Source organism: Nylanderia fulva, unplaced genomic scaffold (assembly GCF_048542155.1).
Source record: "Nylanderia fulva isolate GAGA-0341 unplaced genomic scaffold, ASM4854215v1 Scaffold507, whole genome shotgun sequence".
Classification (NCBI taxonomy): Eukaryota; Metazoa; Arthropoda; class Insecta; order Hymenoptera; family Formicidae; genus Nylanderia; species Nylanderia fulva.
In genome coordinates this window covers 3,403-75,491 of record NW_028190596.1, presented here as the reverse complement: position 1 = coordinate 75,491, position 72,089 = coordinate 3,403, and the positions used below count along the sequence as shown (strand labels likewise).

The 72,089-nt window shown below is 39.3% G+C and overlaps 1 long non-coding RNA gene and 1 other non-coding gene across 3 annotated transcripts; both read right to left on the bottom strand.

Moving 5' to 3' along the window:
• Nucleotides 1-30,066: 30,066 nt before the first annotated feature.
• Nucleotides 30,067-30,139, bottom strand: TRNAA-GGC (transfer RNA alanine (anticodon GGC)). The gene has a single exon. It is a non-coding gene; the product is annotated as a tRNA-Ala (tRNA).
• Nucleotides 30,140-56,685: 26,546 nt separating this feature from the next.
• Nucleotides 56,686-58,109, bottom strand: LOC146721278 (uncharacterized). 2 transcript variants are annotated; one of them, XR_014925738.1, is made up of 5 exons: nucleotides 57,949-58,109; nucleotides 57,708-57,871; nucleotides 57,271-57,581; nucleotides 56,934-57,167; nucleotides 56,686-56,811 (listed from the first exon to the last, which is right to left on the bottom strand). It is a non-coding gene; the product is annotated as an uncharacterized LOC146721278 (long non-coding RNA). The 2 variants fall into 2 exon arrangements; XR_014925737.1 differs by having other exon boundaries at nucleotides 57,369-57,581.
• Nucleotides 58,110-72,089: the final 13,980 nt, after the last annotated feature.

The window sequence follows — 72,089 nt, the reverse complement described above, 5'->3', positions numbered from 1 at the left end:
CTTTTCTGTCTGTTTTGTAATTTGGCAATTTTTTAGTCTAATTTTAAAGGTGCAAGGTTTTTTAATTTTATCACTATTTCCATGTTTTTTGGGAAAAGTGTATTGTCCGATTTGCCAAAATTATTTCCCTGGACGTGCTTGAACTCGTTATCTTAAAATTTTGACCCTTTCCATTTTCCTTTTCCGATACTGCGGCGTTGCAGGCTAGATGGAGTGCCCTGAAATGATATACTCAATTCTCTTACTTTTTGCCTTGTCGTAAATAGCTTTCGTTGAAATTTTTTATCACAAGGGGGGCTTTTGGGTCTATATTCTTCTGTCCCCCTTTTGTCTATAAAATTTTTCCTTCATTACTATCGTTGCGTCTCTCACACAAAAAATTTGGTTCCGATATGGGGTTCATTGGGTTCGCGATATTTGATTTGTGCCCGGTGGGAACCGATATTTTCTCGGGTTCGGTTCCCTTTTAATTTGGGGGCCCAGTTGGGGGAAGCCCGCATTGCCGCCCAAAACCGTTTGAACGGGCTTTGGGGGCTGTCGCAAATTGGGGGCCCGCCTTTTCCGTTTCTTTACACGTGAGTGTAAAGTGCGGTCTGGGTGCGCGTTTGCGCGAAGTGCTTTGGTGCCCCCCGGGAGGGATTTATGATTCCGGCCATGCAACTTTGAGGGCTTGCAAAGGGGGGGCCCCTTCCTTAGGGACGTGATGTTGAGGACAAAGCAACGATAGGTAAGCCCTAATTTTCAAAAAATAATTTTTTTAATGTTTGTGTGTATGCGTATGTTTTCTTCCTTTCTTTCGTGAATTTGACGCTTAAAATTTTTTTCTTTATTTTACGGCCCTGCCCATAATGCGTCAAATTTTTGGATCGCCCCGCGTGGGAGGTCTGTGATACGATACTTTGTCGCCTTTTTTTAAATTGGGTTTCTTTCGGGATTTATCAAATATTTTTCGATTTTTTTTTTCCTTTTTAAAAATATTTCTTTCGAAAGTTAATTTGAGGCACGTATCTTTCCTTATTTCCCGTAATAGTCATGTAATTATAGTCTTTTTAGGCGGTTTTTTTAGTGCCGTCGGTAGTTGACTTGCGTCTGTTTTATTTTAAAAGGGGGGTATACCCCTTTTTGCAAAAGAGGAGTGGTATTATATTAAACATGCGTAGGCCCCCATCATCCCAGTCGGTTGGTCACATTTTATTTGTCGCAAATTCGCTAATGTGGGGGGCGTCTTTTAAGCTCCTTACTCTGGGGGTGAACGCGGTTGTTGGATCTTTTTATTTTTAATTTTGCATTTTTTTTAAATACTTCCGCTCATAAAATTTGTGCCTTGGTCTGTTAAAATTTTTTCGGGAATCCGTTTTTCAAAAAATTTTTTTGAACAAACTCTTTCGCGACGGTTTTTTGCTTCCTGTTTGGATGGGTATCGCTTTATGATTTCGTCAGGCTATCCGAATTTTTGAAAGATTTTTTTTCCGGTATGGTAACGTTAGCGGTCCGAATACAAACGCACATTTTTCAATGGTTTATGGAGTATCTGTATCACAGGGGTTTGGTTTTTCGGCGCGAAATTTATTTTTTTTGGCGATTTCCTTTGGCATATTTTTTTCGCATCTTTTGTAAACCCTGGCCGGTTAATTTTTTAATCAAATTCTTTTGTTTTTTTCGTTCGATTCCTTGAGCCCCCCCCGTGGGGCTCGGATTTTCATAGGTATTTTTTTTTTTTCCCTTCAAAAATTTTTCCCTTGATTACCGCGATTTTTCCTCTTTTTTTCTTCTTCTTTTCTTCTAACGGGAATTTTATTTTGTCCCTTGTTGATATCTGGGGTTACTTGTCGGTTTAGCGGTGGGCTTCCTTTTGCTCGTCCGGCCTTGTGTATGATTCAAAATCATATTCCCGATTTTCAGTCCCCAAGGATTAATCTGCCCCGGGGTCAGTTACTTGAAAAACCCTAAAAAGGTTTAGATCGGAAATTTATTTTAAACTTGGCCTAAAGTTGGCAAAAATTTAACACCCATACAATTGCCAATATTTCCCTTCCCGGATATAATTTTGTTTCCGCCGAGATAATCCCTCGGCGGATGCAAAGGTCATTTTTGCCTCCGTTCCTGTATATACGGCTCGATTGCGTCCGGGGGCATCGGTAGTCACTTGAATTCTCTTTGAATCCGGATCTTTAGCCTGCGCTGTCGTTTAATTTTCAAACGCGATTGTTGTTCGTTTTTCCATTTGAACGTTTTTGTTTTCTTTGTTTAATTTTTGTTAACGGGGTTTTTCGATTCGTGAAAAAATTTTTTAAAATTTCCGGTAATACCCCCCTTCCAAAAAAACGTTGTACTCTTTTTCCTTTCTGTGGGTCGGAAATTTTTACCGCCTCAATTTCGACGGATCTGGCATTACCCTTTCGAAATAAAAAGTCCCGGGATTTACCTCTTTCGTAAAAATTCGCATTTTTCAGGCTGTAGTTTGAGACTATGTTCCGTAGGGGTTTTTAAACTTCCGCGAGTCTTTGTTGTGATCCTTAAAAGGATCCATATATAAAAATGTCCCTCGAATAAAAGATCGAAGCCCCTTTACCCCATTTGCATGAGTTCATAAATCTTGAAAGTCGCAGGGCTTTTTTTTAATCCAAAGGCATTCTTTAAACGTATGTCCGTAGGGAGTCGAGAAGGTGTTTTTTTTTTGTCGCGCTTGGCCACGGTATCTGGTGATATCCAATGAAGTCGAGGTCGTAAAAAACTTTTGCGTTTCCAGCTGATCAAAATTCGTAATATTTGGCAGGGGGAAAGAAACCCTATAGCATTCATTTAACTTTCCCGGAATCGACTACTCTCTTTAAAGCGGTTTTCTTTTGCGTCAGCCCTTTTTAGACTACTAAAAAACGGTGCTTCCCTGGCAATGTGTACTAAAAATTTTCCCTCTTTTGCATTTCCTGTACTTGTTTGTTTTTCGATTTGTGTTTTCGGGAAAGGGGATACGTCCACATTGAGGGTGAGATATCGGGGCGCGTGTTTTCTGGGTTTGCGTTGCTGTGATGACAGGGTTCTCCGCTTTAAAAAAACACTCGCATATTCTTTGCATATTTTTTGATCGCTTTCCTTTTTTTCCCCGTTGCTTTTTGTGTAAAATTGTCAATTCGTTTGCCCGTTAATTGTTCGGATCTCGTTTATAGTATGGTACAACCGGCGCGTTATTTCGCAAAAGTCTTCTACGGTCGGGGGGGTGTGTGTTCTCGACCGGGTTTTCAGTTGTATTAATTACACTGATGGGACTTGGTAATTTTTCGGTTCAAAAACATCGTCCGTTAGATCCTGGGGCGGTTTTTTGGCTCAATATCCCTGTCTTATTTTTCATTTTTTTTTGCGTTAATTTTTTTCACTACGCGGGTTTTAAAATAATTTTTTTATCGGTTTTCATTTTAGGACGGGCATTTTGATTTTTTAATTCGCGTTTTTTTTTAATCGCAGTGACTTCGCTTTTGGGGAAAACGATTCCTAGATCTCGTTTTTCCCCTTTGGGAATCATCTTTCACAAGAATCGCGTGTTTTTTTTTTTCCGTTTAGCCAATTGTCCGTACATTTTTCCGATCGTCTTTGCTTTAACCGGTTTTCCCAAAGAGGTTATTTTTTTATTTAAATTTCTTTTCGCCCTTCAAATGTTTTTCCCTTTTTCAATGAAATCGTAGCTCCCGAATCGTAAACTATTTACCTTTCCGCGTTTTGCCTTCGCATGGGGGAGTAAATTTTTTTAAACTCGTCTCTCTCTCGGCTTTTGGGGGCACGTGTTCAACCGATATTCGACCGCGGTCTCTTAATCTTATCTCGGCCCCTCCGTCTTCATCGCGGCTACGTTGACTCGGAAAATTTTCTTCCCGGGGCCTTGATTATCTATTTTATTATCTTGGGGTTTTTTTTTGATCCTCTGGCTTGTTCCCTGGGGGCGTATTTTTTTTCGGTCGCCCTTTTAAATTTTCAACATCTTTCCGGTTATGTCCACGCTTTTTTTCTGAGGGAAATTTTTCTGGCGGTCGCGCGAGGATTTTTTGGTTTCGGCAGAACGTTTTCCTTCTCCCGGGCCTCCCTAATGTTGGGTTTTTTCCACATCTTAAAAATTGTCCCCTCGTTCCGTCCCGCCGCGTTGATCAGCTTTTTTGCGAGGAATTATTCCGTGACGTGCTAGGGCGAAAAATCTCCTTCCCTTCCGCCGGCATCGCCCTTTAAGCGTCGTATTTTGTTGTAGGTATGATACGCTACGACCTTTAGTGCTTGGAGCCCTAATTAAAAATTTTTAATGCTTGGTTTGGTCGTTTGTAAGATTTTGCGTTTTCCTGAGCTCGTCTGGTTTCCTCCTCTTCATTGAAACGTTTTAAAATTTATAGCAGCTTGGGCGACGCGTTTCCCGAAATTTTGTGCTGTCCATTTTTTCTGCTTTAGGAATTAAATTCTAAAGCAAGGGGGCATACTTTGTTGCATGGTATGCGGTCTCTAGTTTTGTTTTTAAATTTTCAAACTTTGTATTCTCACGTTTTGAAAACTTTCATGGCTTTACCCTTAATTTTTTAAAAAATATGGCTTGTACAGAGACTCTTCGTCCCGGATGTATGTTTTTTCATTTTATATGTGCATCGTTTTTTTTAATTCCTGAAAGGGGGTGTCGCGATGTACCGTCGAATTTGGGTTCATCATTCGCGTTTTTTTAGAGACTATTTGTCGTGCGCTCCCCTCATTTCGACCGCGCTCAGTCCGTCCGTAAATCATACAGGCTCGTATCGCTCCCCCCTGTTCGCTGTGGTGTGTAGCCCTTTCGGCTTCTATCCTTTCATACGTTGTTTGTGTAAGGGTTTGCCTCAGTATGCTTGTATTAATTAAGATCTGTGAAGTTTTTTCCGGGCGCTACGACGGGGTTGTTGGACGTACGTCTAAAATTTTGTCCCTTTTTTGCAGGGTTTTTTTCGGGGTTGCTTTTTGCATTATCGCGGTTGGGGAATTTGCGTTCACGTTTGTATTTTCTGCCTATTTTTTCGCTATAAATTTTTTCGGGATCGAATATTTTGCTTGTATACGTTAATGAAAAATTTCCCCCGCGAAGATCTCTACCGAGTTCGGTGATATAGGGCGCAACGACGCGGTTCGTTTTGAGTACTTGACGGATCGCTTTGGTTTTTGCGAAATTCTCGCGTCAAAACTAGTAGACGGAAAATTTCGTTTTGTTTTATTACGTTTGGGGTAACTCGGTATTTTTGTTGTCAAGTCCTGTCTAAATTTTTACGAAAAGCTTTCGGATTTTTCGCAGTTAAAACCCAATACTCGCGTCGTTAACCGTCAGGTGTACTAGCAAACCCTTGGTTTTTTTAAACGCTTTCGGGGGTGTTTGGCCCTTCCGCATTCACGCAATCAAATAAATTTGGACTACAGTATTACGGCTCCATCGTTACGCTCATAGGGCGGCTGCTGCGCTGCAATCGATCGCCGTGGGGTGATAACGGGGGCTCCGTTGGTGAAGTACGGCGGGTCCGCTCGGATGATGCCTGCCCGGGTTTGTCGTAGGTGCGTTGCCTTTGGCGTCGGCGTCCTTTTCGGTTTTTTCCCGCTGCTTATCACTCGTTTCCTGTTTTATTGTCCCTTCTGTTCTCTCCTAGTGTGGCTTCGTTTTTTTCCGTCAAGGGTTTTCTGACTGCCCGCTAACATTTTTTGTATGTGTTTTTACAGGTCTTCGCCCTGTGGGATTTGGGGACGAGTCGGCCCCGCGGCTGAGTCCCCCCCCTGCCACCAATTGTTTCCTCCGGGAAGGGACGGAAATTTTGGGGGCTCAGTCGACTGAAGGATGAGATCCAGGGTCGGCGGGGGTCTCACTTTGACTAACTTCGCTGTTATGAATAAATCTTTTATTTCCCTTATTTCTTGAGTGCGTTTAATTTCTGTATAATCCCACCGGGGGATTGGTTAGTTAAGTATTGTTGTGTGACTCGTGGAGCGACACTATAAGGGGTCGCCCGCCCCAAATTTGAGGGGAATCAGGGGCGGTCAGGACGGTGTCGGAGTGGGGGTAGAGAAATGCACTACATTTTTGTAGGAAAAGGCGGAGGCAACGGCAACCACGGGGGCGGGAGGGGAGGCGCGGTGAAACTATCAATACACTGAAGCTTACGAAGTGTGCGGCACGAGTTTAAATTACTCCGCGTATCGCGCCCAACTGCGAAAAAGGGGTTTTCGATGCTAAGTGCGCGCGCGGTTAGGAGATGGGGTTAGAGCGTTTATTTTTTTGCCCGGGGACGAAGCTGTCGCGTCTCTACTCTTTTTTTTTAACGTTTTTTTTTTGGGGGTTTTCCCGTCGGAAGGGGTCCCTGGAAAAAGGTTTCCCCCCGGTCGAAATCTGGTGCAAGCAAAAGCAGATTCAAAGCCCTTCTGCTTTGCTTCACGTCCCATTTTGTTCCGCGTAACTCGCATTGTATGCTTTTTACCGGGGGTTCAATTGTCTTTAATTTCTGTTTCGCGTATCCCCCGCATCGTATGCGCTTTTTAACGCGGTCATTATCTTTTAAATTCTATTCCGCTTACCTGCTCGTATGCTTTTTTTAAACGGGGGTCAGTGTCGTGTAATTGCGGATGCAATACGAGTCCCTTTTCTTAATATTATTTAAATTTTAAAAATAGTTATATCTATTGTAATCTTTGGGGGTTTTTAAAACATCCCCCCCCGTTAAAAAAAAAAAACAAAGGGCATAAGTTTTTGCTTACAACTAAAGCTTACAAATGTTATCCCTTTCACAATAAAATTTAATCGTTTCCTTTTTCCTAAAAAACGCGTACTAATCCTTTTTATTAATATAGATCTAGGTACATCCCAGTCATCGCGGTATCGTCACTTGGTCTTTTTTTAATGTTTTTCTTTTTTTTTTACCTCCAAATTATAATGACAATGAAAAATTTATATTATGATTTTTACTAACCGCTCGGGGTCAGGGAAAAAATAAATTGTTTTCTTGTTAAAACTTTTGTTCATTACCCTGTAAATCTTTGTCTATGTTTTTTATTTTCGTTCGAAATTCTTTTAATTTCGCTTTTTAAAATTTGATAGTTTCCTGTAGGTTAGTCGGCCGATTTTTTTATTAAATTTTTTCGGTATCCGTCACTTTTTTTTTTTATTTTTTTTTCCCTTAGTTTTGAGTACAACCATGTGTGTGTTTGATTTGTAAGGGGATCCATACTGTCTTTTTCGTTTTAATTTATTAGTGCAAGCTTTTTTCGCATTGGACGATTTGTTGTTCCTTTACTGTCGCGCCGCGCCCCTGTTGGGGCCTGAAATAACGGGGGAGAGTATCCCGGGCGCGAATGGTGCCCCGGTGGGCGAATGTGTCCCAGGGGGGGGGTGACCGCATTCCTTGCACGTCACCCTCGTACGCGTACCGGTACGCGGTGGTGCGTGAAGGGGTGGTTTTGGTGGGGGGGACCACCTGATCGTTTCGCGATCCCCAAGAATAGAATCCCAGTTTTTAATAAAAACTTTAATTTTTCGTGTGCATGCGTATCGCTTTTTCTTCCCCTTTTTTTTTCTCTCTTCCTTATTGTACCTTAGGGCGTCGGGGTTTTTTTTTTCGTTATTTTTTGGGTTGTAGCGTTTCGTAAAAATAAGATTTTTTCACGACTTCAATTTTTTGTTTTAAAAAATTTTTGTTGGTCTGGGTATCGCCCGATAAAAAATTTCCGGGGGTTTGTTGGCTTTATGTTTCCCTGCGATATTTTTTTTTAGGCGGGTGGATAGTGAAAAAGGTACTGGTTACGCGTAGGGGGGGTCCTCTTTCCGAGCCCCCCTCTTTTCCTGTCGGTTCGGTCTCAGATTTTTTTTTTCGTGCCTATTAAAATTTTGGGGTTTAAATCGTTTGCTGCGGGGCCCGTAGTCGGATCTTCTCATAGGGCGCAGTTTTATTACCGCGTTTCCTAGTTGAGTCTCTTTTCCCTTTGGGGTTCCCCAAAAAAGCTTTTTGTTTCTTCAGGAAAATCTATTCCTATAATTCCTAAAATTTCCATGGGAACCTCTTTCACAACGTAAATTGCGTGTTTTATTTTGCCCCCTTTTGTTAAGGGTTCGGTACTTTTTTCCGAGTCTTTGCCTTGTGACCGGGTTTATTCCCAGAGTTTTTTATCTTTTGAAAATTTTCGGTCTCCCCTTTTTAAAGAGTTTCACTTTTATCAATGAAATGTAGCTCCCGAATGAAACCCTTTTCTTTCCCGTTTTTTTCCTCTCGCATGGGCGTTTTAATTATATTTAAATCTTTTTCTCTCTGGGCGTTGGGGCCCCGTGTGACATCTGATTCCCGCCCCGCGTGTCGCTTATTTTTTTTCTTGTTTTCGTCCTGTCGCTACTTTGCTCGTTTTGTTACTGTTCGCTGGGAATCCGTATCATTTTCTCGTTTTCGTTTTTAGACTTTTGATTACTTTAAACGTTACGCTTTTTTCCCGTTTTTTATCGGAGAGGGGCATTTTAACCGTCCTTAAGCCCATTCTTCACGGTTGTGTCACTTTTTTTTTGCAGAAATTTGCAAAATTTTTCTATTGTAGTTCGCGATCGACTTCTCCGGTTTAGGAGCGCATATTTACTATACGGCTTTCTCGCTGGGAGTTCCCGATTTTCCCGCATTATACATTGCACGGCGTTTTATGATCGCGAGGGGCCTTATATAACGTTTTTCGATTGTATCGTAAATTGATCGCGATGCGGGTTTTGCCCCTTTTCCTTTTTTTGGGGTTGCGGCAGTTATTGCCCCGCAGTGTTTGGTAATTTTGGAACGAAAAAAGTAGTTGTACCTCGTCGCGTTTGTCCCATTTTGGAAATTTTTCCCAAGGGTTTTTTTTGTATGTACTTTGTAATCCGCTTTTCAATGGGGGAGTGATCTTCTCCCTCCGTATGGATTTATATAACTCCATAACAAAGGGTTTAACGCGCGTTCCCAAGCTTTCGCCCTTTTATTTTGCCTTTTTTTTAAAGGGAATTTAACTCTATCTGCAAATAGTATTTGCCCCACTTTTATTGTAAATTCCCTGTCGCTTGGTTCGTCGTTGTCTTTATGTCTCGCGTTTGAAAATCCAAAAATTTTCTTTTCCCTTTTATTTTTACAAAAATAGCTCCCCCCCCCAACCCCTTCATTAGCGGGTTATATTTTTTAAGCATAGTGCATGCGCTTAAAAAATTCCCGTAATTTATGTTGGGGCCCCCCGTCAAATTTCCCGGGTCATTTTCCGTGTTCTTTTAACGTATAAAAGGTCCTCGGGGCCCTTTTGGGGGTTGGGTTCTCTCTTTCGTTTTGTACACAAAGTCAATTTTTTTTGTCATTTTTTGGGTCTCGCGTTTCCCCCTCGCGGGGTGTGTTTTCCCGGCGGTTTGCCCTCGTTCGTCCGGTATGTGCTTTTAAAATCACAAAATTTTTTCGCGTAAATGTTTTTCCGGAGCATTTTCCCCCGTAGTTTTCGCACCCCTCATTTTACTAGATGGGGTTTTTCTATGCCGGCCCCCCTTAATTAGAGTTTTCCGCATCTCAATTTTGTCAACGCGTCATTTATGTATTTTCTGGGATCGGGGTTGTTGTTTCCATTTTGCATTAGGAGGTGGGCATGTACGTCGGGTTCCCAAGTCGAGTTTGTCGCAGCTATTGTACCGGTGTAAACGGGAAACCGCGGGCGATGGCACCCTCGGCCCCAAACCATGCCCCGTTGGCGGTGTTCCCAGAAAATCCTGATACTCGCTCGGACGAAAATACTACTATCGTATGATGAAACAAAGATTCCCCCGGGTTTGACCCCTTTCTGGAGTTCGTCTACGGTTTTGTTACTTTTTTTTTTTAAATTTTACCGGTGTTGGTTTCCCCCTTTTTCGAATAAAATTTTGCAAAAAAGTTAAAAGGAAATTTGGTTCGGCTTTCCCGTGAGATGTTTGGATCGCCCTTTTCCTGAAATAAATTTTTAATTTTATCCCCCCCCTTTTCCGGGTTTTTTAAGGGTTTCGGGGGCTTTGATTTATCGTGCGGCTGAGTCGCTAGTACCACGAATATTCGCTATCGCTTGTCGGGGTTTGGGGTTTCAGCTCTTCCTCCGAATTATGCAGTATTTTATAAAGTTTGGGGGGGGGTTGGTTAATTAATGTTACTATCGCTCGCTTGCTGACGTCAGGCATCGCTCGGCAGTGTTGATACGGCTGGGGGTCGGTTTTTCGTAAGGTGATCTGCGGGTCACTGTAGGGGATGCGTTTCCCGGGGTTTTTGGGAGGGGCGCGTCCTTTGGGATGGCCTTTCTCCCGACGGCTGATGCGTTGCCGTGTGTGGGTCTTTTTGTACGTCGGCCCTGCGCTTTTAAAGTCGGTTCTGTTTTTTTTGTTTCCCGTCGTTATTATGTCGACGTGCCTGATTTTTAATACTGCTGTATTTTTCAGGGCTTCCCCCGAGTAGTTTTTGAGGGCCTTTGGCGCAATCCCCCCGTGCCACCAAAAATTTTTGTGTGCCCCGGGAGAGAACTTAAGGGGCGCGCCAAAGGGTGGGGAAACCGGGGCGTAGGACTTGTCGGTTTTTTGAGAGAATGCCCTACATTTTTGTATTAAAATTTTTTTCAACTTCAACACTTGGGCTTTATTTTTTTTTCACTATCAAACATGAAGCCTACGAGTGTGCGGCATGATTTATATTACTCCGGTATCGCGCACAACTGGAGTCGATGCTAATGCGGCCGCGGTTAGCGAGTCGTGGTTAGAGCGATTATTTTTTTCGCGACTGAGCAGTGTCGCTCTCTACCTCTTTTTTTTTATGTTTTTTTTGGGGTTTTCCCCATCGGAAAGGGGGGCCGGCAACAGGTTTCCCCGGTCGAGAATCTAGGGGCAGCAAGCAGATTCAAAGTCCCTTCTGCTTTGCGGGCACTTTTTGCCCATTTTGGGTCCGCGTATATCCGCATTTTTGGGTTTTTTAACGCGGTTTTTAAATTTGTCGTAATTCTGATTTCGCGTATACTCGCTCGTTTTCCCGTTTTTTAACGCGGTCATTACCCGGTCGTATTTGATTCCCCCGTATCCCTTTCCGCATCGTAGCTTTTTTTTTAAAGCGGTCATTTGTCTGTCGTAATTGGGTTTGCAAACGGGGCCCCCCTTTTTAAATTGTTAACTTTTAATAGTTTATCTATTGTATATCTTTGGGGGTTTTAAAACAGTAGGCCTCCCTTCGATAGTAAAAACGGGTGATGTTTATATTCTGCGGCTTTCTTGTTAGGTTAGGTTCTAATTAGCGACATGGAATTTTTTGGATTTTGGGTTAGCGACGACTTCACGCCTCGCCCCCGTTCGCGGGGGTTTTTCCTGCCCTTTTCAACATTTTTGGGGGGAAAAAGAGTAGGGAAGCCTTTTTAATGGGCAAATTTTTTCACACGTTTTTATTTAGGTGCAAGCAAAAGCAGGTTGTTTTTTCCCTCCCCGATCCGCGGTTTTGGGTTTTGTTTTTAGGAGACGCGGGGAAGTTTTCCCCGGCCTTTTAAAAACCCCTAAAAGCCCTTTAAAAAGGACACTCCCAAGTTCCCTTATCCACACCATCAAAGTCCATTTTTTGGGGTTTTGGGAAAACTAAAATAAAAAAAATTTTTTGAATTGCACGTAATAAAACCTGAAAGGGGGAATCGCCACGAGGAATTGGACCCAAGAAGGAATAAAAAATGGGTCAAGCGTTCTGGAGATACAAGCGGTCAAAAAGTGATTTTTTTCATGAAAAATAAAGTAACGGTCGTCTCTTTCTTCTTATCTTTTGTCCGCGTCCGCTGACGTCATAGGATTATATTTTTATATAAAAAAGAAAATCTCCCCCCTTCACACACCCCCCAAAACGGCCCCCCACACCCCCCCCATAAAGGCCCGCCCCCCCCCCCCCACCCCCACTCCAAAACCCTTTGGCCCAAAACCCACCCCTTCGCCCCCCCCCGGGGGGGAACCCCCGGGGTTTTTTTTAACCCCGGGCACCCCCGCCTTTTTCACACCTTTGGGGCCGGGGGGCCCCAAATTCGCCCGGGCCCCCCACCCCCGGGGGCCGGGGGCACCCCCGGGGGCCGGGGGAACCAGGGGGCCGCCCCCCTTTTGGGGCCCGCCACCCGGGGGCAGGCGGGCACCCGCGGGCACCCGGGGTGGGAAAGGGGAAACGGGGGGGCCCGAGGGAAACCAGGGGGGGCCCGGGGGGCCCCCGGGGCGGGCGGCAAAAAGCCCAAACGCGGGGGGGCCGGGGCCCCGGGCCCCCCCGGGGGCCCTTTTAAAAACCCCCCCCCCACCCCCGGGGGCCCCACCCGGGGCCCCAACCGCCCATTTTAAAAAAACCCCACCCCCTTTTCCCCCCCCCAAAAACCCCACCCCCCCCCGGGCGGCCCTTTTTTCACCCTCTTTACCCTTAATTTCACCCTCTTCGCCCTCTTTCGGCCCTCTCTCCCCCTCTTTAATTTTTTCTCACCCTTTTAAAACCCTTTCGTCCTTTTCACCTTTTTTCACTTTTTTTGTCCTCTCTCCCCCCTTTTTCATTCTTTCTAACCCTTTCGCCCCCCTTTCCTCTTTCGCCCCTTTTTTAACACTCTTTCGTCCTCTCTCACCTCTTTCGCCCCTTTCTTTACCCCTCTTTCGTTCTCTCTCACCCTCTTTCGGGACCTTTTTTGCCCTCTTTTCACCCTCTTTCTTTCCTCCCCAACCCCCCTTCTCCCCTCTTTTCCCCTGTACGCCCTTTTCTCCCCCTTTTTGTTCTTTTTTCCACCCTCTTTCCCCCTCCGTTTTTCCCCTTCCCCTTATTGTCCTCTCTCACCCAAACCCCAAAAAAATCTTTAAAAAATGAAAAGGTCAAGAAATGTTAAAAAAGAAGGTCCTAAAATTTTTAAACCCCTAGCCCTGTACAATAAAAAAATAATTATTTCGTAATTCCAGAGTTCCCCTTTTGTTTAATTTTTCAAACTAATGTATTTTTTTAAAGTATGGCGTAGAGTCAAATGAATCCCCTACGAAATTATGCATTTTTTTTCCCTTTTAATTTGGGACTAGAACGAAAAAAATTTTAAAGGTTTAAAAATATAGCACATTTTAAATAAAAAAAAACCCTTATAAAAATCAAACTCTTTTTGGGGAAAAAGGTTTTAGAAACATACTTTTGGGCCTTGCCTTTAAAAAAAAACTTGGGAAAAGGTAGTCCCCCGGGAAAAAGTTTCCTAAAAATTTTTAAATCACGAGTTGCACATTTCGTTCGAGGTTACCAAAAAAAAATTAAATTTTGGTTTTGGGGAAAATTTGGGGTGGGATATTAAAAAAATGTATAAGGGTTTTAAAGGGTTTGAAAGAAAAAACCCTCTTACTAAAAAATTCGTCTTCCGCGTATTGATGATCTTTTAAAAGGTTTAAGTTCCCAGGAAACAAAATTTAAGGATTGTCGTTTGGGGGGAAAAAACCCGAAAATTTTGGACGAAATAAATGAGGTGGTTGGGGAAATTTTCCCCCGCATTGAATTTGTACAATGTACAGCAAAAAAAAAATAATAATGATAAAAACCGTTTTAAAACGTACGGTTTTTTTCTCAAAAAAAATACTGAACATTCGGTTTTAACGATCAGTTTACAATATACCATACACGCAAAAAGGGAATCGTTTAACGAATCTGCTTTGAAGCTTTATAAAATTGGTAAAAATTGAAGTTTTTTCCAATGGATAATCGTTTAAAAAATATCTGGATTTTCATGTGTTTCCCTGATTATATCTGAGGGTGTCAATAAACCAACAAGAGAAGATAGAAACTTTGCATTCCCGGGAAATTTATTTTTTATTAGAACACGTTTGGGTCAAAAACTAGTAGATTCGGGTTTAATCGGGCCGATCTTTTTTCCCTTTTCCCCAATGATGTAACTCCCGAAATTTGGAAAAAGTGGTATTTTTATCCCAATGATGGTTACAACCCACGGGGTTAAAACCTGCTGGTAGAACTTAAAAAAAATTTTAAAAGGTTTTTCCCCAATTAAAAAAAAATTTTTAAATGATTTTTTTTAAAAAAATTTTGAGAAATGGGAAAAAAATTTTTGGGCCCCCCCTTTTCCAAATTTAAAAAAAAAATTCCTTTTTTTGCTTAAAAGGGGGGTTTCCCCCCCCCAGGGTTTTTTTGATTTTGAGTAAAAAGTGGGGGGAAAATGGCCCGGGATTTGGGGAAATTTACGTTTTTACCCCCCCCCCAAATAAAGAGAAGTTGGGGTTTTTAAAAAAACAAACCCCATCAAACCGGGTAAGTATTAGATTAATGTGCAAAAAAAAAAACCCAAAAAAATTGTTTTTTTTTTGTTCTTTCCGAAAACCCCCCAAAGGGGGAAAAAGGGGTTATTCATTACTTCGGGGCGGGGGGAAATTTTCCCAACCAAAAAGGGGTATGGGGGCCACATGTTTGAAAAGTTTTGGGGGAAAAAAAGAGCTCCAGAAATTAGGAAAATCGGGGGTTGAAAAATTTGCTACTTTTAAATTCAAAAAACGTCCCTTTTAAAATTCCGAAAAAAAATGTTTCCCCAAAACTTTTTTACGATACGGAAAAAAAGTGATCAAAATCAAAACAAATGTTTTCATGCGTACAAAAAAAACGGAAAAAAAAATATACGAAAGTGCGGTTTTTTTTTCCCCTTTTCCCCCATTTGGGGGAAAATTTTTTTTAAAAAAAACGTTACATTTCATAGCCCGGTAAAAAAAATTTTACGAAAGAAAAGGGGCAGGGGGTACATTTTCCCTCCCCAAGGAGTGGGAAAAAGGGTTTTATAAATGATTATAACCCCGTCTATCAAATTAGCCGGGGAGGGAAATATGGCCCTACAATTTATTAAAAAAAAATTTCAGTTTTTTTTTAAACCATTTTTAAAAAATACACGCAAATTTAAAAAAAGGGAAATCCAGACTTTAAATAAAGGTTTTGAATAACCCTTGGAAAATCAAAACTGGGAAATTTTTTAAAAATGGTTCATAAAAACAGAAAAGGGGGGGTTTGCTTTAAAGCTGCGGATACACTTTTAGGGCCCCCCTTTGGGGAAAACGGAGGGTTTTTTACCAGGGGTAAATGGATCGATTTTAAAATGGGGGGGAGAAAAAAAATTTTTAAAAAATTTAATGAAATTTAACTTCAGAAAATTTTCCGAATTTTTACTTTTTCTCACTCATCGATGTTTACTACCCAAAAAAAGGAACCTCGGGAAATTTTAGTTTTTTTGGGGAATTTGTACGTTTTTTCCCCAGTTTTTGGGGAAAAATTTAAAAAAAAAGGGGGAGGTAAAAAAAGCCAAAAAAAAGTTTTAAAAACGGCGGGGGGTTTTTTTTTTTTTAAAAAAAAAAAAAAAAAAGGGGTTTTTTAATTAACCTTTCGATTTAAAAAAAAAAAAAAAAACCCAAAAAACCCCCTTTTACTCGCCCCCTTTTCTTTTAAAACCATGGAGAGATTTGATTTAACCCCCAAAGGCCCCTTTTCGAGATTTACAAAAATTCCCTTTTTAAAAATTCCCCAAAAGTCTTTTTTTAAAAAAGGCGGGGGAAATATCGCGAAAGGCTCAAAAAAACAAAAAAAATTTTAAAAAAAACCGTTGCTTTTTTAAGGGAAAAACCCAAAAAAATTAAAAAAAACAGAACGGGCCCCCAAAACCCGGGTTTGACGAAAATGGATTTTAATCCATAAAATTGACGACGCTTTTAAAGCTGGAAGTTTTTGGGGAAGATTGCCCCCCCCCTTTGTTTTTCGCAAATGATTGAAATTTGAAAAAAACCAAAAAAGAGTTTTTGATGGGAAATCCCAAAAATTTTTACAAGATAAGAAATCAGATTTGCTTTTTTAAAACAAAAGTGGGGGGGGTTTTGGTACGGGGAAAATTTTTTAAATTAAAACGTTTTAAAAAATTGGATAAAAAATTTTAAAAAAAACTGCCATTTTTCCCCCAAAAGGTTTTAACGAGTTTCAAAAATTTTTTGGTTTGACAACCCCAAAGGGAATTTTTAAAAAACCCCCCGGGTTTTAGTAAAAAAAATTCCCCCAAAAATTCCCCCAAATTTGGGGGGACGGTTTTCTTAAAAACTTTAAAAAAAAAAATTAAAAAAAATTTTCGAATTTTTTAAAATCGGGAAAGGAATTCAAAAAAACCCAATGAGGGTTTTAGGAACGACTTATTCATTTTGGTAAAGCCTATGTGGTTTTTGTCCGAGAAAAAAAAATTTGGAAAAAGGCCCTACTTTTGAAAAATTTTTAAAACCACATATTTAAAAAAACTCGGGAGCCTTTTTTAAAATAAATCGACTGAGATCTATATTAAAATAAAAACCCTCCCAAAAAAAAAAAACCCGCCCGAAAAAAAGGTTTTAAAAATTTACGACGTCGAGGGGAAAACCCCTTTTAAATCTTTGATGATAGGCAAAAATTATGATTGTGAAAAAACCCAAAAATTTATAGTTACGGGGGGAAAAAATTGGCCTTTGCAAAACTTTTGCTGTTTCGTTTTTTTCCCAAAGTAATTTTTAAATGGGGTTTTTTGGGCTTTCCTTTTTTGGGGGAAAAAATACTAAAAAAAAAACATAAAAATGAAAAGTTTTATGCAAACTGCGCGTAGGGGGGAACGAAAAAATTTCAAATTAAAACGGTTTAAGACGGCCGGAAAAAAAGTTTGGGGAAAAAACAAAACAAAACCCCGATTTTCCCCCGGGGAATTTTTTTTCGGCTCTAATGTCGATTTTTCCCCACATAAAATGTGTTTTTAAAAATCGAATTAAGCACGTAACATTTTTCCCGGAATGTAAAATTTTTAATTAAAAATGTAACAAAACGGGGGAAAAAAGTTTTAGTTTTTTAATTTTAAACCTATACTTTTGACTTTTTTAAAAGGGAAAAAAGGGGGTTTTCACTCAAAAGGGTTTGTTTAAAGTAGTTTTTTTAAAAAATGGGAAAAGGGGAAAACGGCAATTGTAACAAATTAAAGGGGGAAAACCGGGTTTTTGAAAAAAAAACCGAAAAAGGGAAAAAATTTTTCCGTCGTAGAAATACCCCCCAATTTATATATTTTTGTAAACGGGCTTCAAAAAAAAATTTCCCAAAAATCGGTTTTTCCCCCCCCTGCCGCGAGTCTCTGGGCTTTATAAACGCTGCTGTAAGCGCTGCTCTAAACGAGTGCAATAAAGTTTCTAATTTGACCTAGGCTTCATGACATTTCAAAAAAGTATCATCAAGAAAAAAATGATCAGACAGAAATATGTATGTTCCGCGTGTTAACAATCGGAGAGACCGAAGGCAAAATATATGGTTGCTGTTCTCACGAGAAATGAGGCGATGGAGGGGCCCCATTCTTTATATTTTCAATAGTCATACAAGAATATAAATTCATTCCTGTTGCAATTTGAATAAATGGGCAATGTCTCGTTAAAGTTATTACAATTATACAAACATTACATATATCGATTTTTTTTTTTTTTAAATAAAATATATATGTATACTATAATAAATTATATATTTTATATATGGTTACATATATACCATATATTTCAATTATTTTAACTGTATTGCATAAATTGTTTACTTATACAAGTTATGTGAAAGAATCGAAAATACATATATTTGTGATACTTGAATTACTAGAAAGCGCTCTATATATCTGTACTTTAAAAAGTAAGTGATATCTTAAAAAATCATAAAAATTAAAAAGGTCAGGCCATGTTCAAAAGAAGGTACTCAAAATTTAAACGATCTAATAATAAATTATCACGAAAAGTAACTGATATGTTATTCAAGGTGCCAGTTCAAAGTGAACATACGTAAAGTGTATATTATCTAAATTCAGTAATAATATATTACCATGAAAAGTAACTGTGATATTTTATTCAAGGTGCAAGTTCACATTGAATATACATACATATAAGTAAAACTGATTACAATTTGATTCTAGAAAATAAGTGCGATATGTTATTCTTAGTGCACAAAATATAATAGTCGTTTATAGAGATTTGATTGAAATTCCATACTACATTGGCGGCCTGCTCTCAAAAACTTTCGATGGGTAGAATAAATAATTGAAATAAAAGTGTGAAAATTGTATAAATTAAAAACCTCCAATTTTCTTAGTAAAATTTCAATTTTCGTATCAACTTCCGATTTGTGTTATACCGTATTTTCAGGGAGTAAGTTATTGATCAGAAAACTTTGCTTGTTGCTCGAAACGGGTGTATATTAAGAAAAATTTATAAATGTACATATATTATGGCACTCTGCCCTTAATATACACTCACACCACTAGGCGGCGTCATTACGGAATACTTTTCCGTAGATGAAAAACCTCCCATAATATATATAAGGACCACAACCCAAGAAAGCTCAATATCGGAGCTCTCAGCCCTGAAGATGCAAACTGCAACGTTGCGACACGTCGGCATTACGCTGTTAAACCACGCGACATCCATCCGGAAACCTTTTGCATTGATAATTCCAATGGCCGCGAAAGTCTCAAAACTAAAATACTTTTTTGTTTATACTAAATATTGTTCAATGAAATAAATCATATATTTAATTAAAAATTGTAAAGAATATATTTGATTTAAGTAATGGAGTTATTTGTTTTAAATAATGTATTATTTGAAATAAACATTAGTCTCCTTGACGGAAAAGCTTATTGCGCCATCTTGGCGCTCGTCTAATTTTTCGGCAATCCAGCAACCGCCATCGTGCCGTGTACGTCGTGCCTCGTGCGTCGTTACTCGCAGTGCACGCGCTGTCTTGTTCGGTCTTGTCCAGTCTCCGCACATAGTGGTCGCAAAAAAATCGGCAATCAGTCTCGTGGCGTGCTTCGTACTCATGTGTTCAGGTATGTCTTTATACTCATATAGTGCAATCCTGTTCGGTCTTGTCCAGTCTCGTCTAGTCTCCATTCGCGTAAAACAATACACGGTGTGCCTCGCTCTTTTATTCGGCTATGCCGCGAACTGGGCACAAGACACTACCGTGTTTCTTGATATACGATAATAGCTTTAAAAGACTAATATAAAGTACAATATATATATACGAATAAACATACATTTCTATATTCTTTTTATTATTTCATATAGTCTGTTTCTGATGTTTAAAAATTATTGCACTCAAAAATATCTTTATTTTGTTTAAATAATTTTATTATTCTGTATATCCATTGTATCACATAATTTCGTTGCTTTTTTTTGCGTAAATTTATTTTTTTAATAAAATAATTTTACGCAAGAAAAGCAACAAAATTATGTACAATGAATAGAATAAAAAGATATTTAAACAAAATAAATATTTTTGAGTGCAGAGAAAAAGATTTCTTTAGATTTAATAAAATTTATTAATATAAGAGTTTTAACAAGGCTCTGTAATATAAATATAAATTTAACGTATAAGACGGGCAACAAGAGCCAAATCGCGGATGACAATGCGTTATCCTAACGAAGCTAAATAATTTTCCGTTAGAATTAAATACCGGTGCACAAGGCACCAAATTTTTACTTGGACACGGCCAAGATTTTAAATATGAAATAATCTCATATTTGAGATTTAATTTCAATACCCCTTTTAACCCCCCTACGGAAATAAATAAATGCCTGAAAATTTGGTGCCTTGTGCACCGGTATTTAATTCTAACGGAAAATTATTTAGCTTCGTTAGGATAACGCATTGTCATCCGCGATTTGGCTCTTGTTGCCCGTCTTATATGTTAAAATTTATTAAAGTCAAAGAAATTATTCCATTGGGATAATCGAATTAAATCGTTTATTTGAATCAACAAATACGATTATTTGCTTTTTTAAACAACTTATTTTATTGTCACAAATAAATTTATTTGTGGCAATAAATAAGTTGTTTTAAAAAAGCAATAATCGTATTTGTTGATTCAAATAAACGATTTAATTCGATTATCCCATGGAATAATTTCTTTGACTTTAATAAATTTTATTAAATCTAAAGAAATCTTTCCTCTCTGTGCACGCGGCATCGTGTCCGTATGTCTTCGATCACGCATTGATCCATCGATCGAAATAAAAGTGGCGGCATTCATATTACCTCGTACCGGACGAGTTCCTTTGCAGGCTGTCACAACTACAACTTGGAAGCAATCTCGCTCACCTTCCATTGGCCGATCCAGGATTCGCGGTGCCGGAGACATCGATCTAATATTAGGCACCGACGTTTATGGCTCGTTGCTGCGCGGCGCTATTCAATCAGGACCTACAAACACTCGGGTCGCCCAAAAGACGCTGTTCGGATAGATCGTTTTTGGTCCCGCAACTTCCTCAACATCAACATCGTGTCCGACCTCATTCACACTCCGATACAACTAGGAGGCAAATCTGCACGAGGAGCTACAGAGATTCTGGATTCAAAAAAAATCTCCTCTTCAATGTCAAATCAACTTCTTTCCGATGAGATTGACTGCGAGACACACTTCCGCGAAACTCACTCGCGCGATCAAACTGGAAGATACATTGTGCGTCTGCTATTTTTGATTGAACCATCCGCCCTTAGGCAAGTCAAGGTCGATAGCTCTTCGCGCGCTCGAACGCATCCGTCACAGAATAAACAAAGAATCGTCGTTCGGCGATCTTTACAATCAGTTTATGACGGAGTATCAGGAATTGAACCACATGCAAACTTGTTGTGGATTTTTGGATCATCGTACCCGCAATCTATCTTCCTTATCACGGCGTTCTACGGGAATCCAGCACCACAACCAAGCTGCAAGTGGTTTTTAATGACTCATTTCGTACAACCACCGGCGTGTCGCTCAACGACTGCCTTCATTCAGGACCGAAGCTGCAGCAAGATCTCGACGCGATACTATTACGCTGGCGAACTTACGTCTTTGTGTTCGCAGCCGATATTGAGAAAATATATCGGCAGATCATGATTCATCCCGAGGATCGCATCTATCAACGCATCCTCTGGGGCACCGTCGGAGCCTCTCATGAATATCAATTATGCACAATAAAGTACGGTCTCACATGCGCTCCGTTTCTTGCACTTCGCGTCCTGTAACAGCTCGCCTACGACGAAGAACAAAACTTTCCGCTAGCGGCCGCAGTCTTACACAAGAAAACTTACGTGGATGACGTTCTCTCGGGTGTTGACTCTCCACAGGAGGCTCAAACTAAAGCCGCTCAACTAAACCAGCTTCTCACGGTAGGTGGCTTCCGTTTGCAAAAATGGGCCGTCAAACGAAGAATCGATTCTCTCGAGCGTTGCCTTCACGGCTGAAACTACCGGTTCTCGAGATCTTCCAACCGAAACTCGCATTCTCGGTCTCGCATGGCATCCAACGACCGACTCACTCAAGTTCAACATGAATTCGTCAACTTCTTCAAACTCAAAAAGAGCTGCTTTGTCGCGTGTAGCTCAGCTTTCCGATCCTCTTGGATGACTCGTTCCAGTTACCATAGTCGGGAAAATCTTCATCCAACAGCTCTGGAAAACGCAGATCGACTGGGACGATCCATTACTTAATCATCTAGCCAAGGAATGGATTTACTTCGACGAGGACTTACAGAACGTGACCGAGTTCGTCATCCCTCGCTGGCTCTTCTTCAGCGCAAGGCCTCGAATTTCATGGGTTCTTTGATGCCTCACAAGATGCGCTGGAGCAGTTTTGTACATGCGCACGTTTCACAACTATTCCGACGCAAAGGTCATCCTCATCGCTGCCAAAAGCAAGGTTGTCCCCGTCAAGAGGCAGACCATTCCAAGATTGGAACTCTCGGCAGCTCTCCTACTGACACGTTTCGTTGTTCGAGTCCAAAAAATTCTTGATTATTCGAACGTGTGCACTTGTGGACCGATTCAAGTGTCACTTTCGCCTGGATCAAAGGTCATCCCTCAAGATGGAAAGAATTCGTATCCAATCGAGTTGCAGCCGAGCTCGCTCCCGACACCAAGTGGCATCATACACCTGGAGTGGACAACCCAGCTGACTGTCTCTCTCGCGGTCTCTCTGCTCATCAACTGCGGAATCATCCTCTCCTCTCTGGTAGCACGGACTTCTATGGCTACACTATCTCTCAGTTGAATGGCCTTCCGGAACTCCGGAACTTGCTCTATCAACAGATCTTGAAGACCAATCTCAGATTCGTCTGCACGTCTCGCAGGTGAGAACCCCAATCAAATGCTGAGAATTAATCGATCAATTTTCTCTGCTCACTAGACTGTTGCGGATTACGGCATGGATTATGCGCGCCATTCGCCGCTTCAAACGCGAGAAAATTCCAGATTCACCCGAGATAACGAGTGACGAAATACTCGAGGCCAGAACATTTTGGACAAAGAAACATGGAGAGCTTACTCAGCCGAGAATTGGAAATCTGTGCGCAGCCATCCACTCTTCCTCGCAATCATTACCTGCTAAAACTCTCGCCATTCGTCGACTCGGATGAAATTCTTTGCGTCTGCGAGCGACTGAAAAACACACTGCTCGATTTTAATAGCAAGCATCTCGCTATATTATCTCGAGACTCTCCTTTCTCACGCCTCGTAATTTCAGATGTACATCAACGGGCTCTTCACGGTGGTGTGCAGGTCGTGCTTGAGGCAAAGTTATGGGTGATCGGAGGTCGAGCTTCGATCAGCGCCTTCATCCGACGATGCGTAATATGCACGTGACATCGAGCTGCCGTCGTCAAGGAAATGATGGGATTGCTACCAACGTCTCGAGTTACTCCTACACGCCTATTTCTAAGCTCTGGAGTGGATTATGCAGGTCCATTTACGCTGAAAACCTGGCGCGGACGCGCTTCTCGCATCTACAAGGGTTACTTAATCATTTTCATCTGCTTCGCTACCTTGGTCGTTTATCTCGAGCTCGCCACGGACTACTCGACGCAGGGATTCATTACGAGGTTTAAACGCTTCATCAGTAAACGCGGTTGATGCAGCATGATAAGCAGTGATTGCGGCACGAATCTTGTTGGCGCCGATGCCGAACTTCGTTGACTTTTTAATTCCGCATCGCGAGACGTCGCCGAACTTGCAAACACGCTCGCCTCCGACGGTACCACGTGGAAATTTAATCCTCCCTCGGCGCCCCACTTCGGTGGCAAATGAGAGGTCGCGGTCAAGTCAACAAAATTTCATTTACGATGCGTCATCGGGGACTCCGTGCTCACTTATGAGGAGTATCATACGCTCCTTACTCAGATCGAAGCCGTTTTAAACTCGCGACCGCTTTGCTCGATCACGGACGATCCCGACGATCTCACAGCATTAACTCTCGGGCATTTCCTCGTTGGCGACTCTCTTATCACTCTGCCAGAACCATCGCTCTTCGACACGCCAATCTTGCGTCTTACACGGTGACAACTTATCCGCCACACGCTCGAACGCTTTTGGCATCGCTGATTAACCGAATATCTTCAGCGTTTCCAGATTCGAAACAAGTGGCAGCAGCCGGAGTATTCAATAAAATTAGGATCTCTCGTTCTCATCCTCAACGAGCGGTACCCACCATCTGAATGGCCGCTAACGCGAGTCACCGCTCTGCATCCAGGTTCCGACGGTCTAATTCGCGTGGTCACCGTACGTACCGCGTCTTCGGAATTTAAACGCCTAATTGTCAAACTGTGTCCGCTTCCAGTTGAATCGTAACATTCGGTCACACCTCACATTGCGCCGTTTCAGAAGCGTTTAGAACTTTCTGTTGTGTACCACATAATGTAGCGTCCGGTCTAATATCAAATCTATCTGCGTTATATTGTTCGCATCGTTTTTTTCTCATCATTCGGGAGATTCCGATCACCTCAGTTGTCGAAGTTGTTAATTCAGCGACGTCCGTCACGCCCTTGAAGCGGGCGGTGATGGTAAAAGATTCAATTAATTATTCGTCTAAAAATCATCACTTAAATTGCATTTCACAGTCCGTCATGATTTCTGTATTTCTGCATTATTTCTCCACGTTTGTATTTATCGAATTCCCCGAAAGCCGTGCAGCCGCTCAGCGTTTTACGTATATTTACATTTTTTGTCACTTTCCGCGTGTCTTTCCTCGCGCCGCGCCGTGTCTCGCGACGGTCAAAATCAGCTGTTCGTTTGTTTTTTGATCTGCTAACAAACCTCTCAGTCAAGTATCGACCGTTCGCCCAATCATCGGTTTTCTCTTGAATGATTTCTTCACTCTTATCATTGTAAAATTAACTGAGTCGTTTTGCGATTATAAGTTTGTACGTGAATATCGATAAGTATTGTAATAAACGCCTTAAATTTATTCCGAAGTGTTGTTTTAGTGTATCCACGCATTTATCACGCTCTTTCTATTAACACTTTATCAAAATCAATTAAAACAATTCAAAATTTAGTCTTAGTAGTTATTGTAGACCGTGTTGATAACTACTAAAACAAAATAAACTAAGGACGTAGTGGAAAAATTAATCAAAAATTATTTAAAAAATTTAAAAAGGCGGTTTTTGCATATTTTCAATTATTATCTATTTTCTTAACATAAATAATACAATTATTATTTGAACAATTATTTCTCATCTTTTAGTTTGGGAAAAGAGCAAAAAAAATGTTTTTTAAAAATATAAATTAAAAGTTTTATTTAATAATTATAATTAATTATAATGTGTCAAACATATGCAATATTAAGGAACAAATCATCATTTTTAGGTTTAGCACCAAATAAGGAAGATAGCAAAATTTTTTATAATTACCGATAGCGCGTTAATGTTGGCATTTTGAGCTTTAAAATGCTTTTTTAATCTTTTATCTACGATGATTTTTCATCGAGTTACGACATAATCTCTAAAAAATATAAAGTTTGCTTTAAAATGATTAAATCGGTCAAAAAAATTGTTTTGTAGGAAAAATGTACTTTCTGAAACGTTAGTTGAATTTTTGGTGTAGGCGAATTATTATTCTACCGATATTCATTTATATACACGCGTGAGCGGCGAATTACGTTTCCTCTCCCCCCCTGGCGGCGCTGCGTAAGAAAGAAGGGAGAAGGTTAAGAAGGTCAGTCCCCCGCGGAAAGGGAGAGCGGTTGGACAGATATACGGCAGTGAGCCGTCGTGCGTGTCCTATCGAGTACAGTTTAACCTAATAAAGATCCTTTGTTAAGATCCACTAGAAGCCTTATTAGAATTACGCCCTGACATCATCTAAAACTATCCTGACACCACCTACAACTTCAGAAGTGGGATCGAAGAAGAAGTTAGCGAAGGATCCGTGAGGTTAATACACGCACGAGAGATACACGGGACTTTGAAAAGTACGACCAAGTGTTGTGGTCGATGCAGAGAAAACCGTGTCTTGTGTTACTCGAGTAGAAAGACAGAATATTCCGCGCTGTGTGCCACGAATATTTTGAAGGTTATTCGCGCTGTGTGCCGCGAATCTTTGCTCGTGCTAAAAGACAGAATATTCCGCGCTGTGTGCCACGAATATTTTGAAGGTTATTCGCGCTGTGTGCCGCGAATCTTTGCTGCGTGCTAAAAGATAGAATATTCCGCGCTGTGTGTCGCGAATATTTTGACGGTTATTCGCGCTGGGTACCGCGAGTCTTTGCTGCGTGCAAAAAGACAGAATATTCCGCGCTGTGTGCCACAAATATTTTGAAGGTTATTCGCGCTGTGTGCCGCGAATCTTTGCTGCGTGCAAAAAGACAGAATATTCCGCGCTGTGTGCCACGAATATTTTGACGGTTATTCGCGCTGTGTGCCGCGAATCTTTGCTGCGTGCAAAAAGACAGAATATTCCGCGCTGTGTGCCACGAATATTTTGATGGTTATTCGCGCTGTGTGCCGCGAATCTTTGCTGCGTGCAAAAAGACAGAATATTCCGCGCTGTGTGCCACGAATATTTTGATGGTTATTCGCGCTGTGTGCCGCGAATCTTTGCTGCGTGCTAAAAGACAGAATATTCCGCGCTGTGTGCCACGAATATTTTGACGGTAATTCGCGCTGTGTGCCGCGAATCTTTGCTGCGTGCTAATTGTTCCGCCGCGTACGAGAGAAAGCGAGTCCACGTATCGCGCGCGGTGAATCGACGTGTAACGCGATATCCTTGTGAGATAGAATATTCCGCGCTGTGTGTCGCGAATATTTTGACGGTAATTCGCGCTGTGTGCCGCGAATCTTTGCTGCGTGCTGAAAGACCGAATATTCCGCGCTGTGTGCCACGAATATTTTGACGGTAATTCGCGCTGTGTGCCGCGAATCTTTGCTGCGTGCTAATTGTTCCGCCGCGTACGAGAGAAAGCGAGTCCACGTATCGCGCGCGGTGAATCGACGTGTAACGCGATATCCCTGTGAGATAGAATATTCCGCGCTGTGTGTCGCGAATATTTTGACGGTAATTCGCGCTGTGTACCGCGAATCTTTGCTGTGTGCTAATTGTGCCGACGTGTGTCGCAAACATTTTGACTGAGGTTAAACATTTATTAACACGTCGCTGTGTGCTAGGACGTATAGAAAAGGGAAGTGCAGTATGTCACTAACAATGGCGAGACCGCCGAGTGCGTATACGCTTGCCGAGATTAAGGACATTCTCCGCGAGAAGAAGTTGCCGGCGACCGGTAACAAAGCTGACCTGATAGATCGATTGACTGCCAATGACCCGGAGATATGGACCACACTGGATGAACAGAGGTCACGGCAGAGCCGCGGTGTCGATCAGCCGATTGACGCGGGCCATGAATCGAGGGATGCCGTCGCGGGCAAGGACAATGAAAGCCAAGTAAGTAACGACGCATCCGTTGAAGGTCCTTTGACTGAGAATGACTTGATTCGACGAGAAAATGAACTACTTAGAAGAGAACGAGCTCTTCTTCAACGTGAATTAGATATCGTTAGACGAGAGAACATCGAAGATCATGGAGCACCGCAGATGAATGATGGCGGAAGAAGACGTAATGGTCCACCGATGAGCGAAAGTGTAAGGGCTATTCGCGACTTGTTGAGCGAATTCGACGGCAGTGAGGGTACGTTCTGGAAATGGGAACAGCAGGTACAATTGCTGCGAGTGTCGTACGCCTTGGATGATGCGGCGACAAGAATTTTAATAAGCTCTAAATTAAAAGGACGTGCATCCGAGTGGTTTCACTCCAAACCACATCATCTTACCCTTAGTATAGAAAATCTATTGGCGGCCATGAAGGGAATGTTCGACCTTCGTCAATCAAGATTGTCCCTACGCAAGAAGCTCGAAGAGAGAGCATGGCGGACGGACGAATCATTCACGAGTTACTTCCATGATAAAATAATCCTCGCTAATAGGGTACCGATAGTAGATGACGAAGTTGTCGATTATGTCATCGAGGGTATACCTGATCGCAATCTCAGAGATCAAGCACGTATTATGCAGTTCGAGTCTCAGTCGGATTTATTGGAGGCATTTAAAGGATTGACGCTACACCCGAAGAAGTTCCCTGATCGCGAATGGAAGAAACCTATTGATCAAGGAAAAATCCAAAAGGATGGGAAATTGTCGACGAAGGAGGGTTCAGCGTTTAAAGGAAATCCAGCATCGTCGAGTGCAGATTTAGCACCACGCCGAAAGATAATTAAATGTTATAACTGCCAGGGAGTTGGACATCTGGCATCCGCATGTTCACACCCGAAGAAAGTTAAGGGAGGCTGTCATCGATGTGGTTCAGCCAGCCACTTGAAAAAAGACTGTCCCGAGAAAGAGTCGAAACCCGAGTCGGCGAACGTTGTGAACTTGATCGAACCGATACCCGTTAGCGATCCGTATTGTGTACAGTTAAAGTTTTCGGTGTCCTTTGAAGGGGATATGGATCGTGAATATACAGTAGACGCGATAGTTGATCCCGGCTCCCCAGTGAGCCTCATAAAAACTGAGTATGTTCCGACGAGTTTGCGCGAACCGCTACCTCCTAACAGCGATTGTTTCTGTGGAGTAAATAAATCCCCTGTTCGCGTAATAGGCACCTTTTCGAAATTAGTCGAAATCGAAAGAATTAATATTCAGCTACGTTTTCTGGTAGTACCGAACGAAACAATGTCGTGTGCGGCATTACTTGGTCGCGATTTTTGTCGAGATCCGTTAATAAAAATCGAACTAGGTAAAACGGTAAAGATTACTAGGAGAAACGAGTCGACAAGCGAGAACAATTTTGATACCGAGATTATGCAAATAGAATATCTCGAAAATCCTGTAAAAGTTGGAGAAGAATTGAATATTAATCCCGGTGTCGAATTGCATGTAGTCGAAAGCGTTCGAAGATTGTATAACAAAGAATACGTTGATAAATGGGATTCGGATGCGAGCGAACCGGAAACCGAGATGAAAATTTTATTAAAAATGAACAGCCGATTACCTTCCGGCCTAGGCGTTTAACGTATGCCGATAAAGAAAAGTTGCAAGTAATATTAGACGACTTATTGAAAACAGGTACAATTAGGCAGAGTAATTCACCCTACGCTAGCCCAATCGTTCTCGTGCAGAAGAAAAATGGCGAGTCACGACTGTGTGTCGACTTCCGTGAAATAAATAAGATTACTGTAAAAGACAATTTTCCCACACCGTTGATAGATGATCATATTGATCGGTTAAAAGGAAAAAAATATTTTAGTAGTCTCGACTTAAGTAAACAGACAGTTAATCCGCGAATATATCGTTGGGCATTATTTTTAGAGCAATACTGTTATCAAATCGTACATCGACCCGGTACACAGATGAATCATGTCGACGCGTTGAGTCGATGTCATAGCATTCTGACATTAGAAGCAAATTCGTTCGACCGAACTTTATCTATTCAACAAGATCGGGATGTAAATATAGTAAACATTCGAAATAAATTAGAAAAATCTGAGGATAAATTCTTTGAATTGCGAGACGGTCTTGTTTACCGTAAAGATAAGGGTAAAAAACTCTTATTTTATGTACCGATATCAATGGAAAGTAATGTAATCCGTATGTGTCATGATGACATTGGCCATGTCGGCCTCGATAAAGTTATTGCTAACATTAGGCAAATTTACTGGTTCCCACAAATGAGAGAGAAAGTAAAGTGCTATATTTACTTAATACGTTTTGTTCCTATACGTACGACCGAGACGGTCGTAATGTCAGGCTGGCCGACTGTAGGCGAATTATTATTCTACCGATATTCATTTATATACACGCGTGAGCGGCGAATTACGTTTCCTCTCCCCCCCTGGCGGCGCTGCGTAAGAAAGAAGGGAGAAGGTTAAGAAGGTCAGTCCCCCGCGGAAAGGGAGAGCGGTTGGACAGATATACGGCAGTGAGCCGTCGTGCGTGTCCTATCGAGTACAGTTTAACCTAATAAAGATCCTTTGTTAAGATCCACTAGAAGCCTTATTAGAATTACGCCCTGACATCATCTAAAACTATCCTGACACCACCTACATTGGACATTTTTTTATCAAGTTTTAAGTTGTCAAAGATACGTAATTTTAAAAAATAAAATAGTATGTTCGTTTTTAAAGCATACAGTGATGGGTAAGATACATTTAAAATGTATCTCGATACAGATACAGATACATGTAAAAAAATATATTTAGATACAGATACAGATACACAAATTATAATGTATATAGATACAGATACTCAGATACTTTAAAAGATACATAGCAGATACTTTTAAATTATATTTTATCATAATAATGGTAATATGCACAAAATGTACTAAATAATTCTTTTATCTTTATTAATATTTTTGTTTATATTATGACTTTATTCGTTAGTCTTAACACGTGAAAAATGTCTCAAAGATATCGTCACTCAAACTATTTCGTGTGGGTGAGTGACGTGGAAACCTAAAAAAACACATAACAGCCATCCCCGAAAAATTTGAAAAAATTTGGTACCAATTTCGTGCAAATCGGTTCATAAATGCGTGCGCGCATGGGTGAATGCGTGGGTGGGATAAAATTAAAAAACGATATACATCTCTTCCTTCTCGGCCATAGAGCCAAACGCGATGTTATTACAAAATTAAGTAAGAAAATTGAGGAACCTGGAATTTTGTATCCTGTGGTTGGGATCTCAAAAATTTTCCTTGTTCCACTTTTAACTTCCCCTGTAACGAAATAGGCGAGAAAAATATTGGTCCGAAAGTTGGCTAAATCGGGAATCGAACCCGAGATCTTTCGCTTGCCGGGCGAATGCTTTTCCAACTGAGCTATTCAGACACTTACGAAACAATACTTTTCTCAATATTTTCATCCCCCAAAACGTCGTAATTAGGCCCAGACGCGAATATTCTTATCATTGTAAAATTAAAGAAAATATTTAATAATTCTCCCCAAAAAATTTGCAACACTTTAGAATAAAAGCTAAAGATATATGTATTGAATCTTTAAATAAATCCACAAACGTGTGAGTGGGTGCGTGGGTGGATGAGAGTGTGTTTAAAACAAAGAAAAAAATTATAATAGACATTCCCAAAAAATTTAAGAAATTTTAGTACAATTTCTTGAAAATCGGTCCATAAATGCGCACACTCATGAGTGGACGTGTGGGTGAAATCAAATTTAAACAAAAATATTAAGTAATCATCCCCTAAAAATTTTCGAAATTTTGATACCAATTTTTGGAAAATCCATAAATCCGTATACGCGTGGGTGGATGCGTGGATGGAGGTGCAAAACTAAAAAAAAAACACTAATATTGATGTTAAACCTAAAAAGAAATCACATAGCAGCCCTCCTCTAAAAATTTGCGAAATTTTGGTGCCAATTTCGTGCAAATCGATCCATAAATGCACGCGCGCATAAGTAGATGTTTTTAGAATGTTCAGAAACATTGAAAAAAAAAAAAGATTTTTTAAGCTTTACATCTCCACTCACCCACCTACGCACCCACCCACGCGCATGCAGATTTATGGATCGATTTTCAAAAAATGTGGGATACAATTAAAAAAGAATATTTAGTAGTCATCCCCGAAAAATTTGCGAAATTTTGGTAACAATTTTTTGAAAATCGGTAAATAAATGAGCATACGCGTGAGTGGATGCGTGGGTGGGGGTGTAAACCTAAAAAAAACCACATAACAGCCATCTCCTAAAAATTTGCTAAATTGCGAAATTTTAGTGACAATTTTTTGAAAATCGATCCATAAATCTGCATGCGCGTGGGTGGGTGCGTAGGTGGGTGAGTGGAGATGTAAAACTTAAAAAATCTTTTTTTTTTCAATGTTTCTGAACATTCTAAAAACATTAGAAATTAAAAAAAAAATTTTTTTTTGCAAGAACATACCCTCCTCTGAAGAAAAAAAATTAAAAAAAGACCCCACAGCAGCCTATTCCAAAAAATTTGCAACATTTTGGTACCAATTTAGTGAAAATTGGTCCATAAATATGAAAGTAGTTCGTGGACATACAGATAGACAGACAGACGGTACTTATATATATATAGATTGTTTAAACCTTTTCCTAAAATATTAAAAAATTGTACCAAATAATAAAAGAGCAAATATAAATCAGACTCTATTAAAACTAAATGTGCCATACATATATTGAAAAAACGACTAGTAAGATGAGTAAAAACTGGTATGCACTCGTCGAAAGAAATATCATAACTAAAGCCTATGTAGCCATTATTTATTATACAATAGTATTGAAAGTATTACATATTTCGTTTGGTAATTAATCACAAGTTACAACATATTACAAAACCAGTTGATTTAACTTAAAATTTATTTCACATAAGATTAGTGCGAGGTTCTTTACCTCTCTGCTTCTGTAGAATTCAGTTGTGGTACTATAGCCCTGCCTTTATTAATCTGCTGTCTTACTGGCAAGCAGACTTGGTAGTTATCACCTTGGTGATTACGACAATGTTTCCAATGCATGATAATTAGTCTGGATATGCTAGTGTAGTTTAGTGCAATAACTGCTGACTTGACAAGTCGTTATGTGAGTCAGAACTTTTTTCATCATCTTACAATCCGGCAAGGTACATGGCTTTATTTCACCCTTCCTTTCATGAAGAAAAACTTTTTGCGTACGTAGAAGTAACAGCAAATGTTGCTGCTGAATAAGTCTATATTTCTCTGGATCGGGTTGCGATGTTGAATCTAAAAGTTTTATTGAAAAGTTTCAACAAATGAAGGTTATGTTCAATGAGATTATTATAAGCAGCAAAAGATTATAAGATGTATAAAAAATTTACTTAAAAATCGATAATATAAGGGATATTTTGGACTGATATTTTCCGCATTTTCTCCCAAAGAAACAGAAAAGTTAAAATATGATGTCAAAATTTGACATCATATATTGACTAGAATGTCATTTTTTAATCATTGAAATTTCAATCTCAGAAATGATTTAAAAATAATATGGAATTCTGATTAAATTTGACACACTAACAATTAAAATAGATGTTAGATTTATTACATTGGGTTTTGACCACACGGTTTGTGATCCTTTTCAAACAATTACAGTATTCTTAATCAATCTGGAAAGCCGATACAATAAATCAAAAAGAATTTTTTATATATAATTATGCGTGAGATCAATAAGTCAATGGAGATACTTATATTAAATATTACATCACATTAATTCTTTAGAAAGTTGTTTGTTAAATATGTTATAATTTAGTTATTATTTAAAAGAAAACAGAAACAGACAAACCATCGCTTGATAAACCGCACATTCAAATATAATGAACATGATTTTACCTCTAGAGACAACGCGGTAAACCACTACTTATATATACCCCAAGTCATGTTAGTTTAAGGGGTAAGGCCACCTTGACACCTCAATTTCAAGACATTTTTGAAAATTTTTTCTATTAAAAATACACTGTGCAAGTAAAACATTTTTTTGGGCGTTTATTAATACTACATTCAAGAATATAAAAATATTTTTAAGTTTTTAATATAAATATTGAGCGCGTGACAGCCGCAAAGCGCGTGGCATGTACATATCGTGTAAACATTTAAACTGTATTAATGACTTTATTATAAATAATATATTCAAATTTTCAGTGTCTATCTGAGAATTTAATGTATTATTACACTATTTTATATAAAACATCTCAGCTATTTTTCTTTTCCTAGTATTTTTCTCATGATGTAAAATAATCAGATTATCCCAGTTAAAATCGTGTCCAAATTCAACTCTATGTTTGCTCACTACAGAGTAATTACTTTCATGTAATTTAATATACTATTTATGTTCCTTAATGCGGGTTTTCAGGTGTCTTTTTGTTTGTCCAATGTAAGAAAAAGTACAACTTTTATATATAATTTTGTATATTACTTCAGTTCTATTCAATTTTAAAATCTTATCTTTATCGCGATTGATAATCCTATTTAATTTTTTTGGGATCGAATACACTACATTTAAACCGAACTTTGAGAGAGAATTGTTTATGTTGTCGCTGAGATGCTTTATGTAAGGCAATGTGAAACAAGTTTTTAAGTCAAATTTCCGTTGACACCGCGGTTCATTATTATTCATATTGTGTCTTAAAAATCTAAGGCGTTTGTTAACAATGCGGTTGACAATATTTAATGGAAAACAATTGTTAACTAAAATTCTCTTCATAATTTCAATATTCTGCCTATGAAAGGAGAATGTCCAAAAAGTGCGATTTTTTTACCTCGAGTGGAAAGTAAAATTCGAGTTGTTTTCATACATTCAGTTCGTCTCATATATCTAGAATTTTGTAAAAACCATAGTGGTTTTTCTTGGAGATTTCTTGATGTTTTACCCGAATATTTTGGTAAATATTTTGGTAATACCAAGTCTCTAAAATTATTCAGAACGATTTTAATGTCAGTTAATTATAAATTGAATAATATATATACAGGGTATTCCTAAAGTCCGACTTGGGTCCTTTATCTTGGAAACGACTTAAGATACGAAAAAAGTTTCAAACAAAAGTTGTAGGATTTTGAGAGAGACATAAGATCGTGCCATTGATTTGACCTTGAATAGTCATTTGAAGGTTACGTGAAAATCACCTTCAATTCTTTTAATGGAACTACCTATTTTTCATTACAAATTCTTATGTTATTTCAAAAATTTTACAAAACCCTATACTAAAATATGTTTTCATGGAGTTCTTGTTGAGTTATAAAGGTTTGAAGTTAACAATTTTTTGACATAAAATGTAAAATATCTTGTAAAATATTCAGTTTTTGGTAATCGTACCTTAAGACTATTTTGCATGGAATAATGAGACCAATTAGTTGGTGTAAAAAACATAATATTAAATATTTTCCCATTGGTTTAATCTTACTGGCATTCAACTTTCTTACTTTAAAAAGTATATAATTACTTATTAAAAAAGTATGCAGCTGCATGTTGAATATTACATTTTTTTTTAAACAATTATCTGTTTTCTTTATACCAGTTGATTAGTCTCATTATTCCGTGCAAAAAAAGTATTAAGATATGATTATTAAAAACTGAATATTTTATAAGATATTTTACATTTTATGTCAAAAAATTGTTAACTTCAAACCTTTATAACTCAACAAAAACTCTATAAAAACATATTTTAGTATAGGGTTTTGTAAAGCTTTTGAAATAACATATAAAAATATGTAAAAAAATAGGTAGTTCCGTTTAAGAAATTGAAGGTGACCTTAACGTTACCTTCACATGACTATTCAAGGTCAAATCAATAGCACAATCTTATGTTCCCCTCGAAACCCTAGAACTTTTGTTTGAAACATTTTTTCGTATCTTAAGTCGTTTTCAAGATAAAGAGCCCGTGTCGGACGTTAGACACCCTGTATATATTACATATATTATTCAATTTATTATTGACTGACATTAAAATCGGTCTAAATGATCTTGGAAAGTTGGTGTTACCAAAATATTTACCAAAATATTCGACTGAAACATCAAGCAATCTCGATTTATTGCGAGATATTAATTTACGTGATTTTCTCTAAACATATGATGATATGTAAATGTTCCCTATATTTCTAGGAAAAACCACTATGGTTTTTATATTATTCTAGATGTATGAGACCTAAAACAACTCGAATTTTACTTTCCGCTCGAGGTCAAAAAATCGCACTTTTTGGACATTCTTCTTTGTCGTTAGACAGTAGAATCGTGTGATCCACTAAATTTATAATGGTATTAATTTTGTATTTTTTTGGATGGTTTGACAAATAATTTATGTATATACCTGAAAACGTCGGTTTTCTGTACCAATTGGTACAGAACCATTTAAACATTTAAACTGTATTGATGACCTTATTATAAATAATAATAACCTTATTATTATTTATAATAAGGGCATCAATACAGTTTAAATGTTTACACGACATGTATATATAGTTGTTAGCTAAACGTATCACAATCAGTAGACACACGTGTTTTCACACATATAATTTTATAGTAATGACTATTTATACATATTTTATTATGACATCAAAAATTTCTTGTATTTTAACATTTAACGTTGTGTTTTCGCATATATGTTTTACACATACATACATTCTGTGTGTTTGTCTGTGATCTTGAATAACTATTGTAAATTAATATAAATTTAACGTATAAGACGGGCAACAAGAGCCAAATCGCGGATGACAATGCGTTATCCTAACGAAACTAAATAATTTTTCGTTAGAATTAAATACCGGTGCACAAGGCACCAAATTTTTACTTGGACACGGCCAAGATTTTAAATATGAAATAATCTCATATTTTGAGATTTAATTTCAATACCCCTTTTAACCCCCCTACGGAAAATAAATAAATGAATGCAAGAGAAAAATATAGATCCGAAAATCGCTGAATCGGGAATCGAACCCGAGACCTTTCGCTTGCCGGGCGACTGCTCTTCCAGCTGAGCTATTCAGATCTTTTCGATTCTATACTTTTCTCTGTTATATATATTAATGTTGGTAAACAAACGCATTTTTTAAGCCAGCGTGTATCAATATAAGAGTTTTAACAAGGCTCTGTAATATAAATATAAATTTAACGTATAAGACGGGCAACAAGAGCCAAATCGCGGATGACAATGCGTTATCCTAACGAAACTAAATAATTTTTCGTTAGAATTAAATACCGGTGCACAAGGCACCAAATTTTTACTTGGACACGGCCAAGATTTTAAATATGAAATAATCTCATATTTTGAGATTTAATTTCAATACCCCTTTTAACCCCCCTACGGAAAATTGATTATTGTAAATTAATTTTATTTTTTTAATTTATTTTAATTTATTTTATTTTGTAAATTAATTGTATTTTTATTTTTATTTTTATTGTAATTTATTTTTAATTTATTTTAATTTATTTTTGTGTCTAGTATTACATTTTTCGCTTTTATGTTTATTATAATAAAAAAAGAAGAATATTTCGTAAAGCGCCAGTAAATATAATCACAAGGATAAAGCTCTTTGAAAAAATTTTTTAAGACGACCAAACTAGACAAAAAATGTTAATTTATTAAATCTTCCTCATAACGTTTCGATCTTTGATTTAGGTCCTTATTAAATGAACAAACGTTAAATGTTAAAATGTAAGATTTTTTGATGTCAATATAATAAAATATGTATAATAGTCATCATTATAAAAATGTAAGTGTGAAAACACGTGTGTTTACTGAGACGTTTAGCTAACGACTGTCAATTTATGTTTATTAATTTACAATATTTTTGTGGATATTTTATTAATTCGTTTTTATTATTGTTTATTGTATCATTTCAATTGTGAAATTATTATTACAGCCCAGCAAACACGGTATATAAATGTTATATACATCAAGCATATTACATGTAACGTATATGTTAGTTGTAATTTCCCACTCATAGATGTAACATTTTTAATATAACATATATTACATTGTAGTTATATTGTCATTATATCCCAAGATAGCACTGACTTATCAATACATCAATGTGCTATTTGGTATATAATTACAATATAACTACAATGTAATATATGTTATATTAAAATGTTACATCTATGAGTGGGAAATTACAACTAACATGGATGTTACATGTAACGTACACGTTATATTACCTATTACATTTCGTTTTATTATAGCAATGTAACAGTTATATATCGGTGTTTGCTAGGAGTGTTCATTTGATAAGGACCTGAACCAAAGGTTGAAACGTAATGAGGAAGATCTAATAAATTAATATATTTTTTGTATAGTTTGGTCGTCTACAATTTTTTCCAAGATTTTCATCCTTGTGACAAATATTAATATTATTAACAAACAGAGGAGTGAAAAGGAGTTTTCTATGTATAGCCAATAAAAAGATTCATGCTGATTGAATCTATTGTAGTTTTGCACTGCTATCGATAAAACGAAGTTTTAAGATTACCTAATAAGGAGATCCTAAAAATCCTGTTGATGAAATGTCATTTTTGCACACCCTTTTCTTTTTATTGATTGACTAGACAACTATACGCACTTTGCGCGGTATGATTTTGGTATGGTTTTTCTTTTTATTTTATAATTGTCAAAGTGTTAAGGGGATGCCGGAGCGATGGCCGAACTCCGATAGGTTAGCACCACACATATCTAAACATATACACGTATACACATATACACATGATAGGTTAGCACCACACATGTCTAAATATATGCACGTATACAACACATATGCGTGAAAATGTTTTTAATATATAACTTTTTTATTAGACTGGCAATCTCACTTTTAATTGTTTACTAATAATTCTTTATATTATCCTTACCGCGTATACTATATTTCATGCACAGACAAACTGCAGAACTTTTTTATTAAATAAGTATTGTTACAAACTGACACAAAGAAGTCGATAACAAAACTGTAATTTTTTATTTTTATATGATTTATATATGCAATCATAGCTAACGCGGTGCGTTTTTATAAGTACTTTAATCGTGGAAAAAGATTTATTGATCAGTATAGTCAATAAAAAGTTATTTAAGAAAAACTAAATATTCGCATTTGGTCGGTAAAAACATACCTCCGGCATCCCCTTAATCTTCGCGATACGGCAGTTGCTTGATACTTTAAGTTTAACAACAAAGCGACTCGAGATAAACAATCAGCACCGCAGAAAAGCGGCAACAATACTTGCGAGAATGCCCTTTTTAAATAGGGACATAATTTTAATTCGCCGAATTAATATTACAAACATAATTTTAATTTACCAAATTTCTATTGTTACGTCTCGTGGGGTCGCGGCTGCGAAAATTTGAATGCAGAGCTCGGCTTTTTCCACGAGACACGATCGCTATTACGGGTACGCGAATCTATGCGATTCTCCCCGGGGATACCCGCGATCTGAGGTTATTCGCGCTGGAACTGAGGTGATCGGATTATTGCGTGGGACCTACCTGTGACTCTACTGTAATAAAGATAGCTTTGTCGATTGCTCTATGCGAAACGTCGTTGGGGTTGCGTAAGTAATCTTCGTACGTAAACTGACAAAGCTCGCACAAACACCGATTCGCGTGAGGGTAAGTCGGAAGTTGCAGACTCCGCAATTTATTCCGATAGGTGTTCCGCCTATGATTAGAGTATGCTTCCGAATCCTTGTCCAAAGTAATTTCGAGACTCTAGGTAAGGTGGAGTAGCATGAAATGCAGAGAGCTGCCTTAGTCTCAAAATGGATGTACCCGACACCAACTTGGCAATAGAATAAGGGTTCAAACGGTACAAAGAGATTAACTTCTGGAGGAGGAGTTATACCTCTAAGGGTGAGTGGGCACATTTGTGTTTGTTGCGTAATCGAATTGATAATGCGTCATTCGCTCGTAGATCTTCGGTGAACCCGGCAGTTATCGAGAAGTTAGTAGTCGTCGGCAAAACCGTCGGTAATTGTTCAGTAAAACACTGGTAAGGTGCCAGTAAGGTGTCGATAACCCGTTGGTAAAAGAACGTTCGTCGGTATATGGTTGGTAATGTCGGTATAAGAACGTATGTTGGTATATAGTCGGTAATGTCGGTAAAAGAACGTATGTCGGTATATTGTTGATAACGTCGGTAAAAGAACGTATGTCGGTATATCGTCGGTAATGTCGGTAAAAGAACGTATGTTGGTATATTGTCGATAACGTCGGTAAAAGAACGTTTGTCGGTATATCGTCGGTAATGTTGGTAAATCGAAAGTGTTCTCAATTGATTATTGTTTAAATGACTACTTTGTTGTACGGATTTACGAAGTTATTTCTTGAGACACAAGATTTTTAAGAGATTGAACTATTTGCGTTTTTCCGTGTTAGAATTCCGAGGGTGGCACCGCATGTGGTGGTCGACCCTAGTTTTATAGCCCGACCTTTTTTTTATAGTTTCCGCAGTGACGATGGAAAAGAGGAAAAATGCGTCGGAGATTTTTCTAGAATGTTCTCTTCCACGTGGTAGAAGCGTCTCTGAATTTGCTAACACGCGCGATTCCTTAGGTTAACGTGAATTTCACTTACCTTTAGTAGCACTTTCTTGATCGTGTCGGCTCGTACTTGGAGGTAGTGCGTGCGGCGAGGGTCGTTCACTGGGATGTTTGGCGGCGGCAGGCGTCGTGGTTGGAACGTTATTGGTATGCACTTCCACTGTAGGAGTTCGTCGTTGTTATTATTTTTAATGTTGAAAATGTTCTCGTATTCAGGATCGGCCTGATATTCCACTCCGAGGAATTGAGAATATTCCTCGGTCGCTGATTCGCGATAAAGTCGGTTTAGTTTTCGTAATTGATTCTTCCTTCCTGCGCGTCGCGTCTTAGGCATATTGAATTTGATGCATCCTCTGAATGATTACTCAAATAAGGAAGGTTGATATGCGGCGGACCTCACTATCAATTCCTTATTTTGGCAAATGCTGAGAATGTTAATTCTGACTGTGATGAGCGGTGGTCCGCTCCAAACACAGTTTGAATTATTCTGAATTCAAACGCCGTATGACAAATTTAAACGCTATCGTATTTTATCACGAGAGTGGAAGTTTTGAAGAATACTGAACACTAGTTTTCACACATGAATACACTGATTTATTCGTATAGTAGTACAAAATTCGAGACTAAAACTTAGAATTAGAATTTAGATTTAGACTTAGAATTTAGAGTTAGAATATTATATTTAGACTCAGAAATAAATATTTTTATCGGCTCTCAATATAAATAATATAAGTATGCTGTCTTCTAAGCTGGGCAATAGAGCCAAGGAAACGAAACGAAAAATTAATTAAACGGAACTGTATCTCAATTTGAGATCCCAAAGTTCCACATATAAATTAATTTCGAAACTTACATATGGAGAAATAAGCGAGAAAAAAATATAGGTCCGAAAAGTCGCTGAAGCGGGAATCGAACCCGCGTCTTTCACTTTCCGGGCGACTGCTCTTACCAACTAAGCTATTCAGACCCTTTCGATCCTATATTTTTCATTTGCCTTTTTAGTAGATGTTAGTAAATACCGCCGTGATTAGCCCAAGGCGTGAATAAACTCAGAAATAAATATTTTTATCGGCTCTCAATATAAATAATATAAGTATGCTGTCTTCTAAGCTGGGCAATAGAGCCAAGGAAACGAAACGAAAAATTAATTAAACGGAACTGTATCTCAATTTGAGATCCCAAAGTTCCACATATAAATTAATTTCGAAACTTACATATGGAGAAATAGGTAAGAGCAGTCGCCCGGAAAGTGAAAGACGCGGGTTCGATTCCCGCTTCAGCGACTTTTCGGACCTATATTTTTCTCGCTTATTTCTCCATATGTAAGTTTCGAAATTAATTTATATGTGGAACTTTGGGATCTCAAATTGAGATACAGTTCCGTTTAATTAATTTTTCGTTTCGTTTCCTTGGCTCTATTGCCCAGCTTAGAAGACAGCATACTTATATTATTATACTTAGAGTTAGAATTTTAGAATTAGAGTTAGGATTTAGAATTTGGACTTAGAGTTAGAATTTAGGAGTGCGACTATACTGTTCGCTGTCGCGCAGAGAACTGCCGAAATTCGGGACTGCTCTGAGGTCCTTCGTTTCGACGGCTCGGGCCTGCGGTGGCCTGGAGAGGGGGAACTCTCCGGAGTAGGGGCTCTCACCGTGGTGGGAGATCCTTAGGCGCTACGAAACGCCACGCTTAGTTTCTAGGCGGAGTTAAGCGTCATGGCCGGCTTTGGCGCGCTTTTCAAATAGCGTTTAAGGAACTTGGAGTAAACGAAAAAATTTATACGGCTGGACGTGACACCTCCCCCCTTAAAATAAAAATGTTGGAATTTAATGTTCCAACATTTTGGACTTAGTTTTCTATGCGCTACGATTAGGTTCTTAACTTAACATTGATTATGTAAATATTTATTTAGTTCGCCGTAATCTTTCATTGAGGGAACACTCGTAGGGTGAGTTTTTGCACACACTTTGCCACTGTCTGATTCGTTAATCGAAGGGGTTTGTTGTGTGGGCAGGGTTAAGGGTGTTTCTTCTTCGTTCGTTGGAGGGGGTTTCAGGTGTAGCAGTTCTCGTCCGTTGTCCTGTTCTCCGTCCGCTGATCTATCAAGGTGTAGGAGGACGTTGGTCACCGAGGTCCAAATGGCTCCGAGTAGATGTAGACTCCATCCGTACACCGAGTGGAGTGCGTACCCATGGATCAGGGTGTCGATTATTAATTTTATCAACCGTACGGTAACGAAGATGCCAAGTACTCCGGCGCTGGCGGATCCGAAGCTTATAAATCCCTTCCATAGCCTGGCTCCGGTATTTTCCGCTATTCGGTCGAGAGATTTCTCGTCTAATAAATTCAGCAAGGAGAAACTGCCTGTAGGAATTTCCTGTCCCATTGCTCCCCTGGCGATTGTGTGGAGCATGGAGGGTTTTTCCACGGGGAACATGATATGGTCGCGAAGACGATCAAGATCTTTGTTCGTATAGATACCACTGGAAGCGAGTGAATCCGGGCTTACGTACTTCCATGAGGGTTTGGTTAGAGGCCTGATAGTAGGCGGTGCCACCGATTCCACGGGTTTCGGTGTTAGTCTATACCAGGTGTTGTGTATTTGGTATAGAGTTGGTAATAGTTCATTGCAATCCCTCGATGTTCCGGCTTTAGTAAGTATCTTCGATCTTGGTAAGAGGAAGAGTGACTTATTTTGATGAGTGACGGGGAGTTCGTTGTAGCACTCCTCGGTAGGTCGTAGGCGGCATTTGACAGGTATACATTTGATGAGGTGTATAACTTCACCTGCAGTTATGGCGGTATAACCTGGAGACTTCATTATTCGATGCGCCATTTCGTCAGGTGCTATGCTTCCTAGAGAAAGTGCGTTGAGGAGGATCTGCCTTTCCAGTGCACATTTTTGCTCCATAATATCCTTGTATAGTTGGGTCAGCTGGGTTTTCAGGTGTTTCTCGACGTATATAAATTTTGAATTCACATATGTGAAGATGTCGAGGTTGTCGATTCTGACCTTGGAACGGCTTTTGAATGTCCGTTCGGGCCTCGTTTCGAGGATACACAGCTTGGGATGTTCCGTTCGCCAAAGGTTGTATCCGCATACGTTGGTCTCGGTTGTCCTTGCTAATGCGAAGGTTGTGTCACGCGCCGTGACTGTATAAATCGTTGGCGCTTCCTCTTGGGGAGTGCTGGGCGACAATCGATATGCTATTCCTTCGTAGAGAACATCGTATCGTCCAAAGTGACAGTTGTCAATTGGCAGGATTGTCCAGAAGGTGGAGGCGCCGTCGGCATCAATGCATTCGCCTGTCGTTACGGGACAGCGAGTGCCGGATGGAAGTATCACTTCATTGTTATTGTATCCAACGGGCAGCTCCAATTGTCGTATCGTGATTCGTACTGAGGCTTGCACGATCACGTCGTCCCATGAGCCGTATGCGTCGCTGAACTGGGTGCCGCTGCATTTTCCGTCTGTCTTAACTGATCCTGCGAGTGTCATTGCTCTTAGGTTTGTTGCATTTGGCTTAATCCCAGTAATGTGCTGGTTAACTCCTAGGGATATGGTCCTTGTTTCGTGCAATTTTCGGCATGTATCTGCCGATATTTCGTGGATATACTCCTGTCTTCCGTTCTGCACCGCTGCTATATGAGAGTGCATTCCGCAGTAAAATATAGTCCGGTCTATTTCGATTTTGCATTGGTAGGCAGGAGTATGCACGAATTCACTGAGTTGGAGTAGTTGTATATAGACTTCCTCCTTCTTAGGTTCGATGCTGTTGGTTTTACACTCTTCGATATCTAAGAGGGAGAGTGTTGTGATGTTCAGGCCCCGTCCTCCACAGTCGTATCCGATTAGTCCGCTGGATAGTGGGGCCAGGAAGGCCATGCCCAGGATAATTGCGAGAGTCCTCATCTTAGCGTGGTTGGTTGATTACTGGCCCGTCCTCCGTTGGGGCGTCCGAGATATATTCGTCTTCGGAGTGGGGGTCTTCAAGGGTGGGGGCTTGATGTGGTGAGGGCTTTAACTTGTCCATATGTACGGTTTTAGTCTTACTATTGCTTATAGCTAACTTAACGTTATTTTTACCTAGTATCTTTATTATCCTATAGGGACCTGTATATTGGTCTCCTAATTTCCCTTTGTTAGGTTCCTTAAGTAAATAAACGCTATCGTTAATCTTAAATTTACGCGTATTGATTTTCTTATCGTAGTATTTCTTACTTCTATTCTTAGCATTATTTAAGTTTTCGCGTGCGGCTGTTTGGGAATCGCGCAATTTATTGAATAGTGTGGTTAAATATTGTGTATAGCTTTCGTTAGTCATGCTTTCGATGTTCGGGTCGCTCGAGGGGACCCGCGCGATTTTCCCGAAAATGAGTTCGTACGGAGTATTTTGTACCCTCATGTACGCTCGTATTATACGAAAACGATGCTAGTTTTAAAATTTGATCCCATTCACTATTTTTATCAACAAATTGCTTCAAATATTCCCAGAGTACCTGGTGTGATCGTTCTACCGATCCGTTCTCTTGTGGTCTGTACGCTGTGGTCTTACATTGCTTGATTTTAAATTTTCGGGCTACTGTCCTCATGAGGCTGTTTATAAAGTGTGAGCCCTGGTCGGTGAGGATCGCTTTTGGCGCGCCGAATGTACAAATAAGGTCGTTAGTAAATGCTGCTGCTACTTGTATCGCTCCTGCTTGTCGGAGTGGAATCGCAAGGAAGTATTTGGTTAGCAGGTCCTGTATAGTTAGGATGTACGTATTGTTTTGTTTCGTGGTTGGGAGGGGACCCATTATATCCATGGAGACCTTTTCGAAGGCCGAATCGGGGGTGTCGGTTAGGATCATTGGTTGCTTAGTTTTTACGCGAACCAATTTCTTTAATTGACACGCGCGGCAGTTTTTGACGAAATTTTGGACATCAGTTTTTATACCGCTCCAAGTGTAGCGTTTTTTAATCCTATTGTAAGTTTTGGTGATGCCCTTGTGTCCTGCTACCGCGGAACAATGATTTTCGGCGAGAATTTGTTTCCTATGGTCCTTCCCGAGGACCGTTATGTTGTTCGTACAAATAAATATTCTTATGTCGATTTCGTCTAGTATTTTAATTAAGAGGTTATATATCGTATTCCAATCTACATTGTCAACGTTGCCTTTACTGATCGAGATCGATTGCAAGCCCAATTCTCGGATAACGTCTAGTAGCGAGTGTATTGCTTCTTTTATTATTTCCTTTTCGGTAACGCCGGAAATCCTCTCCTTTACCGCGAGTGAAATTACGCGTCGGGTGCCCTCGCGACTTACCCTTGCCCTGCCCAAAGCTGCATCTCTGGTCATCGGCAAGGAGTTCGCTACTTGCAATATTTGGGCTCCCTTGTCGATCGGTGTTCCTTGTTGCGTTATGAAAATGACAAGGTTATCTTTTCGGGTCGCGAAATTGTCCGGGATATTTATCATGCGGGGCCTCACGGCGGCCCGTGGAATGAAAGGACTCTTTACGTTTATAAATAACTCCTCGCTACTGGAACTGGAGTTGCTATCGGTTTCGTTTTCCGAGTCGCTGTCCTCGCTGGAACTAGGGGGCGAGTTTGTTTCATCTGATTTCGAATTATCGGGGGTCGGTGAGGGACGCTGTTCGCCGCAATCCAGCTTGTTTGTGATTCGTGGAGTTTTTGCGCCTCGCTTCTTTTTGGCGGTGAATAGGGATTCATTGGAGTCGGACAATCTTTGTATTTGTGAGAGAGGGAGGACTCGTTCGACTTTGGGCATAGGGTCTGGGGTAGGATTTCGCGAGAGGGCGTCTGCATTGGCGTTTATTTTTCCTGCTTTGTATAATACCTCATACTCGTATTCTAATAGTTTTAGACGCCATCGGACAAGACGGGAAGATGGGTCTTTTACTGAATGTAGCCACACCAAAGGTTTGTGATCCGTGACCAATTTAAACTTCTTGCCGTATATGTAAGGCCTGAAGAAATTTACGCTGTAAACTATTGCTAATAGTTCCTTTTCTATAGTCGAATAGATTCGCTCGGCCTTATTTAGTAACCTGGAGGTGTAGGCTATAGGGAGGTCTTTTCCAATCGGCCCTTGGCTCAGGACACCGCCTATTGCATATCCGGATGCGTCGGTAGTTATAACGAAAGGTTTCGTAAAATCCGGATACTGTAGTATCGGTTCTTTGCACAATGCATCGCGGAGGTGCGTAAAGGCTGTCTCCTGTTCCTTATGCCAAACAAAGGTCTCATCCTTTTCCAGCAGATCGGTAAGCGGGCGCGCTATCTTCGAGAAATTAGGTATGAACCTCCGGTAGTCTCCCGCTAGCCCGAGAAATTGCTTGATATTCTTCGGGTCTTTAGGGCGAGGAAAACTCTGAACCGCGGTTATCCTTTTAGGATCGGGTTTCACTCCAGTTTCGCTTATGACATGTCCCAGGTACGTGACTTCTTTACGGAGGAACTCGCACTTGTCGGGCTGGAGTCGCAGTCCTGCCTTCCTAAGTCGTTCCGCCAATTTGTGGAACTTTATTTCGTGCTCTCGCAGTGAGCTAGAATATAATACGATATCATCAAGGTACACAAATAGTTCGGCGCCTTGAAGTCCGGTGAGTACCTGGTCCATGAGTCTTTGGAATGTCGCGGGGGCGTTTTTGAGCCCAAACGGCATTCTCTTAAATTCGTAATGCCCGTACGGTGTGGAAAACGCCGTTTTATGGGCGTGTGCTTTATCCATTTTGATTTGATGGAAACCGGATGCTAAATCGAATACGCTAAAGTACTTCGCGCTTCCTAGTTGATCGAGGATTTCCACTATGTTCGGTAGGGGGTACGCGTCCCCGATCGTTTTTTCATTCAGCGCCCGATAATCTATTACCATGCGCCAGCGTTTGTTACCTTTCGAGTCCGGTTTCTTTGGCACGATCCACAAGGGGGAGTTGTACGGTGAAGTGGATGGTTGAATGACATCGTTCTTGATGAGTTCTTGTACTTGTTTATTAATTTCCTCCTTGTGCATCGGCGGAAATCGGTATTGTTTCGTGTGGACCGCTAATTCGTCGGTTGTCGGGATTGTGTGTGTAGTGACGTCTGTGGAGTGTAATTTATCGGTGGGGAGACGGAACAAATCGTTGTAGACGTTTATGAGGTTATGTACGTGTTTAGTCTCCTCCGCATTTAAGTGTTCAAGCCGCAGCAGTGTTTTTATTTCTTCGGGACGAGATTGTGTGTTTTGTCGGGTCAACGCTGCGACGTGTTGAGGTTTTATGTTGTTATGTTTTATGAGATTGGTCCCCAGATGCCCTAGGGTTAAGGGACCGTCCTCAGTGTTTATGTGACCCGTGCGTTGGAATTTTAGGTTAAGGAGGGTGCTTTTATGACCCTTGAGATAGAATGAAGGATCCTCGAGGTTCTGTGGACAAGATTTAGAAATTTTCTCGATCTCTTGTAATCTTACCCTAGGTAAGTACAATTCGTGGTCTTTGTCGCTTATGTTAACGGCTTTCATATATACTGTGCCGTTACGATTAGTGACGATGGCATCTCCTAAGTAGATGTCTTCGTTCACATGAATTCGCGGAATATATCCTATGCTGACCTCGGGATTGCTGACTTGGAGCGAGACGGTGGCCCGCGATCTAGCCGGGATTTTTACCGTCTGAGCATCGTTAAAAGGGATTTGCGTTTGCTGCCACACGATGCAGCGCTTAGAATAATCTATCTTAGACGCGTCGCGTAAGAATTCGAATCCTAGGATTCCGCCTTGGGAAATTGGAAAGTTGTCTGGGACTAAGTGGAGGTCGATCCTGTGACCGAGGTATTTTATACTTGTCGCTCCGAGCGTTTCGATTTTATCGCTTGTAATTCCGCTAAGGAAAATAGTTATGCTTTTATCGATAACGCAATCGGGGCTTAGTTGGCCTTGTTTAACCAAGTTGGGTGCCGCGCCAGTATCTATCATGAAATTCGTGTTGCGTGCTAAACCGTCCGCGGCAATGGAAACGGTGGGCGCGTGCGAAAAATCGTTCGGAGTTAGCATGGCGATTCTGGTTTCTCCAGGGCTTGCTCCGCGTTTATTAGTCGTATTGGACGATCTGTTTCCCGAGACGTTCCCGCTCGAGCCTCGTCCCTGGGCCTCGAGGGGTGAGGGGAGTTTCCCTGACGTGAGTTATTGTATTGTCATTTCCGGCACTCCTCTATTTCGTGTCCCGGATTTTTACAGTACCTACAGTATTTGTAGCGACTTATAAATAAATTCACCAGATCTTTGAAAAAGTAATGTTTATTCATTGAAAGTATAAAGCGAAAGAACAAAAAGAATTAATATGTAACAAATAAATGAATGAATGTGTTGTTATGGAAATATTGATTTTTCTTAAAAACATTATGTATATTAATGAATTGAAGTTATTACAAATGTATAAAGATGTAAAAAGTGTAAAAGTGCAGTGAAAAGTGTAAGGTGTAATAAAAGTGTAGAGTGTAAATGAAAGGTGTGGATGATGAATGCTACAGTACTCCCCCCCAAGTGACGATATTCGTTGCGAAATGGACTTTCTTCTTCTTTGGTGGGTAGGTGCGTAAAGCTTTTCCAACAGTAGAAGAAGAAGAAGAAGGATTTGAAGTAGCAGAAACAGGAGCTGAAGTAGCAGGAACAGGAACAGAAGTAGCAGAAACAGGAGTTGAAATAGCAGGAACAGGAGTTGAAATAGCAGGAACAGGAGCTGAAGATCTGGTAGAAAGTTCAGTAGAATCTGAAGTTCTAGGAATGAAGGCTGGCTTGAGACGTTCTGTCGAAATATTGACAACTCTTCCTGAAACATTAACTGCAAATAAATGATCAGAGATACGTTTCTCAATAGGAAAAGGGCCAGAATAAGGAGGTTGTAGTGACTTCCTAACAGTATCTTCTCGAATCCAAACATGAGTACAATCAAAAAGATTCTTGTGAACGAAAGGTGATCTTTTGCAATGATGACTTGTAGGAGATGATCTGATATTCCTCATATGAATACTGTGTTTTTCAAGAAAGATTTCAGGATCTGCAGGAAAATCTTCTTCAATGAAAAATTCTCCAGGAATACGAAGAGTGGATCCGTAAAGAAGTTCTGCAGGTGAAGCTTTTAAATCTTCTTTGAAACACGAACGTAATCCCAAAAGAACTGAAGGTAAAGATTCTACCCAGTTGGTTGTTTCGTGGCACATAATCGCTGCTTTCAAAGTCCTATGCCATCTTTCCAGAATTCCATTTGAAGCAGGATGATAAGCAGATGTTTTAATCCTTTGGCATCCAATTAGGTTTGTTAAAGCTTTGAATAAAGCTGCTTCAAACTGAGGACCTTGATCTGTTGTAATGCTGATAGGAGAACCAAAACGCGCTACCCAATGTGAATAAAATGTTGTAGAAATAGTTTTAGCAGAAATCTCAGAAATAGGAACAGCTTCAGGCCATCTGGAAAAACGATCAATCATAGTAAGACAATAACGGTAATTTTGACAAATAGGAAGTGGTCCAACAATGTCTAAATGCACATGCTGAAAGCGTTGATCAGGAATTGCAATTTTAATTGGAGAATTCTTGGTGTGTCTTGAAATCTTCGCACGTTGACATGGAAGACAAGTTCGAGTCCATTCCTTCACATCTTTCTTCAAAAAAGGCCAAATGAATTTCAGTAGTAATTGTTTAGATGTCAATCTGCCGCTGGGGTGAGCGAGTCCATGAACAACATCAAAAATTCTCTTGCGTAAGAGTTTAGGAACATATGGACGAATTAATTCCGAAGAGCAATCACAATAAATAGGTATGGTTGATCCTGAAAAAATAAGTTTCTTCAACAGAAGTGAAGAATTTGAAGAAAGTAAAACTTGAAGTTCTTCATCTTCTTTCTGATAATTAGCAAGTTCTTCTAAAGAAACTATAATAGGCATTGAAATAGATTCAATTCTTGACAGAGCATCAGCAACTGAATTCATTTTTCCAGAAATATAGGTAATATTTGTAGAGAATTGAGCAATAAAGTCTAATTGTCTGATCTGTCTTGGTGACGCTTTATCCAATTTCTGACGGAAAGCAAAAATCAAAGGTTTATGATCAGTTCTGATAATCAGTTGTCTTCCTTCAACAAAATGCCTGAAATGTTTAATAGCCAAATAAATGCTAAGAAGTTCTCTATCATAAGTGCTATAATTTCTTTGAGCTTTGTCTAGTTTCTTTGAGAAAAATGCTATTGGTTTGATATCTTCGTCAATAGACTGTTCAAGTGATGCACCAACAGCAAAGTCAGAAGCATCACAAGTTAAAATAAGAGGAGCATGAGGAGCAGGATGAGAAAGGGTAGTAACTTGTAAAAGTTCTTCTTTACATGACTCGAAAGCTAATTCCGCTTCTTTAGTCCAAGAAATAATTCTTCTATCTCTCTTGCGACTGTCCTTTAAATATTCTGTTAACAGAGCTTGATGATTTGCAGCATCCTTGAGACAGCGACGATAATAATTGATAATTCCTAAGAATCTGCGTAATTCATGAAGTGTCTTAGGTTTAGGATAATCAATAATTGATTTCACTTTTTCGGATGTAGGTTTAACTCCTTGGTTAGAAACTAAGTAACCAAGAAAAGAAATCTCGCTTTGACCGAAAAAACATTTAGCGACATTGATTGTCATTCCAGCTTGTTGAAGACGATCAAAAATAATGCGTAAGTGAGCAATATGTTCTTTCTCATCTTTAGAAGCAATAAGAATGTCATCAAGATAACAAAAGGAGAAACTCAAATCATTAAGTAAAGAGTTCATGAGCCGTTGAAAAGTTTGGGCTGCGTTTCGTAAACCGAAAGGCATTACGACAAATTCAAAAAGCCCAAATGGAGTAGTGACAGCTGTTTTGTGAATATCTTCTTTAGCGACGGGTACTTGATAGTACGCTTTAACTAAGTCGATTTTAGAAAAGATATTCTTACCAAAAAGTGAAGAAGAAAAATCTTGAATATGAGGTAAGGGATAACGATCCGGGATAGTCTCTGAATTGAGTGCACGATAATCACCACACAGTCTCCAAGAATTTTGTTCCTTTTTAGGTACCATATGTAGAGGGGCTGCCCAGGAGCTGCTTGAAGGCATGCAAATTCCTTGCTCCATCATAGACTTGAATTCTTCCTTGGCACATTTAAGTTTCTCAGGAGTAAGTCTTCTGGAGTCGAAAATTTAGGAGAACCTTCCGTAACGATATGATGTTCAACACCATGTGTTTCTACCGAGGAAATTGGAGAAAAACGGGTGAGTCCTGGAAATTCGGTTAAAAATTTGTGGTACACAGAATCAGGAGATGTGGTAAAAACTGACAAATGCGCAATTTCTTGAATTTTTCCAGTATTCATAAGACCGGTAACGTTATCAATCAATTTCTTGTTTTTAATGTCAATTAGAAGATTAAAATGACAAAGGAAAACGGCGCCTAAAATAGGACGTTGAATATCCGCGACACAAAATTTCCATTTGAATTCTCTCCTTAAACCGAGGTTCAAAATTAAAGTTTTAGAACCGTAAGTATTAATTTGAGTACTATTTGCGGCAAAAAGTTTTAAATTAGTATGCCACGGCTTCAATAAAACCTTTTTAAGTAACAATGATATATCAGCGCCCGTATCGACAAGAAAATTCAAATTTGAATGTCTGTCGAAAATAATGAGGCGATTGTTAGAAACACCGTCGTAAGCAGCCTCAGTCTTAAGCGGCGTCTTTAGTTTTCCTGTGAAGCCAAGAATGTTTTGGACATAGAACAAGGTAAAGTACATCGTTTAGCCTTATCACCAAACTTCTTATGGTAAAAACAAATTGATGCATCTTTAATATCTTTATTTGAATTGTCTTTGTTACGCGATAACGATCTAAATCTTCTATTCTCTCTAGACCGGCTTTTGGAACGATCTCGACGACGAGAAACTTCTAGAGCTTCGATTCTTCGTAACAAATCCGCGAAATCCGAAGATTTATTACTTGCATTATTGGAAACTTCCGCGACTTGCAAACCGCCGTCCCGATCAGCAATTTTATCGGCTAATTCCGCAAGTTTAACAAGAGGAACGTCCTCTACTACGGCTAAAGTCGTTTGAATTCTATGTGGTAAGCGTTGAAGCCAAATCATTTGCAAAACACTATCTGCTAAAGATCCTCCAGACAAATGACGAATTTCTCGAAGTAATTCCGAAGGCTTTTTATCATTAAGTTCAATTCCAGCTAATATTTGTCTCAAACGTTTTTCCTCTGAATCCGTAAAGCGATTTATTAATATTTTCTTTAAATAATTATATTTATCTGTTTCAGGTGGATTTTCAATGACTTCAGATATGTTTACTAAGGCTTGTTCATCAAGATGACGAATGACAGAACTATATTTAAGATCATCTGATCGAATTCGATAAACCGTAAACTCACTTTCAATAGAAGCAAACCAGAGTTTAGGTTGTTTATGCCAGAAAGTCGGTAGTTTTAATAAACGAAACTCATTTGAGTGAATTTGTAACATAGGATCACTCACCTGATGTCCAGTTTGAGAAGGTAAAATATTAATATTATCTGATCCAACCTGATTTGATCCGCTCGCCAAATCCATATCAATCTGTGTATCCGAACAGGGTCTAACTGGTGATCTATCGATTGGCATTTTCCTCTTGTTCCAGGAATCCGATAAAATGATTTGAGAATTTCCGTGAAGGACTAATCCGCCTCTGATGTTTCAAAGATCCGGAGAATGAATCTCTTAAAATCAGAATATCCAGCAATTCTTCCAAGCGATGATAATATTCCGCAGACTTCAAATACGACGATCACTTGGCACTTATTCCGCATCAGCCTTTAAAATGCGTCGGCTTTAATATCACGTCGGCTTTAATATCACGTCGGCTTTAATATCACGTCGGCTTTAATATCACGTCGGGTTTAATATCACGTCGGGGTCACCAAAAATGTAGCGACTTATAAATAAATTCACCAGATCTTTGAAAAAGTAATGTTTATTCATTGAAGGTATAAAGCGAAAGAACAAAAAGAATTAATATGTAACAAATAAATGAATGAATGTGTTGTTATGGAAATATTGATTTTTCTTAAAAACATTATGTATATTAATGAATTACAGTTATTACAAATGTATAAAGATGTAAAAAGTGTAAAAGTGCAGTGAAAAGTGTAAGGTGTAATAAAAGTGTAGAGTGTAAATGAAAGGTGTGGATGATGAATGCTACAGTATTTGTTGTTACTGGTTCGTTCGTGTCTATTGTTCTCGGGACCCCCTCGGTTGGCGTCTTCCGTTCTGTAAGTGTTTGTCGGTCTCTGTGACTGTGTACTATTATAGGTTTTTGGAAACGGCACGTTACTGTGCCGTGTTTGTTCGACGCGCGGCGAGTACTCGGCTCGAGTCCATCTGTTGTTAGATCGTTCCGTGTTTATTTTTATGGGCGTCGAGTGGGCTAAAGGCCTTTCATTCGGATATACGTTACGTTCGTATGAACGGCGCGGAGTTTCGAATCTTTCATTGTCTAGTTCCGATCTTTTCGCGAGAATTTTGACGTGTGAAAAAGCTAGAAACGGGTCGCGATAGTGTTCTTGTCTCAATTGTATCCTATAGGCGAGTGGCAAGCCCTCGCAGAAAGATCGTGCTGTTAAGGCGTCGATTTCGTTTACTGATCCGACGGATAGCATTCCTTGCGCTCGGCGTTCCGCGTCCGTTATAGAAGATCGCAAGTCTTTTACGCGGCTAATGAAATCAAGGATATGCTCGTTTGGTTTAAGGTAAATTGTGCTCAGCTCCCCACGATACTGGTCGATGGTTTTCGGGGATCCGAAGGCTCCATTCAGGAGGTCGGCAAGTTGAGTTATCGTTTCGCACTCTTCGTCTTCTACGGCGCATATAGCTCGCCCGCGTAACTTAGTAAGAAGTAGGCGGGTTAGGTTTCGCTCGGACAATGGTGGGAATATTTCTTTAGCGCGTCTACATGCTCGTATAAATTGAGAGAGGGGGATATTTCGACCGTCGAATGGCGGGATAGTCTCAAGTGCTTCCCTGAAAGACACCCTTGGACTATCATAATTGGTTCCGTGTTGGAATGCGGGAGACGCCTGTTCGTCGAGAAAGCGTCCCGCGGTGCTGGGAATATATTGCGTAGGTATCGTATTGTTCCCGCGCATGGAGTTTATCTCCTGGCGTAATCGTTCGATTTCTTGGAGCATATGATCGCTTAAGTCGGGTTTTTCGGTTGCTACCATTGTGATGGAGTTCAAACGTTTTTCCATCTCCGTTTCTTTACTCACAAGGTTACTGCGGATGATTTCGAGGTCTTCTTCCGAAGCCCGTTTTTCGCGTTCGAACGTTTCTTTCTTCTGTTGAAGCATCTCGGATTGTTCGCGTAACCGTGCTTCCTTGGCATGTAATTGAGCGCGAAGTTCGTCTATTTCTACTTCAGTGAGCTTTTTCGTACCCGATTTCCCTCGTGTTTCCATCGCAAATATTAACTCGTATCCCACCGCTGTCACCAAATTTTGTTACGTCTCGTGGGGTCGCGGCTGCGAAAATTTGAATGCAGAGCTCGGCTTTTTCCACGAGACACGATCGCTATTACGGGTACGCGAATCTATGCGATTCTCCCCGGGGATACCCGCGATCTGAGGTTATTTGCGCTGGATCTGAGGTGATCGGATTATGGCGTGGGACCTACCTGTGACTCTACTGTAATAAAGATAGCTTCGTCGATTGCTCGATGCGAAACGTCGTTGGGGTTGCGTAAGTAATCTTCGTACGTAAACTGACAAAGCTCGCACAAATCACCGATTCACGTGAGGGTAAGTCGGAAGTTGCAGACTCCGCAATTTATTCCGATAGGTGTTTCGCCTATGATTAGAGTATGCTTCCGAATCCTTGTCCAAAGTAATTTCGAGACTCTAGGTAAGGTGGAGTAGCATGAAATGCAGAGAGCTGCCTTAGTCTCAAAATGGATGTACCCGACACCAACTTGGCAATAGAATAAGGGTTCAAACGGTACAAAGAGATTAACTTCTGGAGGAGGAGTTATACCTCTAAGGGTGAGTTGGCACATTTGTGTTTGTTGCGTAATCGAATTGATAATGCGTCATTCGCTCGTAGATCTTCGGTGAACCCGGCAGTTATCGAGAAGTTAGTAGTCGTCGGCAAAACCGTCGGTAATTGTTCAGTAAAACACTGGTAAGGTGCCAGTAAGGTGTCGATAACCCGTTGGTAAAAGAACGTATGTCGGTATATCGTCGGTAATGTCGGTAAAAGAACGTATGTTGGTATATTGTCGATAACGTCGGTAAAAGAACGTATGTCGGTATATCGTCGGTAATGTTGGTAAATCGAAAGTGTTCTCAATTGATTATTGTTTAAATGACTACTTTGTTGTACGGATTTACGAAGTTATTTCTTGAGACACAAGATTTTTAAGAGATTGAACTATTTGCGTTTTTCCGTGTTAGAATTCCGAGGGTGGCACCGCATGTGGTGGTCGACCCTAGTTTTATAGCCCGACCTTTTTTTTATAGCTTCCGCAGTGACGATGGAAAAGAGGAAAAATGCGTCGGAGATTTTTCTAGAATGTTCTCTTCCACGTGGTAGAAGCGTCTCTGAATTTGCTAACACGCGCGATTCCTTAGGTTAACGTAAATTTTACTTACCTTTAGTAGCACTTTCTTGATCGTGTCGGCTCGTACTTGGAGGTAGTGCGTGCGGCGAGGGTCGTTCACTGGGATGTTTGGCGGCGGCAGGCGTCGTGGTTGGAACGTTATTGGTATGCACTTCCACTGTAGGTGTTCGTCGTTGTTATTATTTTTAATGTTGAAAATGTTCTCGTATTCAGGATCGGCCTGATATTCCACTCCGAGAAATTGAGAATATTCCTCGGTCGCTGATTCGCGATAAAGTCGGTTTAGTTTTCGTAATTGATTCTTCCTTCCTTCGCGTCGCGTTTTAAGCATATTGAATTTGATGCATCCTCTGAATGATTACTCAAATAAGGAGGGTTGATATGCGGCGGACCTCACTATCAATTCCTTATTTTGGCAAATGTTGAGAATGTTAATTCTGACTGTGATGAGCGGTGGTCCGCTCCAAACACAGTTTGAATTATTCTGAATTCAAACGCCGTATGACAAATTTAAACGCTATCGTATTTTATCACGGGAGTGGAAGTTTTGAAGAATACTGAACACTAGTTTTCACACATGAATACACTGATTTATTCGTATAGTAGTACAAAATTCGAGACTAAAACTTAGAATTAGAATTTAGATTTAGACTTAGAATTTAGAGTTAGAATTATACTTAGAGTTAGAATTTTAGAATTAGAGTTAGGATTTAGAATTTGGACTTAGAGTTAGAATTTAGGAGTGCGACTATACTGTTCGGTGTCGCGCAGAGAACTGCCGAAATTCGGGACTGCTCTGAGGTCCTTCGTTTCGGCGGCTCGGGCCTGCGGCGGCCTGGAGAGGGGGAACTCTCCGGAGTAGGGGCTCTCACCGTGGTGGGAGATCCTTAGGCGCTACGAAGCGCCACGCTTAATTTCTAGGCGGAGTTAAGCGTCATGGCCGGCTTTGGCGCGCTTTTCAAATAGCGTTTAAGGAACTTGGAGTAAACGAAAAAATTTATACGGCCGGACGTGACACCAATCAAGAATATTATGCTTACGCTTATGCGCCTGTGCAAAAGTGTGTGCTCTCCGCTTAAGAATCTTGATTGGTCTTTAAAGGTATGCATAAAAAATTCAACCAATCGAATTTCTTATGCATATATTCTTATGCGCTTATGCAAAAGTAAGTGCTCCCCGCTTAAATCGAGACAGCCAATCAGCATCGCAGAAAAGCGACAACAATGTCAATAACATATGCCTTTTTTCAAAAAGGGGATTATAAAATAATAAATGTTTTTCCACGATTAAAGTACATATAAAAACAATAAAGCACGAGCCTGTAGCATTCATCATCCACACCTTTCATTTGCACTCTACACTTTTATTACACCTTACACTTTTCACTGCACTTTTACACTTTGTACACCTTTATACATTTGTAATAACTTCAAATTATTAATATACATAATGTTTTTAAGAAAAATCAATATTTCCATAACAACACATTCATTCATTTATTTGTTACATATTAATTCTTTTTGTTCTTTCGCTTTATACTTTCAATGAATAAACATTTCTTTTTCAAAGATCTGGTGAATTTATTTATAAGTCGCTACATTTTTGGTGACCCCGACGTGATATTAAAGCCGACGTGATATTAAAGCCGACGTGATATTAAAGCCGACGCATTTTAAAGGCTGATGCGGAATAAGTGCCAAGTGATCGTCGTATTTGAATTCTGCGAAATATTATCATCGCTTGGAAGAATTGCTGGATATTCTGATTTTAAGAGATTCATTCTCCGGATCTTTGAAACATCAGAGGCGGATTAGTCCTTCACGGAAATTCTCAAATCATTTTATCGGATTCCTGGAACAAGAGGAAAATGCCAATCGATAGATCACCAGTTAGACCCTGTTCGGATACACAGATTGATATGGATTTGGCGAGCGGATCAAATCAGGTTGGATCAGAAAATATTAATATTTTACCTTCTCAAACTGGACATCAGGTGAGTGATCCTATGTTACAAATTCACTCAAATGAGTTTCGTTTATTAAAACTACCGACTTTCTGGCATAAACAACCTAAACTCTGGTTTGCTTCTATTGAAAGTGAGTTTACGGTTTATCGAATTCGATCAGATGATATTAAATATAGTTCTGTCATTCGTCATCTTGATGAACAAGCCTTAGTAAACATATCTGAAGTCATTGAAAATCCACCTGAAACAAATAAATATAATTATTTAAAGAAAATATTAATAAATCGCTTTACGGATTCAGAGGAAAAACGTTTGAGACAAATATTAGCTGGAATTGAACTTACTGATAAAAAGCCTTCGGAATTACTTCGAGAAATTCGTCATTTGTCTGGAGGATCTTTAGCAGATAGTGTTTTGCAAATGATTTGGCTTCAACGCTTACCACATAGAATTCAAACGACTTTAGCCGTAGTAGAGGATGTTCCTCTTGTTAAACTTGCGGAATTAGCCGATAAAATTGCTGATCGGGACGGCGGTTTGCAAGTCGCGGAAGTTTCCAATAATGCAAGTAATAAATCTTCGGATTTCGCGGATTTGTTACGAAGAATCGAAGCTCTAGAAGTTTCTCGTCGTCGAGATCGTTCCAAAAGCCGGTCTAGAGAGAATAGAAGATTTAGATCGTTATCGCGTAACAAAGACAAATCAAATAAAGATATTAAAGATGCATCAATTTGTTTTTACCATAAGAAGTTTGGTGATAAGGCTAAACGATGTACTTTACCTTGTTCTATGTCCAAAACATTCTTGGCTTCACAGGAAAACTAAAAACGCCGCTTAAGACTGAGGCTGCTTACGACGGTGTTTCTAACAATCGCCTCATTATTTTCGACAGACATTCAAATTTGAATTTTCTTGTCGATACGGGCGCTGATATATCGTTGTTACCTAAAAAGGTTTTATTGAAGCCGTGGCATACTAATTTAAAACTTTTTGCCGCAAATGGTACTCAAATTAATACTTACGGTTCTAAAACTTTAATTTTGAACCTCGGTTTAAGGAGAGAATTCAAATGGAAATTTTGTGTCGCGGATATTCAACGTCCTATTTTAGGCGCCGATTTCCTTTGTCATTTTAATCTCCTAATTGACATTAAAAACAAGAAATTGATTGATAACGTTACCGGTCTTATAAATACTGGAAAAATTCAAGAAATTGCGCATTTGTCAATTTTTACCACATCTCCTGATTCTGTGTACCACAAATTTTTAACCGAATTTCCAGGACTCACCCGTTTTTCTCCAATTTCCTCGGTAAAAACACATGGTGTTGAACATCATATCGTTACGGAAGGTTCTCCTAAATTTTCGACTCCCAGAAGACTTACTCCTGAGAAACTTAAATGTGCCAAGGAAGAATTCAAGTCTATCATGGAGCAAGGAATTTGCAGGCCTTCAAGCAGCTCCTGGGCAGCCCCTCTACATATGGTACCTAAAAAGGAACAAAATTCTTGGAGACTGTGTGGTGATTATCGTGCACTCAATTCAGTGACTATCCCGGATCGTTATCCCTTACCTCATATTCAAGATTTTTCTTCTTCACTTTTTGGTAAGAATATCTTTTCTAAAATCGACTTAGTTAAAGCGTACTATCAAGTACCCGTCGCTAAAGAAGATATTCACAAAACAGCTGTCACTACTCCATTTGGGCTTTTTGAATTTGTTGTAATGCCTTTCGGTTTACGAAACGCAGCCCAAACTTTTCAACGGCTCATGAACTCTTTACTTAATGATTTGAGTTTCGCCTTTTGTTATCTTGATGACATTCTTATTGCTTCTAAAGATGAGAAAGAACATATTGCTCACTTACGCATTATTTTTGATCGTCTTCAACAAGCTGGAATGACAATCAATGTCGCTAAATGTCTTTTCGGTCAAAGCGAGATTTCTTTTCTTGGTTACTTATTGTTAGTTTCTAACCAAGGAGTTAAACCTACATCCGAAAAAGTGAAATCAATTATTGATTATCCTAAACCTAAGACACTTCATGAATTACGCAGATTCTTAGGAATTATCAATTATTATCGTCGCTGTCTTAAGGATGCTGCAAATCATCAAGCTCTGTTAACAGAATATTTAAAGGACAGTCGCAAGAGGGATAGAAGAATTATTTCTTGGACTAAAGAAGCGGAATTAGCTTTCGAGTCATGTAAAGAAGAACTTTTACAAGTTACTACCCTTTCTCATCCTGCTCCTCATGCTCCTCTTATTTTAACTTGTGATGCTTCTGACTTTGCTGTTGGTGCATCACTTGAACAGTCTATTGACGAAGATATCAAACCAATAGCATTTTTCTCAAAGAAACTAGACAAAGCTCAAAGAAATTATAGCACTTATGATAGAGAACTTCTTAGCATTTATTTGGCTATTAAACATTTTAGGCATTTTGTTGAAGGAAGACAACTGATTATCAGAACTGATCATAAACCTTTGATTTTTGCTTTCCGTCAGAAATTGGATAAAGTGTCACCAAGACAGATCAGACAATTAAATTTTATTGCTCAATTCTCTACAAATATTACCTATATTTCTGGAAAAATGAATTCAGTTGCTGATGCTCTGTCAAGAATTGAATCTATTTCAATGCCTATTATAGTTTCTTTAGAAGAACTTGCTAATTATCAGAAAGAAGATGAAGAACTTCAAGTTTTACTTTCTTCAAATTCTTCACTTCTGTTGAAGAAACTTATTCTTTCAGGATCAACCATACCTATTTATTGTGATTGCTCTTCGGAATTAATTCGTCCATATGTTCCTAAACTCTTACGCAAGAGAATTTTTGATGTTGTTCATGGACTCTCTCACCCCAGCGGCAGATTGACATCTAAACAATTACTACTGAAATTCATTTGGCTTTCTTTGAAGAAAGATGTGAAGGAATAGACTCGAACTTGTCTTCTATGTCAACGTGCGAAGATTTCAAGACACACCAAGAATTCTCCAATTAAGATTGCAATTCCTGATCAACGCTTTCAGCATGTGCATTTAGACATTGTTGGACCACTTCCTATTTGTCAAAATTACCGTTATTGTCTTACTATGATTGATCGTTTTTCCAGATGGCCTGAAGCTGTTCCTATTTCTGAGATTTCTGCTGAAACTATTTCTACAACATTTTATTCACATTGGGTAGCGCGTTTTGGTTCTCCTATCAGCATTACAACAGATCAAGGTCCTCAGTTTGAAGCAGCTTTATTCAAAGCTTTAACAAACCTAATTGGATGCCAAAGAATTAGAACTTCTGCTTATCATCCTGCTTCAAATGGAATTCTGGAAAGATGGCATAGGACTTTGAAAGCAGCGATTATGTGCCACGAAACAACCAACTGGGTAGAATCTTTACCTTCAGTTCTTTTGTGATTACGTTCGTGTTTCAAAGAAGATTTAAAAGCTTCACCTGCAGAACTTCTTTATGGATCCACTCTTCGTATTCCTAGAGAATTTTTCATTGAAGAAGATTTTCCTGCAGATCCTGAAATCTTTCTTGAAAAACACAGTATTCATATGAGGAATATCAGATCATCTCCTACAAGTCATCATTGCAAAAGATCACCTTTCGTTCACAAGAATCTTTTTGATTGTACTCATGTTTGGATTCGAGAAGATACTGTTAGGAAGTCACTACAACCTCCTTATTCTGGCCCTTTTCCTATTGAGAAACGTATCTCTGATCATTTATTTGCAGTTAATGTTTCAGGAAGAGTTGTCAATATTTCGACAGAACGTCTCAAGCCAGCCTTCATTCCTAGAACTTCAGATTCTACTGAACTTTTTACCAGATCTTCAGCTCCTGTTCCTGCTATTTCAACTCCTGTTCCTGCTATTTCAACTTCTGTTCCTGCTATTTCAACTCCTGTTCCTGCTACTTCAGCTCCTGTTTCTGCTACTTCAAATCCTTCTTCTTCTTCTACTGTTGGACAAGTTTTACGCACCTACCCACCAAAGAAGAAGAAAGTCCATTTCGCAACGAATATCGTCACTTGGAAGGGAGTACTGTAGCATTCATCATCCACACCTTTCATTTACACTCTACACTTTTATTACACCTTACACTTTTCACTGCACTTTTACACTTTTTACATCTTTATACATTTGTAATAACTTCAATTCATTAATATACATAATGTTTTTAAGAAAAATCAATATTTCCATAACAACACATTCATTCATTTATTTGTTACATATTAATTCTTTTTGTTCTATCGCTTTATACCTTCAATGAATAAACATTACTTTTTCAAAGATCTGGTGAATTTATTTATAAGTTGCTACAAGCCTACGTACTTTATGATACTAGATAACACAAGTGCGCGCTTCGCGCGCGCTAAACGAATTTTTGCTCCGTGAGTGTACATAATTTTAATTTGCCGAATTTTAATTATGTAATAACTTTAATTCCCGAATTTCTATTATATATATACATAATTTTAATTCACTAAATTTCTATTATGAACCTAATTTTAATTTGCTGAATTTTTATTACGCACATAATTTTAATTATTGATTTTTTATTATGCACATAATTTTAATTTGCCGAATTTTTATTACGCACATAATTTTAATTATTGATTTTTTATTATGCACATAATTTTAATTTGCCGAATTTTTATTACGCACATAATTTTAATTATTGATTTTTCATTATGCACATAATTTTAATTTGCCGAATTTTTATTACGCACATAATTTTAATTATTGATTTTTCATTATGCACATAATTTTAATTCTTGAATTTTTATTATGCACATAATTTTAATTCTCCGTATTTCAATTATATATGTTTCAATTTTGAACGATATATGTGAACTGTCTTGACGTAGGGTGGACGCGCTCCGAATTTGGTGCGCGAAGGAAGTGGCAAGTTAGGCCAGTGCCGAATCAAAATTCATTAAATATTCGAATTTAACACATTTACAAAAACATGTATTAATTCATATCACACACGTTAAACAAAAAAAATGAGATCATTGACAAAGTTGTCACAATATTCTCTTTATAATAATGCGAGTAGAATACGCTGCATATACAGAGGTCGATCACGCTTATTATTGACGATCATAATCTCGAGTCTAAAACTCGAAAGAATTTTCCGTAACTATTGTTCGTCGTACACAGAGAATGTTTTCACACTTGTTTGTCCATCGACTCTGTTTGATTTGAAGGACACCGCTTCCGTAAACGCAGAATGTCCTCCGACACAAATATTAAATTTCTTAACTGTTCTTACATGCGATTCAACAATCGGCATGCGAAAAATGGGATTAATTTCACTGACACGTGAACTTAGATTTAGGTGTGAGTCAGTTATGTGTGGTCACCGACGTGTGAACCGGAAACTGATTAAGAGTTATTACTAGAAACAATGCATTTTGTATTTAAATGATGAGTTGCACCCTTTTCGATAGCGCGTGTCACGTCCGGCCGTATAAATTTTTTTGTTTACTCCAAGTTCCTTAAACGCTATTTGAAAAGCGCGCCAAAGCCGGCTATGACGCTTAACTCCGCCTAGAAACTAAGCGTGGCGCTTCGTAGCGCCTAAGGATCTCCCACCACGGTGTGAGCCCCTACTCCGGAGAGTACCCCCTCTCCAGGCCGCCGCAGGCCCGAGCCGCCGAAACGAAGGACCTCAGAGCAGTCCCGAATTTCGGCAGTTCTCTGCGCAACACCGAACAGTATAGTCGCACTCCTAAATTCTAACTCTAAGTCCAAATTCTAAATCCTAACTCTAATTCTAAAATTCTAACTCTAAGTATAATATTCTAACTCTAAATTCTAAGTCTAAATCTAAATTCTAATTCTAAGTTTTAGTCTCAAATTTTGTACTACTATACGAATAAATCAGTGTATTCATGTGTGAAAACTAATGTTCAGTATTCTTCAAAACTTCCACTCCCGTGATAAAATACGATAGCGTTTAAATTTGTCATACGGCGTTTGAATTCAGAATAATTCAAACTGTGTTTGGAGCGGACCACCGCTCATCACAGTCAGAATTAACATTCTCAGCATTTGCCAAAATAAGGAATTGATAGTGAGGTCCGCCGCATATCAACCCTCCTTATTTGAGTAATTATTCAGAGGATGCATCAAATTCAATATGCCTAAGACGCGACGCGCAGGAAGGAAGAATCAATTACGAAAACTAAACCGACTTTATCGCGAATCAGCGACCGAGGAATATTCCCAATTCCTCGGAGTGAAATATCAGGCCGATCCTGAATACGAGAACATTTTCAACATTAAAAATAATAACAACGACGAACTCCTACAGTGGAAGTGCATACCAATAACGTTCCAACCACGACGCCTGCCGCCGCCAAACATCCCAGTGAACGACCCTCGCCGCACGCACTACCTCCAAGTACGAGCCGACACGATCAAGAAAGTGCTACTAAAGGTAAGTGAAATTCACGTTAACCTAAGGAATCGCGCGTGTTAGCAAATTCAGAGACGCTTCTACCACGTGGAAGAGAACATTCTAGAAAAATCTCCGACGCATTTTTCCTCTTTTCCATCGTCACTGCGGAAGCTATAAAAAAAAGGTCGGGCTATAAAACTAGGGTCGACCACCACATGCGGTGCCACCCTCGGAATTCTAACACGGAAAAACGCAAATAGTTCAATCTCTTAAAAATCATGTGTCTCAAGAAATAACTTCGTAAATCCGTACAACAAAGTAGTCATTTAAACAATAATCAATTGAGAACACTTTCGATTTACCAACATTACCGACGATATACCGACATACGTTCTTTTACCGACGTTATCGACAATATACCAACATACGTTCTTTTACCGACATTACCGACGATATACCGACATACGTTCTTTTACCGACGTTATCGACAATATACCGACATACGTTCTTTTACCGACATTACCGACTATATACCAACATACGTTCTTATACCGACATTACCAACCATATACCGACGAACGTTCTTTTACCAACGGGTTATCGACACCTTACTGGCACCTTACCAGTGTTTTACTGAACAATTACCGACGGTTTTGCCGACGACTACTAACTTCTCGATAACTGCCGGGTTCACCGAAGATCTACGAGCGAATGACGCATTATCAATTCGATTACGCAACAAACACAAATGTGCCCACTCACCCTTAGAGGTATAACTCCTCCTCCAGAAGTTAATCTTTTTGTACCGTTTGAACCCTTATTCTATTGCCAAGTTGGTGTCGGGTACATCCATTTTGAGACTAAGGCAGCTCTCTGCATTTCATGCTACTCCACCTTATTTAGAGTCTCGAAATTACTTTGGACAAGGATTCGGAAGCATACTCTAATCATAGGCGGAACACCTATCGGAATAAATTGCGGAGTCTGCAACTTCCGACTTACCCTCACGCGAATCGGTGATTTGTGCGAGCTTTGTCAGTTTACGTACGAAGATTACTTACGCAACCCCAACGACGTTTCGCATAGAGCAATCGACGAAGCTATCTTTATTACAGTAGAGTCACAGGTAGGTCCCACGCAATAATCCGATCACCTCAGTTCCAGCGCGAATAACTTTAGATCGCGGGTATCCCCGGGAAGAATTGCATAGATTCGCGTACCCGTAATAGCGATCGTGTCTCGTGGAAAAAGCCGAGCTCTGCATTCAAATTTTCGCAGCCGCGACCCCACGAGACGTAACAAAATTTGGTGACAGCGGTGGGATACGAGTTAATATTTGCGATGGAAACACGAGGGAAATCGGGTACGAAAAAGCACACGGAAGTAGAAATAGACGAACTTCGCGCTCAATTACATGCCAAGGAAGCACGGTTACGCGAACAATCCGAGATGCTTCAACAGCAGAAAGAAACGTTCGAACGCGAAAAACGGGCTTCGGAAGAAGACCTCGAAATCATCCGCAGTAACCTTGTGAGTAAAGAAACGGAGATGGAAAAACGTTTGAACTCCATCACAATGGTAGCAACCAAAAAACCCGACTTAAGCAATCATATGCTCCAAGAAATCGAACGATTACGCCAGGAGATAAACTCCATGCGCGGGAACAATACGATACCTACGCAATATATTCCCAGCACCGCGGGACGCTTTCTCGACGAACAGGCGTCTCCCGCATTCCAACACGGAACCAATTATGATAGTCCAAGGGTGTCTTTCAGGGAAGCACTTGAGACTATCCCGCCATTCGACGGTCGAAATATCCCCCTCTCTCAATTTATACGAGCATGTAGACGCGCTAAAGAAATATTCCCACCATCGTCCGAGCGAAACCTAACCCGCCTACTTCTTACTAAGTTACGCGGGCGAGCTATATGCGCCGTAGAAGACGAAGAGTGCGAAACGATAACTCAACTTGCCGACCTCCTGAATGGAGCCTTCGGATCCCCGAAAACCATCGACCAGTATCGTGGGGAGCTGAGCACAATTTACCTTAAACCAAACGAGCATATCCTTGATTTCATTAGCCGCGTAAAAGACTTGCGATCTTCTATAACGGACGCGGAACGCCGAGCGCAAGGAATGCTATCCGTCGGATCAGTAAACGAAATCGACGCCTTAACAGCACGATCTTTCTGCGAGGGCTTGCCACTCGCCTATAGGATACAATTGAGACAAGAACACTATCGCGACCCGTTTCTAGCTTTTTCACACGTCAAAATTCTCGCGAAAAGATCGGAACTAGACAATGAAAGATTCGAAACTCCGCGCCGTTCATACGAACGTAACGTATATCCGAATGAAAGGCCTTTAGCCCACTCGACGCCCATAAAAATAAACACGGAACGATCTAACAACAGATGGACTCGAGCCGAGTACTCGCCGCGCGTCGAACAAACACGGCACAGTAACGCGCCGTTTCCAAAAACCTATAATAGTACACAGTCACAGAGACCGACAAACACTTACAGAACGGAAGACGCCAACCGAAGGGGTCCCGAGAACAATAGACACGAACGAACCAGTAACAACAAATACTGTAGGTACTGTAAAAATCCGGGACACGAAATAGAGGAGTGCCGGAAAAGACAATACAATAACTCACGTCAGGGAAACTCCCCTCACCCCTCGAGGCCCAGGGACGAGGCTCGAGCGGGAACGTCTCGGGAAACAGATCGTCCAATACGACTAATAAACGCGGAGCAAGCCCTGGAGAAACCAGAATCGCCATGCTAACTCCGAACGATTTTTCGCACGCGCCCACCGTTTCCATTGCCGCGGACGGTTTAGCACGCAACACGAATTTCATGATAGATACTGGCGCGGCACCCAACTTGGTTAAACAAGGCCAACTAAGCCCCGATTGCGTTATCGATAAAAGCATAACTATTTTCCTTAGCGGAATTACAAGCGATAAAATCGAAACGCTCGGAGCGACAAGTATAAAATACCTCGGTCACAAGATCGACCTCCACTTAGTCCCAGACGACTTTCCAATTTCCCAAGGCGGAATCCTAGGATTCGAATTCTTACGCGACGCGTTTAAGATAGATTATTCCAAGCGCTGCATCGTGTGGCAGCAAACGCAAATCCCTTTTAACGATGCTCAGACGGTAAAAATCCCGGCTAGATCGCGGGCCACCGTCTCGCTCCAAGTCAGCAATCCCGAGGTCAGCATAGGATATATTCCGCGAATTCATGTGAACGAAGACATCTACTTAGGAGATGCCATCGTCACTAATCGTAACGGCACAGTATATATGAAAGCCGTTAATATAAGCGACAAGGACCACGAATTGTACTTACCTAGGGTAAGATTACAAGAGATCGAGAAAATTTCCAAATCTTGTCCACAGAACCTCGAGGATCCTTCATCCTATCTCAAGGGTCATAAAAGCACCCTCCTTAACCTAAAATTCCAACGCACGGGTCACATAAACACTGAGGACGGTCCCTTAACCCTAGGGCATCTGGGGACCAATCTCATAAAACATAACGACATAAAACCTCAACACGTCGCAGCGTTGACCCGACAAAACACACAATCTCGTCCCGAAGAAATAAAAACACTGCTGCGGCTTGAACACTTAAATGCGGAGGAGACTAAACACGTATATAACCTCATAAACGTCTACAACGATTTGTTCCGTCTCCCCACCGATAAATTACACTCCACAGACGTCACTACACACACAATCCCGACAACCGACGAATTAGCAGTCCACACGAAACAATACCGATTTCCGCCGATGCACAAGGAGGAAATTAATAAACAAGTACAAGAACTCATCGAGAACGATGTCATTCAACCATCCACTTCACCGTACAACTCCCCCTTGTGGATCGTGCCAAAAAAACCGGACTCGAAAGGTAACAAACGCTGGCGCATGGTAATAGATTATCGGGCGCTGAATATATATAAAGCAAATGTTATAAATATTAATATTTCATTTAAAGCGCAATCACACTTTTTATTATGAAAATAAGACTGTATATATAAATTTAACATATATAAGACAGGCTATAAGACTGTATACTTAATATTAAGATTTATAAATGTTTCACATTTAGAAGTTTCCTATTTTTCTTACTAATGCTTTTGCATGATTTATTATGCTGTGTTAATGTAAAATATATACAAGTACGTAAAAATAATTTTATCAAAAAATTAGTAAAAAAAATCTTGGCATAGCAATTCAAAAAGTATAGTTTGCACTAAATAAAAAAGATAATTGCCAATATTTCTTTTAAAACAATTATTTTCAAAATTTTTTACAAATAATTCTTCTAATTGATGGATTTAAAAACAAAAATTGCTATTTGGTATGTTTAAATTGCCATATAAATTATTTTCTTCATTAGAATAAGCTCGAAAAGAACAATATAATATAGTGTCCTCTAAAACAGCGTTATTTTCATTTACATATAATATACATGTATTACAGGAATGAATTTCCATACACTTTTTAATCAAACATCCACACACATATGTAAACGCATTCTCCTCTGGCAGATCCATGGAATAGTAATCATGGTTTGGGATATCTAAAATTTTACGTGGCAAAAGTGGAATAGTTTGATTTAAACATTTACTTGAACACGGCTTCTTAATAAAATTTAACATTTGGTAATTATCATGAGCACAATTTTGAGATTCAGAATGCTGTAGAAATTTAATACTGAGTAATTTTTTAAAGGCACGCATAAATTAAATCGATGTCGGATTCAGAGAATTACCACCTTGTTGCATAATAGTATCAAAGAAATTTTCGACACAATTTTGATTAATTCTTCGTGTTCGAAGATAAGGAAAATTAAAAAATTTTAATTTTTTATCCCATAACTGCATTATACTATTAATTGTAATCTGCCAGCACTGAAAACATTTAATATTTACATTAACACGTGAACCGTTGGCATTAATTATTGTAATATATTTGAAAAGATGTAACATTTTCTCTAAGAACTCTTTTTGTTTCTCACTACCAGTATAAATTTCTCCATATTCTTTTGGATTATTTAAAGCAAATGAATTTATAATATCAAATAATTTATCTAATTTTTCAATAAGTTCTATTATGCCAACTGCTTCACTTGGAAGAAAACCAAACGACATTTGCGTGCATATACCTGCAGCTACCCGATTGCTAAATATTTGGACAGCATATTTTACTTTCATTCGTTGAAAGGAATTTGGTTCAATATGATATTTTGTTAGATGAGGAGCCATTTTTATTCATTGTTTAGAATCTCTATTATAAAATTGGATTATATGATTTTATGAAGCAACTTTATTATCAAATTTAAAATTATATTTTAATAAATTATTATGAGTTGCTTTCATTAAATAAGGAGTATCAAAAATATAAAAAATTTCCTCTTCATTTACTAAAAATGTTGAATTTTCTGTCGAAATACCTAATTCACGGGATAGCTGCATAAAATTAGACCCCATATTAGAAACCAATGCATGCACAAAAGCACCAGAATTTCTAAATTTTATAATAGGCGATTTTTGGCAACTGTTTGGTACATGTACCGTGGTTGTTATTGGTAGAGGCGGAACTATTTTTGGTATAGGTACCAGCAACCATGTCACTAAAACGTGTTGATTTTTTTCTATACGCGCAAATTCAAAACTGTCAAATAATTTATACTGTTGTATGTAAGTGTGAAGTAGAGAGACATGAGTTTCAAAGTATTTTTAACTATTTTAATAAATGAAATGTATAATGACGATAAAGATAATCAAGTTATAACAGAAATATATGAACAGTTTTTTCACGCAAGAAATGCAAAAAAAAAGGAAAATATTAAATATGTTAGAATTAAAGGAAAAGCAAAGTTATATTCGTCCAGCATTATCCCTACAGTAAAATCTCTGTGATACCAGGAAGTTTGCCGAAAATCGCGATCCCATTGTTGCCGCTTTATTCCGATCGTGATTGGTCGTGGCGACGCGATCGATCTCGCGACGCAAGTTGACGTGAAGTGCGCGACGATGAGCGATGCAATGTTCGTTTGACAGCTTGCAATTTTGAATTAAAAATAATTAACTATAACTATAATTATTATATAATCTTAACTACAAATAAGATATTATATAATCTTAACTACAAATAAGATATTATATAATCTTAACTACAAATAAGAACGTAAAAACAATGTAGAAAATGATAATCTTTTAGTATTTAAAAAAATATTTAAAATATTGACATTTTTTTATAATTTTATAATAATTCATAATAATTTTATGACTTTAGCATAATTTAATCAATAATTTTAGCAATAATTTATAACTTAAAATTTGAATCAGTATAGATATTTTAATTTTATACTGTGCGTGCGTGCGTGCGAGTGTGCGTGTGTACGTACATGTGTATGTGCATGTGTGTGCATGTGTGTGCATGTGTGTGTATGTCTGTGTATATGTGTTTGTGTGTGTTTGTGTGCGCGTGCGTAAGTACGCGCGTGTGATAAATAATTATTTAATTAAAAATTAATTATATATTTTTTTGGAATTTTTTTATCAAAGATTTGTAGCATTTTATCAATAAATAAATCATATTTTACACACATAATTATTCACATTTATTTACTATTTATTTAATTTGATTATACGTAATTACAACTAAAATAATTAAGCAGAATTATTATATATATAATTTTAACTACAATTTAGAATGTAAAATACAAAAAATACGTCTTTTAAATATTACCAATATTGATAGTTTTTATAATTTTATATTTATAGTAAAATTATAATTTTAGCAATAACTTATAATTTTAAATTTTTATTAATTTATATATTTTAATTTTATTTAATTAAACATTTCTTTATTTTAATAAAAAAATTTTTTTTATTATAGCGAAATAACATATTATGTCATTATTCAAGTAAAGAAAGAAATAATATTTTATGACTGTATTATTGATACTCTGAAAAATATAAGTATAATATAATATAATGAATAACTTTTTATAAAGTTCTGGAAGGAAATAGAAGATTGGGGGGTGGTGGTGATGATGGAAACATGGATAGAGGAAAGGGGGTGGGAGGCGATTAAAAAGAGGTTACCGAAAGGATATAGATGGGAGAAGCAAGCAGCAAAGAAGAGAAAGAAGAAAGGAAGACCGATGGGGGGAATGATCATGGGGTAAGGGAGGAAAGGGGGAAGATAAAAGTGTCAGAAATGGGAGAAAAGGAGGAGGGAATAATGATGGCGGATTTAGAAGTAGGAAGAGAGAAGTGGAGGGTAATAGGCGTATACATCAACGGGGACATGGAAAGGAAATTGGAGGAAATGAAGGAATGGATGGAAGAGAAAGAAGAAAATAAATGGACGATTTTGGAGGAGATTTCAACGCAAGGACAGGTAGAAGGGGGGAGTGATAGAAGGGGAGGAGGAAGAAGAAAGAAGATCAAAGGACAAGAAAGTTAATGAGGAAGGGAAGAAGTTGATAAAAGAGTTGGAAGAGGTGGGATGGGGAATTTTTAACGGAGGGATAAGAGGGGATAGGAAGGGGGAGTACACATATACAGGAGGAAGAGGGAAATCGGTAATAGATTATGTGGTGGGAGAGGATAGAGTAAAGGAAAGGATAAAGAGAATGGAGGTGGGAGATAACATAGAATCGGACCATCACCCATTGATGGTAACGCTAGAAAGAAGAGGAGGAGCTGAAAAGGGAAAAAGGGGGGAGGGAAAAGGAATAAGAAAAAGAGGGAGATGGACAAAGAGGGGAGGAGAAAGAATAAAAGAGGAAATAGAGTGGGGAGAGGGGTGGAAGGAGGGGATTGAAGAGGAGCTAGAGGAAAAAATAGGAAGAATAGAAGAGGAATTGAGAGAAGGAGAAAAAGAGAGTGGAGAAGGGAAAAGGAAAGGGTGGTGGGACGAGGAATGTGAGGAGAAGAGGAAAGAAGTGAGGAAAAAGTTAAGGGAATGGAGGAAAAAAGGAGGAGGAGGAGAAGGATATAGAAAAGTAAGGGCGGAATATAGGCTAATGTGTAAAGGAAAAAGGGAGGAGGAGAGGCTAAGATGGTACAAGGAGGCGATAGAGGCAAGAACGGAAGGAGAAGTATGGAAGATTATAAACAGGGAAAGAAAAAAGAGAGAAGGGGTGAATGAGGAGATAAAGGCGGAGGAATGGAAGGAATACTTCATGGACTTATTGGGAGGGATAGAGGTAAAAGTTGTAAGAGGAGGAAAAGAAAAAAGGGAGAGAGATGAGGAGCAGGAGATAAGCAGGGAGGAAGTGAAGAGGATGCTGGGAAAACTGAAGAAAGGAAAAGCAGCGGGGGAGGATGGGATACCGAGTGAGGTATGGAAATATGGAGGGGAGAGGGTAGAAGAGTGGGTATGGGAAATGTGCAACAGAGTATGGAGAGGAGAAGGATGGCCGGAGAGGTGGAAAGAAGGGATAATAGTGCCACTGTTGAAAAAGGGAACGGGGAATAAAGTGGAAAACTATAGAGGAGTGACATTGATGCCAACGCTATACAAGATATACGTGGGGATTTTAACTGAAAGGTTAAAGGAAGAAATGGAGGGGAAGAATATGATACCGGAGAGTCAGACAGGTTTTAGAAAGGGAATGGAGGTGATGGATAGTATCTATGTGTTGAACTATCTGGTGAATAAGAGGGTAAATAAGAAGGGAGAAAAGGTAGTTGCGGCATTTTTTGACCTGA